General features: G+C 38.4%; 5 protein-coding genes, 2 long non-coding RNA genes and 1 pseudogene across 16 annotated transcripts in view; 7 read left to right on the forward strand and 1 right to left on the reverse strand.

Moving 5' to 3' along the window:
• Nucleotides 1-1,510: 1,510 nt before the first annotated feature.
• LOC121780049 lies at nucleotides 1,511-2,997 on the reverse strand. Its single transcript, XR_006045975.1, has 2 exons — nucleotides 1,845-2,997; nucleotides 1,511-1,755 (listed from the first exon to the last, which is right to left on the reverse strand). It is a non-coding gene; the product is annotated as an uncharacterized LOC121780049 (long non-coding RNA).
• A 1,319-nt stretch (nucleotides 2,998-4,316) lies between these two features.
• Nucleotides 4,317-8,213, forward strand: LOC121778563 (annotated as a pseudogene).
• An 11,564-nt stretch (nucleotides 8,214-19,777) lies between these two features.
• LOC121778562 (LEAF RUST 10 DISEASE-RESISTANCE LOCUS RECEPTOR-LIKE PROTEIN KINASE-like 2.5) lies at nucleotides 19,778-24,521 on the forward strand. 3 transcript variants are annotated; one of them, XM_042175937.1, is made up of 7 exons: nucleotides 19,779-20,684; nucleotides 20,769-20,813; nucleotides 21,382-21,495; nucleotides 21,653-21,697; nucleotides 22,544-22,657; nucleotides 22,792-22,839; nucleotides 23,160-24,521. In XM_042175937.1, exons 1-7 carry the CDS (start codon nucleotides 19,988-19,990, stop codon nucleotides 24,302-24,304), a joined length of 2,208 nt encoding a protein of 735 aa, XP_042031871.1. In that variant the 5' UTR covers nucleotides 19,779-19,987; the 3' UTR covers nucleotides 24,305-24,521. The 3 variants fall into 3 exon arrangements, with proteins under 3 accessions (XP_042031872.1, XP_042031871.1, XP_042031873.1); XM_042175938.1 differs by lacking the exon at nucleotides 20,769-20,813 and having other exon boundaries at nucleotides 19,778-20,684; XM_042175939.1 differs by lacking the exon at nucleotides 21,382-21,495 and having other exon boundaries at nucleotides 19,780-20,684.
• A 6,710-nt stretch (nucleotides 24,522-31,231) lies between these two features.
• LOC121779988 (LEAF RUST 10 DISEASE-RESISTANCE LOCUS RECEPTOR-LIKE PROTEIN KINASE-like 2.7) lies at nucleotides 31,232-36,100 on the forward strand. 5 transcript variants are annotated; one of them, XM_042177494.1, is made up of 7 exons: nucleotides 31,232-31,989; nucleotides 33,362-33,385; nucleotides 33,465-33,545; nucleotides 33,628-33,663; nucleotides 34,085-34,198; nucleotides 34,333-34,407; nucleotides 34,855-36,100. In XM_042177494.1, the coding sequence occupies exons 1-7, from the start codon at nucleotides 31,347-31,349 to the stop codon at nucleotides 36,003-36,005; spliced, it is 2,124 nt and encodes a 707-aa protein (XP_042033428.1). In that variant the 5' UTR covers nucleotides 31,232-31,346; the 3' UTR covers nucleotides 36,006-36,100. The 5 variants fall into 5 exon arrangements, with proteins under 5 accessions (XP_042033428.1, XP_042033429.1, XP_042033430.1 ...); XM_042177495.1 differs by having other exon boundaries at nucleotides 31,232-31,829; nucleotides 31,909-31,989; nucleotides 33,362-33,545; XM_042177496.1 differs by lacking the exon at nucleotides 33,362-33,385.
• Nucleotides 36,101-36,919: 819 nt separating this feature from the next.
• Nucleotides 36,920-38,054, forward strand: LOC121779458. Of its 2 annotated transcripts, XR_006045818.1 has the most exons (3): nucleotides 36,920-37,355; nucleotides 37,438-37,533; nucleotides 37,619-38,054. It is a non-coding gene; the product is annotated as an uncharacterized LOC121779458 (long non-coding RNA). The 2 variants fall into 2 exon arrangements; XR_006045817.1 differs by having other exon boundaries at nucleotides 37,438-38,054.
• Nucleotides 38,055-45,625: 7,571 nt separating this feature from the next.
• Nucleotides 45,626-46,603, forward strand: LOC121779220 (rust resistance kinase Lr10-like). Its single transcript, XM_042176540.1, has one exon. The coding sequence runs from the start codon at nucleotides 45,626-45,628 to the stop codon at nucleotides 46,601-46,603; it is 978 nt and encodes a 325-aa protein (XP_042032474.1).
• A 14,927-nt stretch (nucleotides 46,604-61,530) lies between these two features.
• LOC121779510 (rust resistance kinase Lr10-like) lies at nucleotides 61,531-66,833 on the forward strand. 2 transcript variants are annotated; one of them, XM_042176846.1, is made up of 8 exons: nucleotides 61,531-63,848; nucleotides 63,921-64,020; nucleotides 64,095-64,121; nucleotides 64,215-64,244; nucleotides 64,370-64,477; nucleotides 64,559-64,594; nucleotides 65,518-65,547; nucleotides 65,648-66,833. In XM_042176846.1, exons 1-8 carry the CDS (start codon nucleotides 63,360-63,362, stop codon nucleotides 66,811-66,813), a joined length of 1,986 nt encoding a protein of 661 aa, XP_042032780.1. In that variant the 5' UTR covers nucleotides 61,531-63,359; the 3' UTR covers nucleotides 66,814-66,833. The 2 variants fall into 2 exon arrangements, with proteins under 2 accessions (XP_042032780.1, XP_042032779.1); XM_042176845.1 differs by having other exon boundaries at nucleotides 61,531-64,020.
• A 3,608-nt stretch (nucleotides 66,834-70,441) lies between these two features.
• LOC121778725 (LEAF RUST 10 DISEASE-RESISTANCE LOCUS RECEPTOR-LIKE PROTEIN KINASE-like 2.1) overlaps nucleotides 70,442-71,150 on the forward strand; it is a 2,856-nt gene continuing 2,147 nt past the window's right edge. For both annotated transcript variants that reach the window (XM_042176131.1, XM_042176132.1), the window contains exon 1: nucleotides 70,442-71,150. This exon is cut by the window's right edge and continues 25 nt beyond it. In XM_042176131.1, coding sequence (XP_042032065.1) covers nucleotides 70,473-71,150 — 678 coding nt within the window. In that variant the 5' untranslated portion in view covers nucleotides 70,442-70,472.

The following is a 71,150-nucleotide window of genomic DNA, read 5'->3' on the forward strand; positions in this document are numbered from 1 at the left end:
TCTAAGTTGAGTCCGATTCGGGGTTTCTTGTTAGTCCTTTCCCGAATCGAATTAGTTTAGTCCTTAGCATTATAAATAGGAGACTCTGTACGATTGAAAAACACACGAAATCAATATACAGAATTTTCCTACTTTCCGCACTTTATATTTTCGCAAGTTTTCTTTCGTCCAAACCCTAGTTGGACGGAACCCCTAGGCTGCTCGACGGGAGGCTCCCGCGAACGAACCTATCAGTTCTCCGGCATCTTCGTGCTACCGGACTCGATACGACTACCTTCGTATCAATATGAATATGACTCTTATTCTCGTAACTTTCACAATATAGAATTCCTCAATTATGCCGGATGGCTTGGAGATTTTGAATGCTGAATGGGATTTATATTTCATAGTGACAAAAGAAAATTGTTGCGACAAGAAATTTCTACGCGGAGTTAAAATTGTGATGGATGTGTTTGTAAACTTCACTTCAATCAACTATCGCCATTGACTCATTGACTTCAATATAAATACTTAAAAAATAATAATCGTGGACTTAGTTTTTTCAAGATGAATAATTCTTGCCAAATCAAATCTCTTTCACATATAGTTGAGCACAGCTGGCAGCTGCTGCAAAATTAGTTTTGTAGTAATTTCGCTCAAATGATAGATATTCATAAAATTCCATATTTAAATTAATTAACGATAAATTAAGTATTTAATGATATTTATATAGCAGTTTTAATTATCTTTCAATACTTTCATTTTTATTGTTGTAGCAGTATTTGCTAGTGATGCAAAATACTCCATCCGTCCTATAATAGATGATATAATTGGAAAATGATACTGGATTTTAGGAGATGTTATTTTGTGTGTTAGGTGGAGAGAGGAAATAATATATTTATATTAAAGTGAGAGAGATTTTTTTTCAAAAAAAAGGAAATGTTACCTCTTTTGTAGGACAAACAAAAAAAAAGAAAGTTTGACATCTATTATTGGAGAGAGGGAGTATGAAACTAAGTGAAGCGGGCGAGAGCATAGCGTTAATATGTTCAAAAGCATAATACTCCATCTATCCACAAAATATATTCACTATACGAATTTTAATAAGAAACTCATAAAATAAGTGAGAGAAAGAGTTAAAGTGGGGAAATTAGAGAGAGAGAAAAAAAAGTGAGTAAAGTATGAAAAATGAGAAAATATGGATAGAGTATGAGAGAGAAAATTTTTATTTTAAAAAATTGAAGTATATTTTTGGGGATATCCCAAAATAATAAAATAAAAATATGTTTTATGGACGGAGAAAGTATTTTGTTTCATGGACTTTGAAATGCAATAACACAAAATGGACTCAAACTCATTCAAGTTACATAGAAAAGCATAGAAAGAAAGTGGTAAACTCAAACTCAGACCAATTTAGTGCAAGATATAACCGAGACAAAATTTCGGGACGAAATTTTTGTTAAGGGGGGTAGAATGTAATAGCCGAGACCTAGATTCTCGAGAATTCTTAAGAAATAAATACCAGCTTTTATTTAACGAATGAAAGAGTATTTTTATTTCTTGAGAAATGGTACAAATTACAGTTTTCAGAATCTCAAAACTAAAGTTACAATCTTTGACGACGAAAATTAAAAGTTGAGCTACTACACTATTACATTTAGAAATCCCTAAGGGCTACTTTGGCCTTCGTCACTGGGCCGTCTTGGCCCCAAATTGTAAACGAGCTAGGAGGGCGAGACCACGAGGGAAGACAGCCTCGTTGACCAGCCGCAGCTCCTGCCAAAGCGCACGAAAAAGAGAAATTAGTTGCATGAAATAGAGACAACTAAAAGAAGCGTAGTAGGAAAGGGAAGGGGAAACAATACCTTTCAGAGATGGGGGTGAGAGTTGGACCGAAAGAGGCAAACTCCAGCCAGCAGGCTCCCCTCCAGCTAAGACTCTGCAAAGCTGCAGATAACAGCCCTTACTTCCCCCAACCGGACCTGTTATAGTCCGGAAACCAGCCCCAAATGCCTGCTCTGGTGTGCACCTGCAAAAGAGACAAAATCCATAAATGAATCAGAGTACAAGGCAGCACAAAAACACCAAATCAGTTAAAGGATGCTGCAAGGTCAGCCAACACTCAGCCTTTTTCAGGCTTTCAGTTAGGCCACAAGCATAAATAAGGCCTTAGCCTCTGCCTTCCTCACCACAAACTCAATCACAAGATAGTGAAGTAAGGCAGAGAGGGACCGAGGCAGCAAGAGGAGTGAGGGAGACGAGGAACCGAGCTTGAGATAGTAGCCAAAATCAACACACAGCAGGTAATCTCCCAACAACTCAGTTGCATCATATAGCACACAATAGCTAAAGCATGAGAACTTAGGAGCACAGAAGCTCGAGAACATAGGAGCATGCTTTAGAATCCAACATCATATCAGACCAGTAAGCGAAACTGAGGATTTAGAGCTTTAGATGACAACACAGCTGTTCCGAAATCAAGTTTCGCAAAGAAAATCATGCAAATCTAGAAGCTCTAGACAAGCTACTGCAGTTACTGTGAAAAATGAACACAATCTGCCCAAATCTAAGAATAAGCAAAACAAGAACAGAACCAACTTAAAGAAACCACCTAAGTAGCTAAGATAGGAGGCTTAGCTTTGGGAGTTTCTGTCGGAGTTGGTGGCGGCCAGACGGTGAAGCCGGAAGTTGACCGCAAGGCAACCGTGATACGCGACGGCTCGCCGCTAAAGAAGATCGGCAGCGGCGGCGTGAATCTCAGGTCAGCAGCGAATCAGCGACGACGGCGAGCGCCGCTGACTCCAGCAGCTGCTGTGCGAGCGCCGAAGGGTGTCGAGGCTGCCTCGCGAAAGGGCAGTGACGAGAAGTGCCGGCGGAGGGAGTCCTGCGACGAGGTCACCGGTCGTCCTTCACGGAGGCGAGCAAACAGGGCGCCGTGAGCGACGATGAGCGATGATGGTGTCTCGGCTGCGCCGAGAAGAAGCGGCGTATGAGCTAGGGATTCGGTTTGATTTGGGAATTTTTGAGAAATGAGAGAGAGATAGTGACGATGGTTGGTGAAGGGAGTTTTTGGGCCTTTCCACTATTCATCACTTGGGCCTCCCCAAATTTTTTTAAAACACTTGGGCCTCAATTAGAAAAAAAAACGTAAATAAAATAGTCTGGGCCGAGTTTTGCCTATGAAATTAATTACCTTTTTTCAGTAAGACCATTAATTTGGTTGGAGCCTTTGCCTTAGATTAATTCCAAGAGTTAATGGAATTAATTCCCTAAACCACGGAAGGAACGAAAGGTTAAACCGTGTGAAATAGTTTTCGATAAAATAATTAAAGCGGACTTTAATAGTCACAGTTTTAATTAAAGAATTTAGATCTCTAAGATTTAGAAAGAAAGAGATAAAATGAAAGAGCACACGCTTAGGCATGCATTCATGCAAGATACACAATTATTTTTTTAAAGCCTAATTTAAGTATATTAAATTTTGTAAAGGAACGTCGTCGCTCGACGAGTAATCTCAGGACAAGGAAAACACCCGTTTTGCAAGAGTTTAAGCAATTGAGGTGGGGTTTCTCTTCCTTCTTTTAAAGCATGCTTTATGTGAAAATATGATTATTTGAATGAGTTGTCATGCCATGTTTTGTTTTATGATTGCCTATCTGTTGGCTATGCCAACCCAGTTAAATCGAATTCGGGTCCCAGTAGGTCAGTAAATCCTACTCGGACTAGTGTACACATAGGGACCGTGAGCTAGCGCTAGGTTGGCCGGTCCGTGGGTCGTGAGCTAGCGCCAGGTTGGCCGGCCCAGTGGTCGTGGAATGTGGCCACATTCCCGATTCACGCAGCTGATATGGCATATCATCAGAAGTTTAAATGACTGCAGTCTATTTTCAGAAAGAAATAACAGATTTTAGTGACCGGGATAGATTTTCAGTAAAACCCCGCGTTCACTCAGCTTGGCTGACAACTAAAAGAAAAACAGTTTTCGGCATGAGCCCACTGAGTGCATCAAGTACTCAGCCCTGCATTTTGTTTTCCTTAATGTGCAGGTTGATTGTTGTCGAAGCCGAGGAGGTGTTGGGACAGAAGACCAAATAAGTAGGAAGGTAGCGGGTGTAGTATGTCTTCATACATATTACATCTGTCTTGGTACTCTTCCGTTGCGCAAATTCAGAACATTCATTTAACAAAGACAATTTCCCATAACTACTCTGATTCAGCATGATTTGTACCCTCAACACACTTCAGACAATGTTTCTTTTGATTTAAGCATCTTATGACGAGTTAAGACAGTTTCAGTATGTTTTAGTCGCGGTAAAGCTACACTTTCTTTGACTAGGGAGATGTGGTCGTGACAATTATAGAGAAAAGAGTTTCCAAAGTTTGAAAATGCATATTTTTGTGGGAGGGACTAAAAAGGAAAGAGCGCGTGTTCTCGTGGAACGGAGGTACTACACTAGTTAACTAGTGTAATTTTAGAAAATGACCCTCATAAATAGTTATAAATAAATATTCCTCATATATGCAATTTATATTAATGTCACGGTAATATATAATTTTATATGTTCATCCTTCAAATATTTGAAATTTTCATTTTCTTCCTTTAAATTTATATTACTCCATAATTTTAAAAACTAAGATATTAAACAAACATGTAATGAACCGCAAAAAAGGGCAAAAAATCAACTCGCATAATGAGTGCAAGTGTATGCATATCCAACAATATCTTATTTTCCCATAAAGAATCCAACATTATCATGTCATTCACACACAAATAAAAACTATTTCCTCTGTCTCATTTAAAAAGCTTACCTTTCCTTTTAATTTATTTCATTTAAAATGTACACTTTCTATATTTGAAAATAAATCTCTCTCTCTTCTTTCCATATTAAAATATTCAACTACATTTTTCTCTCTACTTATTCCACCTAATAATTCCTACTAAATACAAAAATGTCTATGCGTCCTCCCTTTTTTCCATCTATAAAATCCTGAGAGCAAAATAAACAATAGATTCACCAGTTTCTCCTACACTAGAATACAACTTTAAAGAATTCTCACTGAAATATCATAAAAAATTATAAGGAACTATAATATGCATCGAAAGCAATTCAACAAGGGAATAAATATGCCTGTTGGTGAAAAAGATATGTTTATATACTCCCTCTGTCCTCAAAAAAATGAAACGTTTTTCATTTTGGATTGTCCTATTAAAAATGAAGCCTGCACCATGGAATGCTACCAAGATTGGAAGTGGATTGCAAAAGAGAAAACCAGGAAAGAGGGTAGGCATCTCAAATGAAGTGATGAGGTAGTGGGAGAGTGGTAAAGTGGGGTGATGTGGAAGTTGGCATGCATGTGTAGTGGGTGACATACATGATCTATCTATTTCAGCTTACAAATATTGGTTGGTGAATCACATTAATTATCCAGCAGCCATGATCACAACACACAAGCTCATCATCTTCCTCACCACTTTAATTCTCTCACTCCATTTCTTCCCTTCTGCTGAGGCAAAGGAATGCAGTCCTTCAGTCTGCGGTGCTATTCGCAATATCAGCTACCCTTTCCGCCTCAACAACGACCCCAAAAACTGCGGTGATCCCAAATTCGAACTCACCTGTGAAAACAACGTCACCTTCGTTCATCTAAACTCTGTCAAATACTATGTCAAAGCAATCGACTACCAAAATTCTACCATCAGGCTGGTTGATGCTTCCATAAACAACGACGGCATCTGCTCTTTCCCTATCCATTCCTCATATGGCTATAACTTCACCACTCATTCTTCTTACTCCATGTATCCATACTGCTATTTTGACCCTAGGGAAGAATTGCTAGTTAACTTGATCAGCTGCCCCAACCCGTTAAACAATTCTTCCCTCTTTACAGATATTAATCAAGATTCTGCCTCTAATGTATCACATCACAGATTTAGTTATGTCTATGTTGGGCGCATCTTGGCCTCAGAGCTACCACATATGTGTATGTTAGATCTAATAATCGCGACCACGTGGCCGGAATGGGAATTCATGGATCTGGAACTGGGTAATGTTTCACTCTCAAAAATCCATCGATTTCTCTTGTATGGGGCTGAACTCAACTTCTATTACGGTCAACAATCAATATGGGGTAAGAAAGCTGAAACCTTATATATATATCTTGTTTATAAAGTTAAGTAATAATTAAGATATATATGTAATTTAACGCTTTTGATTCTTGAAAATGCAGAGAAACTCTTCTTGGAACATACTCGTAAGGATTCACACTGAAAATTCTAACAGCATACTACCATAACCGTGTTCATGACAACCTAATTAATGATTATATATATATATATATATATCCTAATTCCTCTTGCCATTCTAGGTAACATTTTTTTTCTTTTTTCTTCATCAATTTGTATCACATATATCAATCAAGAAGAGATCTAATTTTGTCAAACAAACTTCAGTTTTCATAATTGCAGGGGTGAGCCTTCCTGTGACAATCATCACTGGAATTACTGGTCTATTACTATATTCATTCACTGACTTCATTACAGGAGAGATAAAATACTGTAAGAATCTTCAATTTCATTTCTCTTTTTAGTACTATCTCTTAATTTCTCAAATGTTCATTTTTAATTGTCAGACTACTACTATGGGAGTGTGGAATCAGCAACTAATTACTTTGTATTAGTTGGTATGCTCTCTGAATTCAAGTTGTACTAAATTCTAAATTTGCATATAAGTCCATCTGCCCAGCTCTTAAGTCAATATTGTTAATCATGTCTCCTTAATTATGTGTATATATATATGCAGTAATTTTTGTGGCGAGTTGTGTGGCAATTACAGGTGCGCTCTTCTTAATTGATTATGTATTATACCAACACAATGGATAAAGATAAGATTGCTAACTTTGTCTCCCAAACAAACTCTAGCTTGTTTAACCGCAGCACTAAACCCCCTTCTCATAATAATCATCGGAGCTGGAGTTGGATTGCCACTCTACTTTTACTCACCTACAACCGTAACAATCTATAAATTCATTTATCTTTTAATTACTAGGACAAAATCAAATCTATTATCGCTCTTAATTATACTCTTCTATTTTTTTTTATCATTTGTATGGTGTAATGAAGGTTACTACCTCGTGATACCTGGTATGTTGAATTAACATTTCAATATCAATTAGTGCAAGTTACTGTTTTAGCAAAATGTTCCTCATTTTATCACAGCCGTAAACACGGGACTCATCATATGGGCACCAAGGATAATCATTTGTCGTTTGGTATTCTGGTTTTTTATCTACAAATTCCGAAGAAGGCGTTTGTCCTTTTTTGAGGGAGTAGAGTCATTCCTACAAGGTGACAATAAACTCGTACCAATAAGGTATTCCTACTCGGACATAAAGAAGATGACTAAGAATTTTGAAAATAAACTAGGCCAAGGAGGCTTCGGTTCTGTTTATAAAGGAAAGCTTCGAAGTGGCCATCTTGTAGCAGTCAAATTGCTCGGAAAATCTGCAGCAAATGGGCAGGACTTCATCAATGAAATAGCAACTATTGGAAGGATCCATCATGTAAACATTGTCCAGCTTGTTGGCTATTGTGCTGAAAGATCCAAACGTGCCCTCATTTTTGATTTTATGCCAAATGGTTCGCTTGACAAGTACGTCTTCAACCGAGAAAAGGCGTCTTCATTGGATTGGGATATGAAATTTAAGATTGTCGTTAAAGTGGCTCGAGGGATTGAGTATTTACATCATGGTTGTGACATGCAAATCTTACATTTTGACATCAAACCTCACAATATACTTCTTGATGATAAGTTCGTGCCAAAAATATCAGATTTTGGGTTGGCAAAATTATGCACCGCAAACAAGGAGGCAGTGACATTGACGGCTGCTAGAGGAACCATAGGATATGTTGCTCCTGAACTTATTAATAGAAGTATTGGCTTAGTATCTACAAGGCTGATGTGTATAGTTTTGGAATGTTGTTGATGGAAATGGTAAACTTAAACAAAGACTTGACCGGGAATGATGATGAATCTAGTAAGTATTTTCCAAACTGGATTTACGACCACTTGAACCAAGGAGTTAGTGACATTGACATTGGATATGTTCATAATCAGATTGGTTGTGTATTTGACATATATTCATAATCATATGTAACATGAAGTGAATTACCATATTATTAGCTAGTTATGTTTTTCCATGGTCTTGTGAATTATAATTGAAGAATTCTTTATTCATCCTATATATAGCTAATTGGCCCAGCCCCATTTCATTATTTTTAATTTAATGTTTGAGGCCCATATCATAAATCTTACTCCAGGAAAAGAAAATTTATGTTAGGCCCAATATATCTGCTAGTTTCAAACCCAAGCACACAACCCAAAAATAAGAAAGTTTAAAGTTCAATTAAAAATTTGAACTTTTTATTTATAAACCAATTAGAACTCGGGTCAAGTTTATTACACAACCACAGTTAGATTTAGATCTCATCGCGGAATGGGAAGATACGCTACACGTCTACACGGCCTGAAAGACCGCCTCTGTTTAATGTCCACATCGGTTGTGAGAGCAACTAATATGTGATTTATAGACTAAATGGACTATCTCTCCTAGCAAGCTAGTCATTTGGAATGAGTTCTCTTTTTTGATATGTAACATTAGTGCTTTTATTGATATCCCAAATGACTCGAAATGGTAGCGAACAATCAATTCGTCTTGACCAACAAGAATTCGGAGTGGTGGCTTAGCAAATAACTAGACGTGACCAACGAGAACATTGGTCTATTTAGTTTCTCTCTTCTAAAAGACTAGTCTTTTAGAATGAGGTACTCCTAGTTAAGTCTTAAGCTCTAAGGATCACCTATTACATCTCTTGCTACACACAAACATGATAAGTGATGGTGGGATCGGAACAACCTATTATTGCAAAGAGGGACCGGAACAGCCTATTATTGCAAAGAGGGAAACCATCACTTATGTTCAAAAGCAATAAGTATATTGTTGGTTCTACTGATTACAAGAGATAACAAAACCGGGCGTAATACAACCCAAAAGAAAGAAAAGGAGAAACTGAACTAAATGAAATTACAACGTAAGAATTCGAAACAAAGAACCGTGAACTAAGTTTAGCCGAGTCGAGGAGGCCTCTTCCCGCAAGACGAGATACGCCCCGGTAGTGCTCTTCAGTTTGGCGTGTCGTCCCCAAAGGTAAAACGGCTACGTCTCTATTGATGCAGCACCGCAATCACTAGAGCTCCGGCGAACTGGATGGAGGAGAGAGCAGAGCTTCGACAGAAAGACAATGCAGAGAGAGGGAGAGAGCTTATGCAGAGAATGCTTGTATGTGTTGTATCCTAATGCAGTGGTATGGCTAGCCTATTTATAGGCCAAGCCACCATGTAGGGTCAACCAGCCATTGAATGCTCATCATGGCCAATTCGTAACCGACGTCGGTTACAGGCGTGTGGCAGGAGTGTGCCATCCGTGTGTGGAGCGTGTGGATTTCTCACGTGGCAGCCGTGACTGTGCCTCGCTTGACGACGTGTCAAGCCACTTGGATTGCTGACTCGGCGGTGGTCCAAAAAGAATAGTTTCGGCCAAGCCCCAAGCCCAAAGACCACCCAAAGACCAATTGCCAAGATCCAAGTCCAAGCCCAAGCCCAAGATCAAGCCCAAGATCGGGATCGGGCTCGGGATCGGGATCGGGCCCGGGCCCGCGCCCACGCCCACGCCCACGGGCACGGGCTCGGGCGGGGCGGGCGGCGGCGGCGGCGCCCGCGTGTGCGCGCGTGTGGGCTTTTTCACCCATCTTGATCCACTATAATTATTAAGTAACATAAAGTCACTTAATTTAAACACATTAAAGATGTATTAATCTTCCAATGTGGGATAATTAACACTAGTTAATTATTCCCTAAACACATGCTCCAAGCTTTAATTAAAAGCTAATTATGCCCAACTTTAATCCACTATTTCTTACTCACCGGAAATCGGATTTGAGAAAGTGAATATACTACATTATCTACGTAAAATGTAGATCGACGCTATATCATTTAATTTCACAAAATTAAATGTCTCGTCACATTTATTCTTTGGTCAAAACCATTGACCGGGCATATTTAATCCATGATTTTTACAATCCCCCACATGAGTGGAAATAGCCAAATGCATATGCATGCAGACATAAGCTCAACCCTCGAGAGGTATATAAGCATAAGGATAGGTAGTTGTTGACTTTGAACCCTCCATAGTCGACACCATCGGATACACAGACGGCTTAGTAGCGCGATGCTTTGAACTAATCCCCCACGGCGTGCACCGAGACAATGGTGTTAACACTTAAACACCTCGACCTCATCCGTTCTCACGTTTTGTGTCCATTGCGGTCTTGGACACCACTTTGGATTCATAAGTATTTTTTATGAAGCGACCACACTTCGCACTTATATAGGTGATTCTTGGTCAAGTACCTTGCCATACTTGGTCTCTTTGAGAACTCCATCTCTTTGAGATCCTTAAGAATCATTAAAAGTCATAGACTTAGCCTTTACCACAAGGCAAGTTCTCCAACACTCTATTGCTCTTAGGGAATAGATATAGTTGAGTGTTTCTCTTGAACTCTCATAGCTTAGTTGTCCCTTTGAACCAAGTTCTTGGGATCTCCAGTCATCATGGTTGGGTTACCACTATGATAATTCTTTAGTTTGTGGATTTCAAACCCATTCCCTCTAGCAACTTATTCATTTGATCACGGTTTAACCCTTTGGTTAGCGGATCCGCTAGATTATCTATTGACTTCACATAGTCAATTGTAATCACGCCAGTTGTGATCAAATGTCTCACGGTGTTATGTCGTCGACGTATATGTCGAGACTTACCATTATAGAAACCATTGTTTGCCCTTCCAATAGCCGCTTGGCTATCGCAGTGGATTAGCACTGGTGGCACTGGTTTAGACAGAAATGGAATATCTTCAAGGAAGTTCTTAAGCCACTCGGCTTCCTCACCAGCCTTATCCAAGGCAATGAACTCCGATTCCATTGTTGATCGGGCTATACATGTCTGTTTTGTGGATTTCCACGATACAGCACCACCCCCAATAGTAAAGACGTATCCACTTATCGAAAGTGAGTCTCTATTATCAGATATCCAATTGGCATCACAGTACCCTTCAAGTATCGGGGGGTATCTCGAGAAGAGTAGCCCATGATTTTGAGTATGTTTTAGATATCTCAAAACCCTCACAAGATCTCTCCAATGCTCTTTGCTTGGATTGCTCGTGTAACGACTTAACTTGTTCACGGCACAAGCAATGTCAGGTCGAGTGCAATTAGTCAAGTACATAATGCACCCGATGACCCGTGCATACTCTTCTTGAGCAACGGGCTCGCCTTTGTTTTTGCTCAAGTGAACGTCGAGTTCAATTGGAGTTTTAACCGGCGCGCCATCATAGGCTTTGAATTTATTCAATATCTTCTCAACATAATGTGATTGTGTTAAGATGATTCCATCATTCGTTCTTAGAATCTTCATTCCAAGAATTACATCGGCTAGACCCATGTCTTTCATGTCAAAGTTTCTCTTTAACATGGCCTTTGTATCGTTAATTACTTGAGTGTTGCTACCCAAGATTAACATATCATCAACGTAGAGACACACTATAACATGACCGTTATTAGTGCTCTTGATGTAGACACATTTGTCGCACTCGTTAATTTTAAACCCATTTGATAACATCACATTATCAAACTTCAAGTGCCATTGCAATGGCGCTTGTTTCAATCCATATAGGGACTTTACGAGCTTGCATACCTTTTTCTCTTGTCCAGGTACTACAAACCCTTCGGGTTGTTCCATATAGATTTCGTCTTCTAATTCACCATTCAGAAATGCGGTCTTTACATCCATTTGATGAATCTCAAGATTGTGCAATGCAGCAATAGCGAGAAGCACCCGGATAGATGTAATCCTTGTTACAGGTGAATAGGTATCGAAGAAGTCATGTCCTTCCTTTTGTTTAAAACCCTTTACTACTAGTCGGGCTTTATACTTATCAACTGTTCCATCGGCCTTAAACTTTCTTTTAAGAACCCATTTGCATCCTAAAGGTTTAGCACCTTCGGGCAAATCAACCAACACCCATGTGTGGTTTAGCAAAATTGAATCAATTTCACTTTGAACAACTTCTCTCCAATGCAGCCCGTCTGGGCCAGCAAAGGCTACTTTTATCGATGTTGGTTCTTCATCCAACATGAAAGCAATGTAGTCAGGACCAAAAGTTTTTGGTGTTCTGACTCTATTACCACGTCTTAGTACTGTATCTTTTGGATCGGGCCTTGCACGCTTGCGCGATTCAGGTTCCGCATCTGCTGATTTAGAACTAGTGGCTTCTTCTTCCACTTGTTTAGAACTAGTGGCTTCTTCAATTCTTGTCTCAGAATTGGTTGAGACTTTTTCCTTGTCTTTGCAAGGAAATGTATTTTCGAGAAATACAGCATTCCTCGACTCAATTGTTGTTCCTACTGTGATAGTCGATATTTCAGACTTGTGAACAACAAATCGATATGCACTACTGTTAAGTGCATATCCAATGAAGATGCAATCAACCGTCTTAGGTCCGATTGTAACTTCTTTGGGCGGAGGAACCATCACCTTTGCCAAACACCCCCACACTTTGAGGTATTTGTAGGATGACTTCCTTCCCTTCCACAACTCATAAGGAGTGACATCTTTTCCTTTGAGAGAGATCTTATTCAAGATATAGTTGGCTGTCAAAACAGCTTCCCCCCACATGTTATGTGGTAATCCTGAAGTTAGAAGCAGTGCATTCATCATCTCTTTTAGAGTTCGATTTTTGCGTTCTGCAACACCATTAGATTGTGGTGAATATGGAGCAGTTGTTTGATGAATTATACCACTTGCGTTGCATAACTCCTCAAACGGGGCTACATATTCTCCTCCTCCATCGCTTCGAATCATTTTGATTTTACAACCAAGTTGATTCTCAACTTCGTTCTTATAATTTTTGAACGCCTCTATTGCTTCATCTTTACTTCTTAAAAGATAAATGTAGCAATATCTTGTGCAATCATCTATGAAAGTGATAAAGTACTTTTTACCACCTCTAGTTTGCACCATCTTTAAATCACATACATCCGTGTGAATTAATTCAAGGGGTTTTGTGCTTCGTTCAACCGAGTGAAACGGCAACTTAGTCATTTTTGCTTCAAGACAAATTTCACATTTATCTTGATTATCCACTTCATTAGCCTTTAGTAAATCTAAATTCACTAATCTTTTAATGGCTTTTGAATTTACATGTCCCAATCTACAATGCCACAAATTTGAAGACTCGGTCAAATAAGAGGAAGTAGATGCTTTATTATTATTGGCCAATGGCTTTGCAACACTGCGAGTTGCTACACTAAGCTTGAAAAGCCTGTCGGTTACATAACCTTTTCCGAGGGATTTTCCAAACTTATACAAGACAAACCTATCAGACTCAAATACAAGTTTAAACCCCTTATTAACTAGTATTGATCCTGACACTAGGTTCTTGCGGATGTTCGGGACATGCAGCACATCCTTCAACGTGATAGTTAGGCCAGACGTCATCATGAGAATCACGTTGCCAACGCCGAGGACTTCGGACGATGCTTGATTCCCCATGTTGATTTTCCTCCCTTCGACAGCAGTGTAGGAGGCAAACTTGCTCCTGTCGGAGCAAACATGTGCAGTAGCGCCGGTATCAATATACCAGCCACCATTGTTGTTGTTAACAAGGTTGACCTCTTCAGTGACCACAGCAATGAGGTCGTTTTCATCCCAGTCTTTGAACTCCTTCTCAACGACGTGGGCAGCCGGCTTCTTCTTCTTGCTGCGGCAGTCCTTTGCAAAGTGGCCTTGTTTGCCACACTTGTAGCAGTCGCCTTCAAACTTCTTTGAAGGCTGCTTTCCCTTCCCCTTGTCATTTGGACGGTTTGGGCGAGGGCGTTTGTTGGAGGGTCCGCCCCGCTCCAACAGATTGGCCTTGGCTTCATTTGGGGTGAATCCCTTAGCCTTTTGATCACTTTTGCGCACGTCGGCCTCGATGCGCAACTTCACGATCAAGTCTTCAAGGGTCATCTGCTTTCGCTTGTGCTTGAGATAACTCTTGAAGTCCTTCCAACTTGGAGGGAGCTTGTCAATGATCGTGCACCTTAGGAATTTGTCGGGCAAGGTCATCCCTTCAGCCACTAATGAGTGGATGATCATTTGGAGCTCTTGGACTTGCTCCATGACGGGTCGAGAGTCGACCATTTTGTAGTCCATAAATTTGGAAGCTACAACTTGCTCCGTCCCTGCAGCATTATCTATGCTATACTTCTTTTCTAGGTTTTCCCACATTTGTTTAGATGTGGTTACATTGGAGTATACATTGTACAAACTATCATCTAAAGCACTTAGAATGAAATTTTTACAAAGGTACTCTCCTTTCCTCCAAGCTTCATAATCTGCCATGACTTCGAGCCTAGTCTCTTGGTCGCTTGGTGCGGGCGGCTCGTTCTCCGTGAGGAAGTTGGCGACGCCCAATGTTGTCAAGTAGAACAACATCTTCTGGTACCACCGCTTGAAGTCAGATCCTCCAAACTTTGGTGGCTTCTCGGCAGGTGGCATCATTCTTGGTGCCAAAGGTGCCGCGCTTGGTCCTTGGAAGGAACCAATTCCGTTGCCCCCGAAGGAGCCAACAACATGGTTGGGCATAGAGCCCCCACCATTCATGTTGGGCATAGAGCCCGCCATGGTCGTACCAGCCCCGAAGGGACTAGCACCCGCATGAGACCCGAAGGCCCCAGCATTCGTGTGAGACCCGAAGGTCCCAACACTCGTGTGAGACCCGAAGGCCCCAGCACTCGATCCATTAAAGGACCCGAAGGAACCACTGAAAGTGGAACCAACCGAACCACCAAAGGTGGAACCAGTGGACGCCCCGTAAGGGTTGTCCCAAACCCAAGGGACAGTGGATGAAGCGGCTGGGAAGCCGGGAGTTGGCATCATCGAGGGAACCGATGAAGTGTTGATCGGTCCAGTGGTCGCCATGGTTGAGGGAATGGCGGCGGTGGCGTTGGCAGCAGCAGTGTTGGATTCCGTCGACATCTCCAGCAAAAGGTGTTAATGTTTCGAAAGTTCTTAGGTTCAGTTTAGAGTCCAAAATCCTTCAAAGGCAAGTTATCTCGTCTTGCGATTGTTGGTTCTACTGATTACAACAAAACCGGGCGTAATACAACCCAAAAGAAAGAAAAGGAGAAACTGAACTAAATGAAATTACAACGTAAGAATTCGAAATAAAGAACCGTGAACTAAGTTTAGCCGAGTCGAGGAGGCCTCTTCCCGCAAGACGAGATACGCCCCGGTAGTGCTCTTCGGTTTGGCGTGTCGTCCCCAAAGGTAAAACGGCTACGTCTCTATTGATGCAGCACCGCAATCACTAGAGCTCCGGCGAACTGGATGGAGGAGAGAGCAGAGCTTCGACAGAAAGACAATGCAGAGAGAGGGAGAGAGCTTATGCAGAGAATGCTTGTATGTGTTGTATCCTAATGCAGTGGTATGGCTAGCCTATTTATAGGCCAAGCCACCATGCAGGGTCAACCAGCCATTGAAGGCTCATCATGGCCAATTCGTAACCGACGTCGGTTACAGGCGTGTGGCAGGAGTGTGCCATCCGTGTGTGGAGCGTGTGGATTTCTCACGTGGCAGCCGTGACTGTGCCTCGCTTGACGACGTGTCAAGCCACTTGAATTGCTGACTCGGCGGTGGTCCCAAGATCAAGATCAAGATCAAGATCGGGATCGGGCTCGGGATCGGGCCCGGGCCCGGGCCCACGCCCACGCCCACGGGCACGGGCTCGGGCGGGGCGGGCGGCGCGCGCGCGCGTGTGCGCGCGTGTGGGCTTTTTAACCCGTCTTGATCCACTATAATTATTAAGTAACATAAAGTCACTTAATTTAAACACATTAAAGATGTATTAATCTTCCAATGTGGGATAATTAACACTAGTTAATTATTCCCTAAACACATGCTCCAAGCTTTAATTAAAAGCTAATTATGCCCAACTTTAATCCACTATTTCTCACTCACCGGAAATCGGATTTGAGAAAGTGAATATACTACATTTATCTACGTAAAATGTAGATCGACGCTATATCATTTAATTTCACAAAATTAAATGTCTCGTCACATTTATTCTTTGGTCAAAACCATTGACCGGGCATATTTAATCCATGATTTTTACATATATGAATATGACTCTTATTCTCCTAACTTTCACAAGATAGAATTCCTCAATTATGCCGGATGGATTGGAGATTTTGAATGCTGAATGGGATTTATATTTCATAGTGACAAAAGAAAATTGTTGCGACAAGAAATTTCTGCGTGGAGTTAAAATTGTGATGGATGTGTTTGTAAACTTCACTTCAATCAACTATCTCCATTGACTCATTGACTTCAATATAAATACTTAAAAAATAATAATCGTGGACTTAGTTTTTTCAAGATGAATAATTCTTGCCAGATCAAATCTCCTTCACATATAGTTGAGCACAGCTGGCAGCTGCTGCAAAATTAGTTTTGTAGTAATTTCGCTCAAATGATAAATATTCATAAAATTCCATATTTAAATTAATTAACGATAAATTAAGTATTTAATGATATTTATATAGCAGTTTTAATTATCTTTCAATACTTACATTTTTATTGTTATAGTAGTATTTGCTAGTGATGAAAAATACTCCCTCCGTCCTATAATAGATGGTATAATTGGAAAATGACACTGAATTTAGGAGATGTTATTTTGTGTGTTAGGTGGAGAGAGAAAATAGTATATTTATATTAAAGTGAGAGAGAATTTTTTTCAAAAAAAAGGAAATGTTACCTCTTTTGTAGGACAAACTAAAAAAGAAAGTATGACATCTATTATTGGAGAGAGAGAGTATGAAACTAAGTGAAGCGGGCGAGAGCATAGCGTTAATATGTTCAAAAGCTAATACTCCATCTATCCAAAAAATATATTCACTATACGAATTTTAATAAGAAACTGATAAAATAAGTGAGAGAAAGAGTTAAAGTGGGGAAATTAAAGACACAGATAGAGAGAGAAAAAAAAGTGAGTAAAGTATGAAAAATGAGAAAATATGGATAAAGTATGAGAGAGAAAATTTTTATTTTTAAAAATTAAAGTATTTTTTTGGGGATATCCCAAAATAATAAAATAAAAATATGTTTTATGGACGGAGAAAGTATTTTGTTTCATGGACTTCAAAAGCAATAACTCTCCTTCTTATTCATCCTTACAACATTAGCTCATTTCTCTCATGCTAAACCTCTCTGCACTCCTTCGTGTGGCGTTATTCATAACATCAGCTACCCTTTCTCACATATTTTCTTTTTAGTTATTTTTACTTATTTTTCTTTTAGTTTTTTTTTCTTTTGATAAGTTTAGAATTTCACTTTGCCTATATAAATGCCTCATTGTTGAATTAAAAAGACAGACTTTAATTATTAACATTTACTTTGAGTTTTATACTATAGAGTTCTCAATTAATTGAGTTCTTTATTTAACAATTTAGTCATTTTCTATACGTTTCTGCATCATTTGGTATAAAATTTTCGTATATGCTGATTGTTTTAGTACTCCATTTATTTCCATGTTGTGATGCAAAATGCACCCCTTCTGCCTGTGGCGTCCTTTCCAACATCAGCTACCCTTTCCGCCTCAACGACGACCCCAAAAACTGCGGTGACAGCAGATTTGAGCTACACTGCGAAAACAAAGTCACCTCCATCTCTCTCAACTCTCAAAACTACTAGGAGGTCACGTTTTTACATTATATTAATTAATATCCACAAATTAAAACCAAAGCCAATGTAAGAGAGGTTAAGATAATCAAGAGTGGATGAACCTTCCCTAGTACTCGTATAATATCTTAATCAAGAGAGGTTAATCTAATTTTTAAAACTATTTTTGTTAATTTAAAAAAAATTATATACACAAATATTTTTTAAAAAATGTAAGATGTAATAAATAATGTTCTATTTAATTCCTCTACTAATCACCTCCTTATCAACATGTAAAAGAAAATTCTCTAAAAGTATAAACTTTGCCATAATATCAATAGGTTGTTTCGAAACAAAAAACAAAAGACGAAAATACCTTTTAGGAGCTCGAGAGTATTTTGGACAAAAAAATAGTCTAAAAAGTAGAAAAATCTTTCTAGCAATATTACTATCAAAGTTGAAAGATGTGTGTGAATATTTTTAACGAATGGGTTTGCATACTTCTTTTATTATGTCATTATGTGTGTGGTGCGATGAAGTTTACTACTTCGTGTTACCTGGTACCTTGAATCACCATTTCAATACTATAATTTGCGCCACTTTTCCTTTCATTTTTTACTTCATGCAAGTTATTGTATAACTGTTTTACCACAAGTTTTTGATTTGGCCTTATTATCACTAAATGTATTTGTCTTGTTTTTCCATGTTAATCTCAGCCATCATCGTTTGGACACCAAGGATATATAGTCATTTGTCTTTTGTAGTGTGGTTTTTGATCTACAAATTCCAGGAGAAGGCGTTTGTCCTTATTTGAGGGAGTAGAGCCATTCCTACAAAGTGATAACAAGCTCATGCCAATAAGGTATTCTTACTAGGACATAAAGAAGATGACTAAGAATTTTCAAGATAATCTAGGCGAAGGGCACTTCGGTTCTGTTTACAAAGGAAAACTTCGAAGTGGTCATCTTGTAGCAGTCAAATTGCTTGGAAAATCCGGGGCTAATGGGCAAGACTTCATCAATGAAATAGCAACTATTGGGAGGATTCATCATGTAAATGTTGTTCTACTAGTTGGATATTGTGCCGAAAGATTCAAGCATGTCCTTGTTTTTTATTTCATGCCAAATGGTTCCCTTGACAAGTATATCTTCAACTGAGAAAAAGCCTTAATTGGATTGGGATATGAAATTTAAGATTGTAGTTGAACTGGCTCGATGGATTAAATATTTGCACCATGGTTGTGACATTCGGATCTTGTATTTTGACGTTAAACCTCACAACATACTTCTTGATGACAAGTTTATCCCAAAAATATCAGATTTTGGATTGGCGAAATTATGCTCCACAAATAAGGAGACAGTGACATTGACGGCAGCAAGAGGAACCATAGGGTATGTTTCTCGTGAACTTATCAATAGAAGTATTGGAGTAGTGTATTACAAGGCTGATGTGTATAGTTTCGGGATGTACGTTGTTGATAGAAATATTAAACTTGAACAAAGACTTGACTAGGAACAATGACGAATCTAGTAAGTATTTCCCTAATTGGATATACGACCACTTGAACCAAGTTATGAACATTGGCATTGGAAATGTAGATGAAAATTATGATAGAAACATTGGTCGAAGGAGGACAATTTTTGCGTTATGGTGCATACAAATGAGTCAAGACAATCATCCACCGATGAATATAGTGTTGGAGTTGTTAGAAGGCAATGTCGAACATATGCAAATTCCTAATATTCCAACATATATGGCAGGAAATGAATAACAAAGTTGGGCTACGGATTCAAAGAGAATGCTTCCATATTATTATTGCATGATAACAATGGTAGTAGCATTATTGAGATTATTAGTAATGCTTGAATTTTTGTTGTCATCTACTTTTCCTAGAAATAACTTCCACTAGTTGTGTATTTGTGACTAAAGAAATTTGTTACGACAAGAAATTTCTGCGCGGAGTTAAAATTGTGATGGATGTGTTTGTGGACATAGACTTTTCAAGATGAATAATTCTTGCCAAATCAAATCTCCTTCGCTGGCTGCTGCTGCTGCAAAATCAGTTTCGTCTGCCCGCCCAACCCCATTATATCAATTCAGCTATTTCTAAATTAACAGTCTCCGAAACAGAGGATCGATCTATTTTGTGCATGCTTCTATTTAGAAATATTTGGCAATCTCAACTCTCCAAGCTGCAATGTCCACAACTCTCCTCCTCTTGTTCATCCTTACAACATTAGCTCATTTCTCCCATGCTAATCCTCCCTGCCCTCCTTCTTCGTGTGGCGTTATTCGTAACATCAGCTACCCTTTCCTCCTCAAGGGCGACCCCAGCAACTGCGGCCATCACATATTAACATGTCACCACAATCTCACCTCCATCTCTCTCAACTCTCGAAACTTCTATGTCAAAGCCATCGACTACCAAAACTCCACCATCAGAGTGGCTGATGCTTCCCTCAACTATGACAACATATGCTCTTTCCCCATCTCTTCTACTTATTATAATTATCGATTTTCCGATGATTCTGATTACAGTTACTATATCCCAATAAATTATAATTCTACCTATCCATATGATTATAAAGCCACCCCTATCAATTTGATGAGCTGCCCTAATCCCATGAAGAATTCATCCCTCTACACCAACATTTCTACTAAATGTTCTCGAATGAATGATAGATCATATTCATATATAAAGGTCGGACGCATGAGTGCCTCAGAGGTACCGCATCTGTGCGGACTAGATCTCATAGCGATGACGTCGTGGGAGTTTCATGATCATAAAAATGTATCTCTTTCAGAAATCCACCACTCTCTCTTGTATGGATTTGAACTCACCTTCTGCAAAGACTGCAGAGCTGATTTGCTGTCTGGTCTCTCATTCTGGTGGGGTAAGAACGATTTATAAAATATCATTGATATTAATATATAATGATTTGTGTTTATGAAGATTATCTCACTTGCTTCTCCTCTAGTTGTATATGAAGTGCTGCTTCTCCCAGCTTCTCTACTCATTTTAGGTGAGATCTTCCATTATCTATGCTTAATTATTAGGACAATTCATAGCTAATATCACAAGATTTGACCAAATTTTAGATTTCTCTTCCTACTTAAAACTTGATCGTGAAATTATTAAGTTTTGATGATGTTGTCGATTTCCCAAGCTTGATGATTTCGGCTATATCAATTTTCTTACTGGACTTGTCACACAATTTACAAATAATAGCCATTTAAATCACAAAATTTCATTTATTTTTCACAATTGTCATCCATGCACAAATTGTCGTCTTTTAATGTTGTTTAAAACGACATGTTTAATTAAAATAAGTATTTTCTTTTATATTCCTTTATATTTTATTATTTATATTGAAATAATGCCGTTTTTAACATCACCAAAGACGTCAATTTGTGCATGGACGTGACACTTGATAAAAATTATAAGTTTATGATTTAATATTCAAATTTCAAAGTAATATCAAAATCTAACTAAACTTCCTAATTTAAATAACTAATACTCCCCCGTATTAGCAATCAGTTGTCATAAATTTTGATCATCGGCTTTGAACATAAAACTGAAAAATATTTCAGGGATGCTATGTGCAGTAATAGGCCCTCCTATATTCACTCTCTTTGGAATCGCAGCTCTATCAACGGGCTTATTTCTAACTTGGTATCTATACAACCACATATCCATACAATACGGTTAAGTATCCTTAACTTTTAATGCTTGCATAAAAACATAAATTCGATGAATAAAAACAAGCATCTGAATTTAAATTCTCATGATCTAGGAATGAAAATGATTCCTGATGTTTATTTTAAATTAAATTCAGTTCTATATTTTATCGTCTGCGTGCAGGCTATGGTTTGTCACCCGCTCAAATAGGCATTGCATCAGTAATAGGTGGGCTCCTTGTTTATATACATGCACTACCTACTACTTCCTCCGTCTCAAGTTATTTGAGTCGTATTCCTTTTTTAGGTTGTCCCAAGGTACTTGAGTCATTTATCTTTTTAACTAAAAACAAAATAGCTAACTTCATATACTTTATTCCTTCTTTTACTTTATTCTCTCATCTATTTTATTTAACTCATTAAACACAACTTTCTTAAATCTAATGGCAGACGCAAGATTTTAACGTGGGGGTCCAATATATTGATAATCATTGTTGGTTTTTTTATATCAACGTAGCCGAAAGTTATGACAAAAATGCGCATGAGATATGTTACGAGATAGAAATAATTAAATGATACGAAAACTTGAGATATGTATATATTTAAATTTTTAAATTATGAGTAAATTTTGAAATAAGTTAAGTATTGAAGTATAAATATGAATTTTTGTGTATAATAGTTCTAGAAAAATAGAAAAAGCATGACAAAAATAACAAAAAACTGAAATTATCTTATAAATATATTTTAAAATAAGTTAATTAATGAATTACTATAAATCATAAAATGTTTTTATGAATAATAGCTGTGAGATAATTGTCATTTGTATTACTCTCTCCGTCCTATAGTAAGAGTTATGTTTTGCCATTTTGGTCCGTCCCACAATAAGAGTCACTTTTATCATAAATGGTAAGTAGGTCCCTGATACGTTCATTATTTCATATCTCTTTTGGGGAAGTGATCACAAGGTAAGTGAATAATTTCTTCGGCTAAAGATCGTTATATATGTGATCACTGATCAGAGTTGTCATAAATTCTCTGATCATCGGCTTTGAACTTAAATCGAAAAATATTTCAGGTTTGCTATGTGCAGTAATAAGCCCTCCTATATTCATCCTGTTTGGAATCGCAGCTTTGTCAACGGCTTTACTTCAACCTTTCCTTTTGGAATACGGCATAACCATACCACCACGTAAGTATCCCTACTTTTAATGCTTGCATAAACACATATAACTCCGATGGATAAAAACAAGCATTTGAATATATGCATCTATCTCAATGTTTATTTTAAAATTCAGTTCTAAATTTTATTTGGTGTGCGTGCAGGCTACAATATCCTAGCTGATTATGGACAAGGCTTGGAATTAGTAATCGGTGCGCTCCTTGTTTATATATGTGCACTACTTACTTACTACAATTTCAGGTTTTAATTTTAACCAGATTTTCGTGATTTTTTATTCAAATACTATGTAAAAGTATTATATTATGCTTGGTTTCATTACACATCATTCATTTATTTATTTATAATATTATAAAACAATTATGTGATTGCATCGATCGGAGTTCATAATTTATCGTGTTACTTGAACGTAATATTTTCTGTATTCGGTATAAATGTAGACATAAACTTGTACAAGCAGTAATATTCAACATTGATGAATTTATTTATTTTATGTTTTTCACTTGTCATGCAGAATTGATCATCTTGCTACCAAGGTTTATCCTTTTTCCTGTTGCTATGTGGCTTTTGATCAAGAAATTTCGGAGAAGGCATAGGTCCATGTATACAAGAATCGAAAGTTTCTTACGAAGTGACAACCAACTCACACCAATTAGATATTCATATTCAGACATTAAGAAGATGACAGGAGGCTTTCAAGACAAACTAGGTGAAGGTGGCTACGGTTCTGTCTATAAAGGGAAGCTCCGAAGTGGCTTTCATGTGGCAGTCAAATTACTCGGGAAATCTAGAGGAAGTGGACAAGACTTCATGAATGAAATTGCAACTATTGGAAGGATCCATCATGTCAATGTGGTGAAACTTGTTGGATATTGTGCACACGGCTCCAAACGTGCACTTATCTATGATTTTATGCCCAACGGTTCCCTTGAAAAATATCTTTTCAATAGAGACAAAACAATCTCATTGAGTTGGGATACGAAGTTTGAGATTGCAGTTGGTGTTGCTCGTGGGATTGAGTATCTACACCGAGGGTGTGATGTTCAGATCTTGCATTTTGACATTAAGCCTCATAACATACTTCTTGATGATGACTTCATCCCAAAAATATCAGATTTTGGGCTAGCAAAGTTTTTCTCAACGGATAAAACCACGGTGACTATGACTGCTGCTAGAGGAACCATAGGATACGTTGCCCCTGAACTGATTAGCAGAAGTATTGGAGCAGTCTCTTACAAGGCTGATGTTTATAGTTTCGGGATGTTGTTAATGGAAATGGTGAGTTTGAAGAAAGACTTGATAGGGAACAATGACAATTCGAGTCAATATTTTCCGAATTGGATATATGACTACTTTAACCAAGGGAAGGACATTGAAGTTGTGAATAGTGGTGATGATGAAAACTATGATGATAGTTGGAGGAAATATGGTCGGAAGATGACAATAGTTGCATTATGGTGCATACAAATGTGTCCTGACCATCGTCCCTCAATGAACAAAGTGTTGGAAATGTTGGAAGGTGATGTTGAACGTCTAAAAGTTCCTAATTATCCTTCTCAATCTACTCAGATCGTCGTTGATCAAACATGTTCGACAGATTCAGTATCATTGCTGGAACATGAAGATGCTTCAACCAGTGTTGAGATTATAGTTGAATAATTGCATGTCATGCCATATAGTTCTAGTTCGCCTAAATATTGTAAAATGTCCTAGTATTTAGGTTTATGTGTGTGTGTCCCATGCTCTAATAAATCGAGTTTACTAAAATGTGCTTGATATCTTAGATTTATAACTTTGGGTTGTGATGTTAGCATATGGGCCTCGGACCAAAAAAATATTTTGTGTTAATGGATTGTCATTGAGCCACAACTTAAAATTATAAGGACCAAATTATATTTGTAAATGGATTAAAGTTCATTATCCTATGGTATAAAATTCCTCGACTATTTATTATGACCATCTGAATTTATGTCAACTTTTTGACATGGTAGGGAAGTACTTATCGTTTACATAATATAAACTTCATGTATCTTAATTTATCAGATACTTAGTTTTTTTATATGTATATACGTATGGTAAAAAATGGGATTAATGAAGACCTGCCAATATTTTCTTATGCACCCAACCGTGATCATAAACTAGTGAACTCGTCTCATCTCATGCCATAATTTTATTTATTTTAGAAAACATGAATTACAATCTATGAATCAACAATGATGAAGTATTCATCTGTCTTAATTGTTTTGTGTATTTCCTTCCATCTTGCTATGCAAAGTGCACTCCTTCTACCTGTGGCATCTTTGCCAATATATTGAATAATTCTCATTCTTTTCAATACATACACATTATATTGAATACTCTCATTGTTATATCCCTATTCTTCTGGTCATTACATTACATGTGCGCTATGCTTCACTACCTATTTCAAAATTATTACTCAATATGTTATTCCATTTAATCATATGATGTACGTTGCAGGTCTTTTATGTGCACCTCCTATAACTTCAATTATCGCTATTTTAGGACTATTAGCTTGATGGTTTATTCCAGTAAGATATCGATCTTACATTTCCTCTATTTATTACTCCATCCGTCCTTTGAAAATAGAAACTAATTCCATTTTGATTTGTCCCTTAAAAATAAAGTGATATTCATTCTTCACAAATAATACTTTAATCACATTTTTTTTCTCTTTGGCTTACTTTATTAATTGTGCATTAAAATTCGCCCGTTTTATAAAATTTCTATTTTTATAAAATAGAGAAAGTAATATTTTTCACATTAATCCTTTATTGCTAATCATGTTTATGCTTGCAGAGATTGGAGAGACTATTCAACTAACAACCGGTGCGCTCTAATTTTTCCTTTACTTACTATTTTTAAGCGACAAAGAAATTAGAAATTTAATGCTACAGAAATTTCAACGCGGAATTATAAATTGTGATGGATTAGTTTGTAGATTTCTCTCCAATCAACTATCGTCATTGACTCATTGACTTCATTAAAATTGAAAAAGACCATTATCTCTTATGTTCACTTTCCATTTCCGTATGTCACAAAAAATGGACATATTCATTTAGGAAAAATTGTCTCCAGCTCATTAGCCATATATATTAATTTATTTACAATTTATACCACTATTACCCACTATTATAGCTCATTAAACACTAATAATAGTATAGGTCTCACTATCCGCCAATCCTAAGTAACTATCCTTCTATTAATCTATTTTACTTTACCAATTGTATATTAATTCTCGTGTCATTTCAAATGTTTATATTTTTATGAGACGAATAGAGTATGGAGTAGTAAACTAAGTCAGTCCAAAATGAATAATTCCTGCTAAATCAAATCTCCTTCAGTTTCCGTATAGTTCAGTATATCTACTACTGCAAAATCAGTTGTTGTCACTACTCACTTCCTCCATCCCATAATAAAAATTACATTTGTCATTTCAGTGTTTCTCATAATAAGAGTCATATTCCATCAACTTATTCTGCTCATATTTTATTATAAAATTAATAATATAAATGGGACCCTCACAATTCACTAACTTTTCTTTACATTTTTTAAAATATGTGCTTAGAGCAAATATGACTCCTATTGTGGGACGGAGGTAGTAGTTATTTTGCCAGATAGATATTCATAGGATTTCATTAATTTTAATTAACTTTTGGTTTTTCTAAAATAGCAAGCATTATATTATACTTCATCCGCCCAAAAAATCGACAAAGTTGTATATGCCACGAGTTTTAATGTGCAATTGATAAAGTAAGAGAGAGATAGGAAAAAATAAAAGTGAGATGGAAAAAAAATAATGGAAGTAGCGTCAGTAGATTGTAGGGTCCATGTTATTAGTAGTTCAAAACTTTCTTTATTCAGATTTTGTCTAATTTTGGGGACGATCCAAAATGGAAAAACTAGTCAATTTTTTGGGGAGGGAGAGTATTATTTCGAAAGATTGACTACTTCAACGACATTTTCTCAATTGATTTTAAAAGCGCATGCCAATTGCCAAGTTAAATTTTCAATGAACTTTAAAAGTAAATAACATAAAAAGTATGGTAAATTGGAGTTGAACTCAGACCAATTCAATGCAAGATCTAACGTCCGCCAATTACACCACATTATGCGTCGATGTATATGCGAAATTGAAGTGCTCGAAGACGCGAAAGCCAAACATGTCTTACTTTTTTTAACTTATAAAAAGTCTCCCAAATACAGATATCAATAAATTCTTCAAATTAAATTAAAATGTAAATAAAACTAATAAATTATTTAATAATAAATAATTATTACTAATCTAATTTTTAAAACTATTTTTTTGTTAATTTTAAAAAAAATTATATACACCAATATTTTAAAAAAAATGTAAGATGTCATAAATAATGTTCTATTTAATTCCTCTACTAATCACCTCCTTAACAACATGTAAAAGAAAATTCTCTAAAAGTATAAAGTTTGCCATAATATCAATAGGTTGTTCCGAAACAAAAGACGAAAATACCTTTTAGGAGCTCGAGAGTATTTTGGACCAAAAAATAGTCTAAAAAGTAGAAAAATCTTTCTAGCAATATTACTATCAAAGTTGAAAGATGTGTGTGAATATTTTTAACGAATGGGTTTGCATACTCACGTTTGATAATTGATACTATGAGGAAAATTTAGGTACAAAAAATGATCATTCAGTCTTAATATCCACCTATGATTTGGTATATAAATAGAGTGTGTGAGTTGTGAGAGTGTGAGCTTACAGTTATTATTTTGCCTTATTGGTAGGTGACTTACATTATCCAGCTATGATCACAACTCAGATCTTCCTCACCACTCTGATTCTCTCACTCCATTTCTTCCATATATGAGTACGATCTTTTTAATTCACAGACTATTACTATCCGGCTCTTTAAATTAATTTCTCTTTTAGTAGGACTAAGTCTATTATCTCCCTTTATTGCTATTTTTTCTTTTATTATGTCATTATATGTATGGTGCGATGAAGTTTACAACTTCGTGTTACCTGGTACCTTGAATTACCATTTCAATACTATAATTTGCACCACTTTTCCTTTTATTTTTTTTACTTCATGCAAGTTATTGTATAACTGTTTTACCACAAGTTTTTGATTTGGCCTTATTATGAGCCATTCCTACAAAGTGACAACAAGCTCATGCCAATAAGGTATTCTGACTAGGACATAAAGAAGATGACTAAGAATTTTGAAGATAAACTAGGCGAAGGGGGCTTCGGTTCTGTTTACAAAGGAAACTTCGAAGTGGCCATCTATTGGGAGGATTCATCATGTAAATGTTGTTCTACTAGTTGGATATTGTGCCGAAAGATTCAAGCATGCCCTTGTTTTTTATTTCATGCCAAATGGTTCCCTTGAGAAGTATATCTTCAACTGAGAAAAAGCCTTAATTGGATTGGGATATGAAATTTAAGATTGTAGTTGAAGTGGCTCGATGGATTAAATATTTGCACCATGGTTGTGACATCCGGATCTTGTATTTTGACGTTAAACCTCACAACATACTTCTTGATGACAAGTTTATCCCAAAAATATCAGATTTTGGATTGGCGAAATTATGCTCCACAAATAAGGAGACAGTGACATTGACGACAGCAAGAGGAACCATATGGTATGTTACTCGTGAACTTATCAATAGAAGTATTGGAGTAGTGTATTACAAGGCTGATGTGTATAGTTTCGGGATGTACGTTGTTGATAGAAATATTAAACTTGAACAAAGACTTGACTAGGAACAATGACGAATCTAGTAAGTATTTCCCTAATTGGATATACGACCACTTGAACCAAGTTATGAACATTGGCATTGGAAATGTAGATGAAAATTATGATAGAAACATTGGTCGAAGGATGACTATTGTTGCGTTATGGCTCATACAATGAGTCCAGACAATCGTCCACCCATGAATATAGTGTTGGAGATGTTAGAAGGCAATGCCGAACATCTACAAATTCCTAATATTCCAACGTATATGGCAGGAAATGAACAACAAAGTTGGGCTACGGATTCAAAGAGAATGCTTACATATTATTATTGCATGATAACAATGGTAGTAGCATTATTGAGATTATTAGTAATGCTTGAATTTTTGTTGTCATCTACTTTTCCTAGAAATAACTTCCACTAATTGTGTATTTGTGAGAAAAGAAATGCCTCTCAATGTATTTCATTGTGACAAAAGAAATTTGTTGCGACAATAAATTTCTGCGTGGAGTTAAAATTGTGATGGATGTGTTTGTGGCATTCACTTCAATCAACTATCGCCATTGCTTGAATTTTTGTTGTCATCTACTTTTCCTAGAAATAACTTCCACTAATTGTGTATTTGTGAGAAAAGAAATGCCTCTCAATGTATTTCATAGTGACAAAAGAAATTTGCTGCGACAATAAATTTCTGCGTGGAGTTAAAATTGTGATGGATGTGTTTGTGGCATTCACTTCAATCAACTATCGCCATTGACTCATTGACTTCAATATAAATACTTAAAAACTAATAATCGTGGACATAGACTTTTCAAGATGAATAATTCTTGCCAAATCTAATCTCCTTCATACTCCATATGATAGATATAGTTGTGCACAGCTGGCTGTGCACAACGGTAAATTCAGAGTATTCATAAAATTCCATATTTAAAAGAATTTAACGATAAATTCAGAGTATTCAATGAGGTTATATAGCAGTTTGAATAATCTTTAATATGTTCAAAAGCTTATAGTAATAAATTACTCCATATTTAATGGACTTGAGAAACAAATAACACCAAAAATATGGTAAATGGAGTCGAACTCGGACGGATCAGCAGTTAGAGCACCCGCAACGCGGGCAGCCGGCGTTCTGCGGGCCGTTCCGCCGGAACGACTTCGCAGCGGAACGCGTTGCGGTGCATGGTGTCGTCGAGGAGCCGTTCCCAAGCCGTGCCGGGTACCGACGGCACGACCCGCGGCACGGTCCGTGCCGCCACGCGCTTCGGCGACGTGGCTCTCCCCGCGTCGTGCGTGTCGCCCACTCGCCGGCCCGCGAGTGGGCGACGTCACGTGCTGAAGCAATAATTATTTTTTAAAAAAAATATTCGATTTAATAAAAAAAAAATTTAAACGGTAATATTACCGTTATTTTTTTAACTTTTATTTTTATTTTCTTATTCTATAAATACTCCTAATTCATCCTCATTTCACACACAACTACACATCTATTCTTCCTAAATCAACTTCATTTCCTCTCCAATTTTCATATTCAATCTCTTCACAAAATGTCCGGTGACGGCAACTACGGCGGTGGCGGCTCCGGTGGGTGGGATCTCAACGCGTTCGGCGATTGGGAGACCATGTACAACACACTTGGTGGTTCCAGTTCGTCGACGCCGGGCACCCAGGGGTCGGCGACGCCGGGTGGGTACCAACCACCCACTTTCGATGTGGATGTATACGCTCGACCCGCCACCTCGCGTCTTTCTCAGGGATTGTCCCAGATTCAGGAGGATATCCCCGTTGCTCCCACCCAGGGAGGAGACCGAGGCGGTGGAAGCTCCAGGGCTGTGTCTGAGGCGGCCGAGGAGAAGGAGGAGGAGGAACAGGAGGATGAACCGGAGGATCTGGGCCGGCATCCGTACAGCAACGAAGAAACAAAGGCGGTATACAACGCCTGGCTCACCGTCTTGTACGATCCCATCGTCGGGAATCAACAAGCCGCCAAGTGCTTCTGGGAAAAGGTCCGTGATGTCTACCACCAGACTAAGCCGAAAGGGGCCCGGAAGCGGAAATATACAATGCTCCGTGCTCACTTTTGCCGAGTTGACGTACAGGTCAAAAAATTCTGCGGCATCTACTAGGCCGAAGCGGCGCAATACCAAAGCGGAGCTTCGGGCGCCGACATTCTGAGGGCGGCTTTGCGCGTTTCCACCAGGACACCGGTCTACAGTTCAAATTTGTTGATATTTGGCAGCTCGTCAAGGACGAGGAAAGGTGGGCCGGCGGTGTCCGCTCAAGCTCGGGCTCAACCTCAAAGCGCACGAAGCACACGGCGACCGGCAACTACTCATCTGGTGACACCGGTGAGGCCAGCGAGGGTGAACCGCAGGTGTTTGGGGGTGCGGGGTTTTTAATTGTGTGTTTTTTAGGATTTTAATTGTATGTGTTTTTATTTCTATTGTGTGTTTTTTATTTTTTTAGGATTTTAATTGTGTGTTTTTTTATTTTTTTTAAGTTTAAGTTGTAATTTTTTTTAATGTTGTGTCTTTTTTTAATAAAGTGTGTTTGTTTTAATTGAATTGGGTTGGAAATAAAAATAAGAAATGAAATTGAATGAATAGTAATTTAAGGAACGGTTAAAGAACGGCTAAGGAACGGAGGGTTGCAGGTTCCGTTCCTTAGTTAAGGAATGGAGTAAAAAAGTACAGTGTGGCCCGCAAATAGTAGTTTAAGGAACTGTTTAGGAACGGTATAGGAACAGCGTTGTGGATGGCCTTAGTAAATACGAGTCGAACTCGGACCGGTTCTGTACAAAGATCTTTCGTCTGCCCGCCCAACCCCTTTATATCAATTCAGACGTGTCTAATTACTCATTATTTTGAACTTACTATAAAAAAAAGTCTCCGAAACAGAGGATCGATCTATTTTGTGCATCCTTCTATTTCGAAATATTTGGCATTCTCAACTCTCCAAGCTGCCTGCAATGTCCACAACTCTCCTCTTATTCATCCTTGCTACATTAGATCATTTCTCTCATGCTAAACCTCTCTGCACTCCTTCGTGTGGCGTTATTCGTAACATCAGCTACCCTTCCCGCCTCAAGAGCGACTCCAGCCACTGCGGCTATCTCATATTAACCTGTCGCCACAATCTCACCTCCATCTTTCTCGACTCTCGAAACTTCTATGTGAAAGCCATCGACTACCAAAACTCCACCATCAGAGTGGCTGATGCTTCCCTCAACTATGACAACATATGCTCTTTCCCCATCTCTTCTACTTATTCTAATTTTGAGTTTTCCGATGATTCTGATTACAGTTACTATAATTATGAAGCCACCAATTTGATGAGCTGCCCTAATCCCATGAAGAATTCATCCCTATACACCAACATTTCTACTAATTGTTCTCGAATGAATGATAGATCATATTCATATATAAAGGTCGGACGCATGAGTGCCTCAGAGGTACCGCATCTGTGCCGACTAGATCTCATAGCGATGACGTCGTGGGAGTTTCATGATCTTAAAAATGTATCTCTTTCAGAAATCCACCACTCTCTCTTGTATGGATTTGAACTCACCTTCTGCAACGACTGCGGACCATGGTCTGCTTCCTTCTGGGAGGGTAAGAACGATTTATAAATGTATCTCTTTCAGAAATCCATGGTCTTGTGAATTATAATTGAAGGTTTTTTATTTATCCCATATATAACTAGTTGACTACCAAGTCACAAGGTGAGAATTGTTGTGAATTGTTTCCTAACAGAGTTGGAATATGATATGATTTCTTAATCACTGGTATTTAAACTCTGAATATACGTTTTTTTCGAGGGGGCACTGTTTTTTCAAATTATGATTTCATTATTTTTAATTTAATGTAGTATTTCATAGTGACTAAAGAAAATTGTTGCGACAAGAAATTTCTGCGTGGAGTTAAAATTGTGATGGATGTGTTTGTGGACTTCACTTCAATCAACTATCGCCATTGACTCATTGACTTCAATATATATACTTAAAAAATAATAATCGTGGACATAGACTTTTCAAGATGAATAATTGTGCACAGCTGGCTGCAGCTGCAAAATCAGTATTGTCTAGTAATTTCGCTCAAATGATAGATATTCAAAAAATTCCATATTTAAATGAATTTAACGATAAATTCAGAGTATTCAATGAGGTTATATAGCAGTTTGAATAATCTTTAATATGTTCAAAAGCTTATAGTAATAAATTAGTCCATTTTGAATGGAGTTGAGAAACAAATAACACCAAAAATATGGTAAATGGAGTCGAACTCGGACCGGTTCTGTACATTATTTTCAACATTATATCAATTAACACTGTCTCCTTTATGCGTCTTCGAAATTGAAATGCAGACGTCTCTAATTACTCATTATTTTAAACTTACTATAAAAAGTCTCCGAAACAGAGGATCTATTTTGTGCATGCTTCTATTTCGAAATATTTGGCATTCTGAACCTTCCAAGCTGCCTGCAATGTCCACAACTCTCCTCCTCTTATTCATCCTTACAACATTAGCTCATTTCCCCCATGCTAATCCTCACTGCCCTCCTTCTTCGTGTGGCGTTATTCGTAACATCAGCTACCCTTTCCGCCTCAAGAGCGACTCCAGCCACTGCGGCCATCGCATATTAACATGCCACCACAATCTCACCTCCATCTTTCTCGACTCTCGAAACTACTATGTCAAAGCCATCGACTACCAAAACTCCACCATCAGATTGGTTGATGCTTCCCTCAACTATGACAACATATGCTCTTTCCCCATCTCTACTGTTCATTACCGTTACTTTTCCAATGATTCTGATTACAGTTACTATATCCCAATAAATTATAATTCTACCTATCGATATGATTATAAAGCCACCCCTATCAATTTGATGAGCTGCCCTAATCCCATGAAGAATTCATCCCTCTACACCAACATTTCTACTAAATGTTCTCGAATGAATGATAGACCATATTTATATATAAAGGTCGGACGCATGCGTGCCTCAGAGGTACAGGATCTGTGCCGACTAGATCACATAGCGATGACGTCGTGGGAGTTTCATGATCTGAAAAATGTATCTCTTTCAGAAATCCACCACTCTCTCTTGTATGGATTTGAACTCACCTTCTGCAACGACTGCGGACCATGGCCTAGTCCCTTCTGGTGGGGTAAGAATCATAGAATATCATTGTATAATACTCCTCTAATAATGATTTTGTGCTTATGAAAATCACCTCTCTATATCTACAGATCTGCTGCTTCACCCAATTGCTCTACTCATTATTGGTGAGATCGTCCGTTAGTATATTCCCTCTTCAATTTTGTTTTCTTTATCAATTTTATTTAAAGAAGCTACAATTTAATGGAATTAATATGCTTAATCAATACTCCCTCCGCCCACCATTTAAAGTGCCATTTTGACTCAACACGGTTTTAAAAAATTATATAACTTTGTGAAGGATAGTAAATAGAGAAAATGAGTGGAATGTGAAACCCATTTATAGTATTAATTTTATATTGAATTGTAAGTGTAAAAGTTGGTGGGATGTGAGATCCGCATACTAAAAGTTGAATAAAGTAAATGGTTCTATAAATCATGGACAAACCATAATGGCAAAAGGGTTCTTTAAATCATGAACGGAGGGAGTACTTAAGATTCGGCCCGGGTTTTTCTACATATTATAACTTGGTCGTAAAAATATTGCAGGTTTGCTATGTGCAATGGTAGGCCCTCCTATATTCACCATCTTTGGAATCGGCCCGGTATCACTGGGCTTATATCAAACTTTGTCTTTTTTTGGCGACAGAATAATATCTCCCCGTAAGAAACCTTATATAATGCATGCATAAACACATAAATTCCATGAATATATAAGTGATGAATAAAATAAGTATCTCAATTTTAATTAATTAGGCGTAATTCGTGATATTAGCGATCATTTCTTTTTGGTGTAGTTGTTGCAGGCGACGACGTTTTCCCATCTGCTCAAGAATGTATTGAATTTGTAATTGGTGCGCTCCCTTGTTTAAGTATATGCACTACCTACTATTTCAGGCTTTTATTTTTAAGCAACTTTTCCATTTTAAAGATATTAAAAAGGATTAAAGGTGACTAATGGAAGTCCATTTAAGTAATATATAGAAAGTAGATGCATGTGCTAGTAATATGCATGCTAAATATCATATCGGGAAACAGTATTCCAAATTTAAAAATTGAACTAGGTATTACTAAATCATGTAAGTGCTACAATATGTATATTGAATATATAAAAGGAAAAGTAAAATAGCAAAACAATTACTTATAGTCTATAGAACCATATAATGCTAGAATTCCTGCACAGTAAGAAGTACTAATTTAGAAATTTATATTCTCTTAATTTTAAATATTATTAGTTATAAATGTACACAGAAACTTGTACATATAAATTCAACATCAATTGATGATTTTTATTTTATCTTTTTCACTTGTCATGGCAGAATTGATCATCATGCTGCCAAGAGTTATCCTTTTTCCTGTTGCTATGTGGCTTTTGATCAAGAAATTTCGGAGAAGGCATAGGTCCATGTATGCAAGAATCGAAAGTTTCTTACGAAGTGACAACCAACTCACACCAATTAGATATTCATATTCAGACATTAAGAAGATGACAGGAGGCTTTCAAGACAAACTAGGTGAAGGTGGCTACGGTTCTGTCTACAAAGGGAAGCTCCGAAGTGGCTTTCATGTAACAGTCAAATTACTCGGAAAATCTGGAGGAAGTGGACAAGACTTCATGAATGAAATTGCAACTATTGGAAGGATCCACCATGTCAATGTGGTGAAACTTGTTGGATATTGTGCACACGGCTCCAAACGTGCACTTATCTATGATTTCATGCCCAACGGTTCCCTTGAAAAATATCTTTTCAATAGAGACAAAACGATCTCATTGAGTTGGGATACGAAGTTTGAGATTGCAGTTGGTGTTGCTCGTGGGATTGAGTATCTACACCGAGGGTGTGATGTTCAGATCTTGCATTTCGACATTAAGCCTCATAACATACTTCTTGATGATAACTTCATCCCGAAAATATCAGATTTTGGGCTAGCAAAGTTTTTCTCAACAGGTAAAACCACTGTGACTATGACTGCTGCTAGAGGAACCATAGGATATGTTGCTCCTGAACTGATTAGCAGAAGTATTGGAGCAGTCTCTTACAAGGCTGATGTTTATAGTTTCGGGATGTTGTTAATGGAAATGGTAAGTTTGAAGAAAGACTTGATAGGAAACAATGACGATTCGAGTCAATATTTTCCGTATTGGATATATGACTACTTCAACCTAGGGAAGGACATTGAAGTCGTGAATGGTGGTGATGATGCTAGTTGGAGGAAATTTGGTCGGAAGATGACAATAGTTGCATTATGGTGCATACAGATGTGTCCTGACCATCGTCCCTCAATGAACAAAGTGTTGGAAATGTTGGAGGGTGATGTTGATCGTCTAAATATTCCCGAGTATCCTTCTCAATCTATTCAAACTGCCGTAGATCAAACATGTTCCACTGATTCAGTACCACTGCTGGAACATGATGATGCTTCACCTAGTGTTGAGATTATCGTTGAAGAATTGCAGAGCTTGTCATAATGAAAATGGCCTAAATATTGTAACATGTAGTAGTCTTTTATGTGGGCGGTGGGACCCATTATAAAATTTTATAAGTCATTACTATCTTTTATTTATATTTTATTTTCCTTATAGGTTATAGCTTAAGTTAGAGAATATGATAAACAAATTATTCATTTTGTATGTATAAAATTTAATGTGCCGAAACATTTACTTTTCAAATCATCCATTATTATCGTGTTAATTTGACAGGGATACCAATTGGTAAATAAAAGAGATTAAAATGTTCAATTATTGATTGACCTAAGCTAAACATGCGGCGCAAGATATGGTCTCCTAGAATTTTAATTCCTCCTTGGAGATGAGACTGTTTCTATAGATATTTGATTTAATGATTTAGTGTCACTTTCCTTTCAAAGAAATAAATAAAAGTCAAAGAAAAGGAAGTAGATAAATAAATAAAAGTCAAAGAAAAGGAAGTAGATGAAAAAATGTTGAACTAATGAATAGTTGTAAGAATGAGGAACAAATCAATGTAACTTATTGCAAAAACATTAGTTGAATGTGATTGTGCATGTGTTATATATATATGGTTCATCTCATGTAAAAAAAATATTAAGTTGAGCTCATCTTGATATATAACTTAAATAAGAATTGTGGCACCAACTGCATCGTAAATGAAAATAAAATTAATACTACTAATAATTTCTTGACTTTTCTTGCAAATATCCATAAAACCAAAGTCAATGCAAGAGATGAAGATATTCATTAATTGATGAACCTTCCCTCTAACAACCAACCCAAGGTAGTTATAATTCTGTCACTTTCTTTTAAATTAATAAATGATTAAGGGAAGTAGACTCATCAAATATTGGTATGGAGAAGAAGAATTAAAGTATGTGTTCCTAATCTGAATCAAATCAATCAACAAAATGATGAAATGTTTTCCATATGTGTTGATTGTATTAGTAATAGTAGTATGTTGTGATGCAAAGTGCAGCCCTTCTTCATGTGGCATCCTCAGCAACATTAGCTGCTGTGACCTGCGAAAACAATGTGGCCTACATCTCTTCCAACTCTAACTACTATGTCAAAACAATCGACCACGAAAACTCCACCATCAGGCTCGTTGATGCGTCCATTGTTAACGATGAAATCTGCTCATTCCCTGTTGTTTCTCCAAATGCCTTTAGCATCTTCAATACCCATGATCCTCTTCCTTACCGAGTTTCGACACCAATAAACCCTATTAATTTTTTGCAGGTCTGTTATGTGCAGTGGTAAGCCCTCCGGTATTCACCATCTTTGGATTCGCAGCTGTATCATTGCTCTTCTGTTATACACCATCTATCTTTTTCACCGTGATTCAACGTAAGAATCCTTATATATATACGTTACCGATATATATTCACTCTTGTTTTGGCTTATGATGTATAATTTGTTGTGCTTGCAGTTGCAGCGGTGAAAGTCGGATCAGGGTCTTATACCTATCTACTGCCTGGTGCACTCGATTTTTATGCGGCCAGATTACAGACTTATCTACTGCCGGGTGCGCTCTCATTTTACTTTTGTGACTAAATGATAATAACAACTGTATTCATAGCAAAGATTTCAGTTTCTTCCATGTTTCTCAGCCTTTATCTTAAGCACCATCATCTATGCATCAAGGGTCTTCACCTTCCCGTTGGTGGTGCGTCTTTTGATTTACAAATTCCGCACAAGGCGTCTCTCCTTACATGAAGATATAGAATCATTTCTACAAAGTGACAACAAACTCTCCCCAATTAGGTACTCTTATTCGGGCCTCAAAAAAATGACCAAAAGTTTTCGAAATAAACTAGGTCAAGGAGGTTACGGTTCAGTTTACAAAGGCAAGCTCCGAAGCGGACATGATGTTGCAGTCAAACTCTTGGGGAAATCGGGAGGAAAAGGGCTGGACTTCATGAATGAAATCGCAACTATTGGAAGGATACACCATGTCAATGTTATCAAATTAGCCGGATATTGTGCGCATGGCTCCAAACTAGCCCTTGTCTTCGATTTCATGACTAATGGATCTCTTTAAAAGTACATCTTCAATCGAGAAAACATGAAGCCCTTGAATTGGGACACGAAGTTTGAAACTTTTCATATTTAAAATTGATATAATTTTGATGGACGGTCCAAAATGATAAAATTAGTCTTTTTTTTGGATGGGGTAGTAATATTATCGGCTTCAAGTATTTATTTGTAAATGGGTCAAAGTTCGTTAGCCAAGTTGGATCTTCAGTTGATGTAGTATTTATTTTTTGCTCAAGTAACATGACTAAGTATTCACCTAAACATGAGGAACAAGATATTGACCTAGAAATATTTGTTATGATAATAGTACTATTGTTTAGGCTCTATTTGGGGTAGAATGAATTAGGGGTGAGTTTATCTTGAATTAGTAAGCCAGAAGTTCATTATTCCGTAATTTTCTAATTCTTAACATTATGGAGTAACATTTTCACACCTGAATAAACATAAATTAATATCCATAAAACCAAAGTCAATAGAAGAGAGACGTTCAAGAATTATAATTAAGTGAAGGTGACTTATCAACTATGCCGACCCTAGGTAGTGATAATTCTGAAACTATCTTTAAAATTAATAGAGTGATTAAGTGAACTAGACTTATCTAATAAAAAGGAAGAAAGTCTGTGTTGTTAATCTGAATCAAATCAAACAACAATATGATGAAATATTTTTCATATATGTTGATTGTATTAGTAATAGTAGTACTCAATTTATTTGTATGTTGTGATGCAAAGTGCAGCCCTTCCGCGTGCGGCGTTCTGAGCAACATTAGCTCCCCTTCTTAGAGATGGTAATCGAGAGAGGAGATGATTTGCATATTGGCAAAAGGAATTAAGAGTGGAAGATTGTCTGTATTGCTTGATGAATCAACGATTTACAGCCCCTCAGTTTATTGGGAAGTTATTTCCCTATCTATGGTAATTACAATAAATTGTAATCAATCTATTCTAGGAATTAATACAATGTAATCAATCCTAGTCTATCACTGATTTTGTGCAATCTTCTCTCTTTGTGGGATATTCCCTTTTGATATGGTTTGACACTCCCCCTCAAGTTGAGAAACGGTATCTCCGATACTCAACTTGCCTAAAATCTCCTTGAAAGCTTTCGGATGAACTGCCTTGGTCAAGATGTCTGCCAACTGTTCTTCTGATCGTACAAATGGGAACTCAATGGTACCTGCCTCGAGATTTTCTTTAATGAAGTGACGGTCAACTTCCACATGTTTAGTTCTGTCATGTTGCACCGGATTTTCTGAGATGCTGATTGCTGCTTTGTTGTCGCAAAATAATTGACTTTTCCTCGTAGGTGGGTAGCCAATTTCCGTTAACAACCTCCTTAACCACATTATTCCCATAAGTCCACTTTTGATTCCTCTGAACTCAGCTTCTGCACTAGACAAGGCCACCACCTTTTGTTTCTTGCTTCTCCAAGTGACAAGGTTGCCTCCAACGAAGGTGAAGTAGCCTCCTGTAGACTTTCTATCGACGGGGTTACTTGCCCAATCTGCATCGGTGTATCCGTCGATTTCTAGAGTTTCTTTCTTAGCTAAGAACACTCCATATTCTACCGTCCCTTTCAGATATCGAACAATCCTCAAGGCGGCATCCATGTGGTCAGCTTGTGGTTGGTGCATGAACTGACTAACTATGCCAACTGCATAAGTAATATCTGGCCGAGTGTGGGATAAATAGATAAGCTTCCCTACCAATCGTTGATACCGTTCGCGATCTGCAAGTACGGCTCCTTCTTCTATCTTCAAGCCGTGGTTTGGGATCATGGGAGTTTCTGCCGGTTTGCACTCCAATAGGCCCGTCTCTGCCAATAGATCAAGGACGTACTTCTTTTGCCTTAGAAATATTCCGTGCCTCGATCTTAACACTTCAATTCCAAGAAAGTATTTCAATGCTCCAAGATCTTTCATTTCAAATTCCTTGAATAGATTCTCTCGCAGGCTTTGAATTTCCTCACTATCATCCCCTGTGATGATCATATCGTCTACGTAGATAATTAGGCATGTAATCTTGTCTCCCCTTTTTTTCGTAAAGAGTGTGTGGTCTGACTGACTCTGTTTGAACCCTTGTTTGGCCATAGTCTGACAAAATCTTCCAAACCAGACTCTTGGGGACTGCTTTAGTCCATACAAGGTTTTTCTCAAACGACACACTTGTCCTGTTCTGAAATCTGCCGCACAACCCGGTGGCACTTCCATATATACTTCTTTATTTTCTTCTAATTCTCCATGAAGAAAGGCATTGGTGACGTCGAACTGATGTAGGGGCCAATCTTTGCATGCTGCTACAGACAGTAAAGCTCGAACCGTGTTAAGCTTGGCAACTGGGGAGAAGGTTTCTTCATAGTCTATTCCATACACTTGTGTGTATCCTTTCGCCACAAGCCTCGCCTTGTATCTCTCGATTGAACCATCTGCTCTTCTTTTGATGGTAAAAATCCATCTACATCCAACAGGCTTCTTCCCATTAGGTAATGTGCACTTCTCCCACGTTTCATTTTTGATGAGTGCATCTATTTCTTTCTTCATAGCTTCTCTCCAGTGCTTGTGTCTTGATGCCTCCTCAAATGATTGAGGAATTTCCTCTTCTTCGTACAGGGCGGCTTCGAATGCTCGGGCCATTTCTGATAATTGTCCTTGTGCGGTATTCGCCATAGAATATCTGCCCCTTCTTCCTTTCCAATCTGGTGAGTACCTCCGAGGTGGGACTCCTCTTGTACTTCTTGGAGGTAGCTCATATGACTGTTCCGTATCTCCATCACCTCTACTCGTTCCACATTCGGCCTCATTGTTCCTATCCATATTAGTACTTTCAGGAGAAATGCTATCAATATTGGAATTATGTACCTCAGGATTCAAAGCCGGGGTTGATCTCTGGTCAATGTCACTTTGCACTTCGTTCTGTACTACTGGGTTTGACGGCCCGGTGGTGCTGTTAACCTCGTCTGTTGGACCAACCTCTGTGACAGGATCTGGCGATGACTCTCCCCCAGAGTGGTTTTCCCTTGGAACAGTGTTGGGTATGGGTGTAGGTAGCCAATTTAGTAAGTCACTATTCGGATGTTCATCTGAAGTTGGTGTCTCCCCCTGACTACTAGATTGGCTGTAAAAGAATTCTCCTTCCACAAAATCACAATTCAAGGTGGTATGTATCTGGCGAGTGGTTGGGTCATAGCACCTATACCCTTTCTGATTTTTTCCATAGCCAAGAAATATACATTTTAGGGCACATGGGGAAAATTTGGTACGTTCGTGTTTAGGGATATGAACGAAGACAGTACACCCGAACACCCTGGGTTCTAAAGACAAGGATGATGGAAGTTCAAAGTGTTGGGAAAAAATGTCGAGGGGAGTTTTGAAGTTTAGGATCCCAGTGGGTAAGCGGTTCATAAGGTACACTGATGTAGCTACAGCTTCGGGCCAAAAGGACTTGGGTACTTTGGAGTCAAGGAGAATGGCTCGGGTGATTTCTAGGATATATCGATTTTTTCTTTCTGCAACCCCATTCTGTTCGGGAGTATAGGCACATGATGTTTGGTGAACTAATCCCTTTTCCCTGAAAAAGTTTTGCATTTTTCCGTTGACAAACTCCCCCCCGTTATCTGACCTAAGGATTTGAATTGTTTGGTGATATTGAGTTTGGATTAGGGTAAAGAATTCAGTGAATTTGTCAAACACTTCGGACTTATGTTTCAAGAAATAAATCCAAGTCATGCGAGAATAGTCATCAATAAAGAGCACGAAATATCGAAAACCTTGTCCCCCAGTAATAGGAGCGGGGCCCCAAACATCAGAATGTATTAAAGCAAAAGGAGTTTTCATTCTTGTATTATTCAACTTAAAAGTATGTCTGTGACTTTTGGCTAGCAAACAAGTTTCACAATGGAAGGAATTCATAGAGGTCGCTAACTTAGGAAAAAGCATGCGTAAATACCCTATGGACGGATGTCCTAACCGACGATGCCAAAGCCAAGCCTGCCTGTCCGTTGGTCCGTGAGTCAGCATTGCAACACTCTGTTGGGCTATCTCATCCACATAGTACAGTCCGTTGCGCTCAGTGCCACGCCCAATTATCGTCCCCGTCTTGATATCCTGTAGCATGCAAAATTGAGGTTGCATCAGTAACTTGCAATTCAGTTCTTTAGTCACATGACTAATAGAGAGGAGCTTATGTGATAATGATGGCACAAAAAGGCAATTAGATAGGCATAAAGTGGGCGAAATATTAATTGTGCCTGCCCCTTGGACCCGGGCTAGGTCCCCACTGGCCGTCTGGACATAGGACTTGGTGGATTTTGAGATAGTTTGAAAATCAGATGCATCAAACGACATCGTGTCAGTTGCGCCACAATCAAAAATCCAATGGGTATCTTTAGGGCCTGTTTGGGACATAGAGGAACAAGCTAAGGCATCAAAGGAATTTTTACAAGATATAGATGGTAGGTTTCCAAGGTTTTCACAAATTTGGGGTGCAATCTGTAATGTTTTTGCTGTGTGGGGGTCAGATTGGATGTTTCGGGTTTTGTGGGGGTCCAGAGTGAAATTTTCAGGTTTTCTGGGGTGGTTTCGTGTTTTATGGGATTTTTGGGGTAGAATCAGAGAAGTATTTTCGGCTCGGGGGTCAGAGGCGGATTTTTGAGAGATTGGGGGTGGATTTCGGGAGGTATTTTCGGCTTGGGGTTCGAATTGGGATTTTCGGGAAGGTTTGGGGCCGATTTGTGAGGGTTGAAACTTGGAGGATTTATTGGAAAGGATCTCGTTTCTTCCATGAAACCCAGCTGCCTCCCCCTTCAGTGAAACCCCAGCCGTTCTCTCCGCCGAGTCCTCTTCAGTGGGGAACCTTGCTGCCTTGTCTCTATCGCCGGAATTGGATACCACTTCGGCATATGATGGAGGTTGGTTTGGCAGTGGCGGTGGCGGTTGGAGGGGCATATACTGGCTGCCAATATTTGGCAGAGGTTGTTGAGTGGGCAATGAAGGCATAGGGTGCTGGTGAAGGGAAAGTGGCTGGGAAGCTGTATGCGGCGGCAATTGAGCGGCAATTGAAGTGTTAAGCTGCTGTTTTCTTATTTGGTTCTGACCAATCTGACCAGAAACTGATACTGAAGCCTGGATAGCAGGCTGCTGATTTGAGATAGCTGATGGAGGTTGGCGACGCGTGACGACGGTGGTAAGTTCCTTCCCGGCGTAGGCAGCCGTTGGCTCTCTCCTCACGGCGGCGGCCGCTGCTTGTGCTGCAGATCTTCTTTCGGTGGCTGGAGGGACTGATTTTGTCCCGGTTGCAACATTGATGGAGGATGTTGATCCTCTCCCAGCAGCGGCGGCATGTTGTTCGTTGCACCGCTGGTAGGTTGTTTCTTTGTATTGAGCAATCAACGTTGATATGCATTCAAGGAGTGATTCAGAATCGAGAATATGGGGTATTTGGATTGTACTCACGATTTTTGTATTTGTGAAGTTTTCTGCGGAAGGTGTCACGCTAGTGACCGATCCACATGATCGATACTGCTCTGATACCATCTTAGAGATGGTAATCGAGAGAGGAGATGATTTGCATATTGGCAAAAGGAATTAAGAGTAGAAGATTGTCTGTATTGCTTGATGAATCAACGATTTACAGCCCCTCAGTTTATAGGGAAGTTATTTCCCTATGGTAATTACAATAAATTGTAATCAATCTATTCTAGGAATTAATACAATGTAATCAATCCTAGTCTATCACTGATTTTGTGCAATCTTCTCTCTTTGTGGGATATTCCCTTTTGATATGGTTTGACACCCCTTTCCGGCTCAAAGGCGACCCCAAAAACTGTGGCGACCGCAGATTTGAACTGCGCTGCAAAGACAATGTCACCTCCATCTCTCTCAACCATCACAACTATTATGTCAAAGCAATCAACTACCATAATTCCACCATCAGGCTTGTTGATGCTTCCATTGTTAAAAATGACATGTGCTCTTTCCCTATTGTTTCTTCATATTCCTTTACCTTCCTCTATGATAATCCTAATCCTATTCCTTACCGAATTCCAACAACGCAAAACCCTATTAACTTTGTAAGCTGCTCACATCAACTCAACAACTCTTCCTTCTTTACAGATGTTACAACTCATTGTGCCTCTAGTTCATCATCCCTTCTTTCGACGCATGCTTATATCAAGGTCGGCCACTTGAATGCGTCTGAGCTGCCACATTTGTGCACAGTTGAACTCATAGTGTTGACTTCATGGCCGGAATTTAAGGATTTTGACAATGTTTCGTTGTCTGAAATCCACCAATCTCTCTTGTACGGATTCGAACTTGTCGTCTGCCTCAAGTGCTATTATAACACACGTAAGGCTCAAGTTGTGATTACTTCTATCAATACATTTCTTCTGTTTATCTATGTGCTAATGCTTTTTCACTCGGATAAATGCAGCCAGATTTTTTCCATCCAGCTTCGTCGGTACACTCCATTTTCACTCATTCTCAGCTCTTTAATTATTGTATGCTTAACTAAAGGTTACTTGTATACATATCTTTGAATATGCAGGTATGTACCCGGTTCTTCTGATAATTGTAGGTGCGCACTTAATTCATGAATCGTTAAATGCAGTTGTGATATATGCAACACTCAATCTTAACGACAAACTATAGAAGATAATACAAAAAGGTCATTATTAGTTGGTTTTTAGCTCATTTTTGAAATGATTGAACTAAAAACAAACAAAAAAATGAATAATGTGTTACCTAAAAATGATGATAATGACAGTTCTGCAATTCTACATTGGGAATTAGTTCCATTTTGATCACAGTCCTCTTTAAATATTCAGCTTTTTTTCCAAAGCTATTTTGCTTTGATATAAACAAAAAGTTATAAAAAAAAACATGAATATTTGCAGGTCTGTTATGTGCAATGTTAAGCCCTCCTGTGTTCACCATCATTGGATTCGCAGCTGTAGCAATGCTCTTATATTATACAACATCCCTCTTTCTCACCGTGATTCAACGTAATAACAATCCCTGTATACGTTACCAATCTTTATTTTTACTCTTATATTAATTCATTGTGCTTGCAGCGGTCAGAAGCGGATCACAGCCTTACAATTATCTATTTCCTGGTACACTCTCATTTTATTTTTCTTACTAATTCGTCAATAGTCTACAATAACATCCAATAGTATTAGGGTAGCTCTATAAAATAACATCAACTCTCTTTTCCAACATGATTCAACATCATAACAATCTTTGCATCATTTGCTTCCTGAGTCACGCAATTGTTTTATACTCTTGCAGCGGCCAGATCACATACTTATCTACTGCCTGGTGCGCTCTCATTTTACTTTTGTTACTAGAAGATAATAACAAGTGTATTCTTAGCAAAGATTTGAGTTTCTTCCATGTCGTCTCAGCCCTCATCTTATGCATCATCATTTGTGCATCAAGGGTCTTCACCTTCCCTTTGGTGGCGCGCTTTTTGATTTACAAATTCCGAACAAGGCGTCTCTCCTCACATGAAGATATAGAATCATTTCTACAAAGTGACAATAAACTCGCCCCAATTAGGTACTCCTACTCTGACATCAAAAAAATGACTAAAGGTTTTCAAGATAAACTAGGTCAAGGAGGCTACGGTTCTGTTTACAAAGGCAAGCTTCGAAGTGGCCTTCATGTAGCAGTCAAACTCCTGGGAAAATCGGAGCGAAAAGGGCAGGACTTTATGAATGAAATTGCAACAATTGGAAGGATACATCATGTAAATGTTGTTAAACTAGCTGGATACTGTGCACATGGGTCCAAACTTGCTCTTGTCTTTGATTTCATGACTAATGGTTCTCTTGAGAAGTATCTTTTCAATCGAGATAACATGAAAACTTTGAATTGGGACACAAAGTTTGAGATTGCAGTTGGGGTTGCTCGTGGGATTGAGTATTTGCATCGAGGCTGCGATATTCAGATTCTACATTTCGACATCAAGCCTCATAATATACTACTAGATGATAAATTCGTCCCCAAAATAACTGATTTCGGGTTAGCAAAGTTTTGCTCTACAGGTAAAAGTACAGTAAGCTTGACTACAGCGAGAGGAACCATAGGATATGTTGCTCCTGAACTGATCAACAGAAGTATGGGAGCAGTTTCTTTCAAGGCAGACGTGTATAGTTTCGGAATGTTATTGATTGATATGGTGGGCTTGAAGAGAGACTTGAGAAGAAAGAATGGCAATTCGAGCAAGTATTTTCCATACTGGATATATGATTGTTTTGAGCAAGGTAAGGATATTGAAATTGAAGAAGCGGAATGTGATGATGAGAATTCGAGTAGAAAGAGTATTGTTAAAAAGATGACCATAGTTGCATTGTGGTGCATATTGATGAGTCCAGATGATCGTCCATCAATGAATAACGTGTTAGAGATGCTGGAAGGTGATGTTGAACGTTTGCAAATTCCGTCTCAATCGACTCAAAATGGAGTGGGTTTTGATCAGATCGAAATTACATCTTCCTCTGATTCTGTTTCCTTATTTCATAATGAGGATGCTTCAATATGCGTGGAGAACCATATGTGAAAACAAATTTAGCCGTCTTTTCAATTCTTGTACGATATTTTTGTTCCAAATACATTATTAGGTTATGTTTAATTTTATTTACCGAATCTCGTGATATCCTTAATTTTCATGTTAGCCGAGAAAATATTTGATGTAAGTTATTTTTTAAAATTAGAATAGGAGAAATATTTTTATACTCGCTAGCCCACGGTATCAAATTCTAGATACACCTCTACTTATGAATCTGATCGTGTTATATTTGATGTAAGGAATTAAAATGTTCAATTATTGTTAGACCTCAGCTAAACATGCAGAGGAGACTGTTTCTATATATTTAAGTCAAGCAAACAGATGAAAAAAAATTAATACATACAATATTAACCTTTTTATGTGCACTAACTAATATTTTATACTATATGTTATTATATTCACTAATTTTTAATACTATATTTTATCATTAACTAAATTTAGTATTATATCTTTTTATTATACATTTAATTATATACATTTATAAGTAAAATGGCTTGACCAATGGTTAAGTCGGTCGGAATGGTTGAACCATGAGCCAATAGCTTCGCCGATTCGCTTACAGGTCCGGTTTTTAAAACATTGGTCATATAGGATTAGATCTAGATGAAATTGATTTTTGTGAGAAATTGACTACAAATGTAATGATAATGTATTGTTCACCATTTTCAACGTTCATAAAAGATCTGAATTAACTAAAAGTTGTGTATTTCCCATGGATATGCAATAAATTGAGTTTAAATTAGACTTGCCCAAGGTTTACCGAACCGGCGCTTAAAACTGAAACCGTAACCGGCTGTTACGGTTTCGAACCGAAACCACGAGAAATATTCCGAATCGAAACCGTGAATTTTAGAATCGTGGTTCGGTTCAGGTTCCAAAATTTTCTAACCGAAATCGCGACCGAACTGCCGGTTAATTGGGTGTTTCACGGTTCCGACACGAGGCACAGTTCCGCCGATTAACCAATACAATGATAAATTTAAACATAGTTAATCATGTTATTAAAACTATACTCCATTAAATAAAACATTGTTGAATGATCCGATTTTTGAGTTTTATACTTTTATAAGTAACTTTCACTTTTGGATTTGGTAATATCCGTGGAAAGAATAATATGAGACAAAATTTTGCAGCAAAAATAACTTTATAATACTATTTGGTAAAATTGAAAGGTAATTTGGAAAACATAAGAGAAAAGATAATAAAATAAAAATAACTTAAAGCTACCGAATATTTGACTCAATGACAAATTTATTTCCGATTCTATTAATTAAACACAGTTTTTTACGTATGGACCATTATTAATAAATATTTATAAACATTGTTAAATAAAACTTAGAAGAATTTATTACTTTAAATAAAGCATAATACTATAATTAACATTGGTCAATGAATCTGCAGTTTTCAAAATTGATTGGTTTGCGGTGGGTTATGGCTGCAATCTTCAAAATTGACAGCACAAAACACCATTTTTCGATTTTTATTTATTTAAATGCTGATTTTTTAAACACCTTACTTGTCTTACTTCAATTTAAACTATTCATTTTCTTGTTCCAATTTATTTATAATTTCAAACTACAAGGCAAAAAAAATTTTAAGAAAAAAATCGCGAAACTGCGAAACCTAATCTAAAATGCTACGAACCGAGTCCGAAAACCGACGGTTCGGAACTGAAATCAAAACGGCCGGTTTTAGAACCGAAACCGTGAAACAGCCTCACGGTTCGGTTCTGGTTCCATATTTCCCAAAACTGGAACCGACAGTTCCGAACCAAAACCGCTGGTTCATGAACCGTTGGCAGGTCTAGTTTAAATAAACGAGTATGTGATTCTAGCTTACTTCTTTGGGCTGTGATTTGAGATGTTAATTTATGGGCCTCGGCCCTCATTAGAGTCTATTGGATTAATATAAATCACGTGGTTATAAATAGTAATGGGTCAAAGCTCATTAGCCACGTTGGGTCTTCAGTTGACGAAAGAGAGTAAAAATGTTCAATTATTCACCTGATCCAAGATAATAAAGATAAATAAATAATGCATACTAGTCACTGAAAGAGATTAAAAAATATTATTAAAAATATTCAAGTACATATAGACCTTAATTTGAACTCTTGTTTGGCTCAAAAACATTAGTTGAAAGCAATTGTAAATTTATTCATAGAATTAGTGTGTATACATGTACAAACTACAACTCCAACTCCAACTCCAACTTTAACTCGATCTCATCCAGATGTTCTGCGTTAGATTAAGATTCCTTTTCAGGTAACATTTTCACACCCACGCAACCGTAATAAATATACATTATCCCCAAAATCAAAGTCAATGGAAGAGATTAACGTAAATAAATAATTAAAGTGATGGAAAATGGATTTATTAATTAATATCGTTAAATAACTAAGTGATGGAAATGGATTCATTAACTTGTCAAGTAAAATAATTAAAGTGATGGAAAATGGATTCATTAACAAATCAAGTTTTCAAATATTGTTGTGCACTCCATTCATTTGTTTTGTACAAGTAAAAAGTTTGTATTGTTAAACAAATCAAACAACAATATTGATGCAGTTATAGAAAATAAGACTTGGAGGCTAAGCAAATTATATTTTAGGTTTATTTATTTCCTAGTTAATAAAATTAGTAGATGGAAAAATATTAGGAGTAATTATTTTCCCTTCTTCTGAATTAGGTTTTCCTTTTTGCTTATTTTCCTTTTAGTTATTTTTACTTATTTTCCTTTTAGTTTTTTTTCTTCTCATAAGTTTAGGATTTTACTTTGCCTATATAAAGGCCTCATTGTTGAACTAAAAAGACAGACTTTAATTATTAACATTTACTTTGAGTTTTATACTATAGAATTCTCAATTAGTTGAGGTCTTTATTACCAATTTAGTCATTCTCTCTGTACGTTTCTTCTGCATCATTTGGTATAAAATTTTCATATGTGCTGATTGTTTTAGTACTCCATTTATTTCCATGTTGTGATGCAAAATGCACCCCTTCTGCCTGCGGCATCCTTTCCAACATCAGCTACCCTTTCCGCCTCAACGACGACCCCAAAACTGCGGGACAGTAGATTTGAGCTACGCTGCGAAAACAATGTCACCTCCATCTCTCTCAACTCTCAAAACTACTACGAAGTCACATTTTTTCATTATACTAATTAATATCCACAAATTAAATCCAAAGTCAATGTAAGAGAGGTTAAGATAATCAAGAGTGGATGAACCTTCCCTAGTACTCGTATAATATCTTCCCTAGTATACTGACCCTAGGTAGTGACCTCGAATTCTTCCTCCTATGATGAGACTGTTTCAAATGATATTTAGTAGAGGAAAGTATGTAGTGTTAATCTGAAACAATCAACAATGATGAAATGTTTTTCATATGGGTTGATTGTATTAGTAATAGTAGTATGTTGTGATGCAAAGCGCACCCCTTCTTCATGTGGAATCATTCCCTGTATTAGCAACCCTTTCCTGCTCAAGGGCGACCCCAACAACTGCGGCGACTCAAGCTTCGAGCTACGCTGCGAAAACAATGTCACCTCCATCTCTCTCAATTTTCAAAACTACTATGTCGAAGCAATCAACTACCAAAACTCCAACAACACCAAACCCTATTAATTTCTTTAGCTGCCCTCATCAACTCAAGAATTCTTTCCCATTGTTAAAAATGACATGTGCTCTTTTCCCACTGTTTCTTCATATGCCTTTACCTTCATCTTTGATATTCCTAATCCCATTTACCGAATTCCAACAACACCAAACCCTACTAATTTCTTTAGCTGCCCTCATCAACTCAAGAATTCTTCCCTTTTCACAGATGTTACTCCTCATTGTGCCTCATCTTCCCATCTTCCAAATTATGCTTATATCAAGGTGGGACACTGGAATGCCTCTGAGCTGCCACACTTGTGCACACTAGATCTCATAGTGATGACTTCATGGCCGGGATTTAAGCGTTTGGACAACGTTTCGCTGTCTGAAATCCACCAATCTCTCTTGTATGGATTTGAACTTGTCTTCTGCCCCAAGTGCAAAACACCCCCGAGTAAGACTCGAGCTGTGATTACACTTTCAATGATGATGAGATTTTCCATTGTTTATAAATATGCTAATGCTTTTTTATTCGGATAAATGCAGTCGGATTCATTGAATCCATCTTCTTCGGTACACTCCATTTTCTCTCAATCTCATATTATATACTCTCTCTGTTCTATCAGTGTTGGCACTTTTTTGTTGAGTACAAACTCATCCCACATCAGGAGTCTTGAGGGAAGTTGGAAGGTGTATATAAATCTTGTCGAACCCCAATTAGTTAGAGGCCTTTTGAGAGTGACCCAAAAACAAATCTATGTGGACTTGATCCAAAGCGGGCAATATCAAACTGTTGTTGTAGTCGACAATCTGAAATTTTTTTATCCACACTCGTTTTGGAAAAATTACTATAATCAGTTAAAGTGAGTAGAGAGTAAAGTAAGAGATTCGCACTCGTTTTGAAAAAATGATATTAATAAGTAGTTAAAGTGGAGAGAGAATTATGTATTGAAAATTGTTCTCTACATTATTTTCTTTCTTACTTTACTCTCTATCCACTTTAACGCTAATGGAACAGTGGGAGTATTTCTCTTTAATTATGATATAGTTGTTTGTATATCTATGAATCTGCAGGTATGTACCCGGTTCTTGTGATAATTGTAGGTGCGCACTTAATTTATCCATCATTAAATATTAAGCTCTCTTTTTCAAGCTGTTTTATGAATGAAGATAAAAAAGATAGCTAAAAAAACATAAATATTTGCAGGTCTGTTATGTGCAGTGGTAAGCCCTCCCGTGTTCACCATCTTTGGATTCTCGGCTGTATCAATGCTTTTATTTTATTTACCAGCTTTCTATCTGAACGTGATACCACGTAAGAATCGTTGCATTCGTTATCAATCTATATTTTTACTCTTATTCAGGCTAATTATGTATCAATTCCCTGTGCTTGCAGCGGCCGGATCAGGGACTATATATTATCTACTGTCTGGTGCACTCTCACTTTATTATTGTTACTAAAAGATAATAACAAGTGTATTCATTCCAAAGATTTGAGTTTCTTCCATGTTTTCTCAGCCTTAAGCACCATCATTGGTGCATCAAGGGTCATCACTTTCCCTATGGCAATGTGGTTTTTTATTTACAAATTCCGAACACGGCGTCTCTCCTTACATGAAGATATAGAATCATTTCTACAAAGTGACAACAAACTGTTAAGGACCTAAATCCCTAACGTTCGGTAGAACGGGGAACAACTATGAAGACATAAATCCGGCGCCCGTGAGGGTCGGCGGAGGCGAATCTGGGCGGCTGTGCGCGGGTTCCAACCCGTCGGGCAATGGCTACAGATCAGATATACGTTTCCGACTGTGCGCGGAGAGATTCCGTCGGGCAGCAGGTAGCGTAAGGAATTAGGGATTCAAAGAATCACACGTGGACTTGGCCAAAATAATATTGTATTTCATTGAATGAATATTATGGAAGACTCCACACATATTTATAATATGTGTGGATACAAAAAAGATATGCTAAATCCCTATAATATCTAAACAAAATAATAAAAGAAGATATGCTAAATCCCTATGATATCTAAACAAAATAATTATAATAGAAGAGAGTTAGGATCGTATCAACTCCCCCACGGTTGAAATCCACCTTGTCCTCAAGGTAGGAACCATAAAACTACGAAGAGAGTTGAAAGTAGAAGCTCTGGCGAGGTATCTCCTCCTGGATCAAACACACACCAAACAGATGAGTCTTCACTTCCATAAAAAATCAACAAAGGAGACCCAACTTTGTCGGAAAAATTCCTTGCCAAATCGAAAAGCTTGTCCACGCCTCCCAGAATGCCCAAGCATGGCATGTCATTACTCGGAGGGATCAACCTTGCATCTTTGTCGAGCGATGTTGATCGATGATTCATACTTGGAACATCACCGACATTCAAATCCACATTGACACAAGCAATTACGGGCAATTCGGTGTAAGCACCATCTCCTTTCTTGCCCCAACAATTTCCAACAACATTTTGGGATGACACTTGAACAACATTGAGTGAGGCGATTATCTTCTCCACTTCACCAATAGAACCATCCTCCTCTTTATCTTCTAGCAATGTCTCCTCATTTTCACCAATCTTCTCATCAGATATCCCAACGAGCACTTGCGGTGGCTCATTGTCGTTCTTGACAATCCCTTTGTTCTTGAGGAACTCTCCAGGGGACTCGTTGTTTGGAACATCAAGAGGAGCGTCGGTAATGTCATTGGGAACATCATCACCGAATACTATCGTGGGAGTATTATCAGTTTTCTCTTCGGCTAAATTCTCATCTTGAATGTTCTCCTCAAGCTCATCCCCATCATCCGTATAACAGAGAATGCGTTGTTTACACACATGTCTCATCACCCATTTCTCGGGACAGTGCCAGCAGAGACCCAACCTGGACCGTTCTGACTTCTCCGCCTGGGAGACCCGTATTAGAGGCAGGCGTGGCTGCTCCGGAGTTTGACTGGTCACACGTGCGGGCTGTATAGGTCTCGCGTTGGCTTTTCGGTGGAGTAGCAGGGCTGGTGGGAGGCGGGCTGGACTCGCGCTCTCACCTCCTCCCGAGGGCGAGGTCGGTCCCAGCACGTCTCCGAGCGTCGGGGCCGGTCAACGGTCGGGTAGCCGCGGTCCTGCTGTTGCGCCGGTGGGTCCCAACAGGTAGGTCGGTGATGCGAAGCATATTTCTTATACTTTTCCCCCTAAACTACACACTTTCCATGTACTTGTAACTCATCAAAGTGTATTTGTAGGGAAGTTTAGGAGAGTTGGAAGTTCGCAGGTGAAATGGGCAAAGCATGCAGAGATAAGGAATTCGCCCGGTCGGGCGATTCTGAGCTTCAAAACGCCCGGTCGGGCGTTACGCATGAGGATTCCAGATTATTGATGACACAAAACGCCCGGTCGGGCGTTTCCCCACGAGACCTCCAGTCGCACTTCGCCCGGTCGGGCGTTTCTACCCTTTGAATTTGCCCGGTCGGGCGTTTTAGTCGCGTAACTGCGATTTGGCAGTTTAGACGGCGGTTGAGGAGTGAAGAAAAATGAGGAAAAAAAGAATGAGAGAGGGGGGAACGTGACATAAAAAAAAAGACAGGAAGAAAATAGCAGAAGGAGAGAAGAGGAAGGAAGGATCCATACTCCATCCCGGAGGAGATCATCCATCATCTAGAGTTGGAGAACACCACGGAGTTCACGGTTCACGGTTCTTTTGGTGTAATTCATTTTAGTATGTTTGGCTAGATTTCCTTCGTTGCTCCGAATATGTTGTAGGGTGAATTGTTGGATACTTTGATGATTATTATGGTTTAATTTATGTGTGATTCTTGTTTATGAATTGTTTAATTATTCTACTAATCTTGAGACGTCTAGATAGGTAGAATTTTGTAGCCATTATTCTATTGCCTCTTTAGCATAGATTTTGGTCGTACTCATATACAAGGAACTCGAGATTTGATACTTGTTCAGAGAGATGATCTCGAGTGGATCGATAGTTTTCATCTATAAATTTGGTTTGGTGTCTGCTGCGCTTCCGCGTGGGCATTAAGTTAAAATGAGTTAATTATCGTGTTTGCCAATTGAAGAAACTAATCTAAAGCTTGCTACGCGACCTAGTGGTGGTGATAGGTTAGTGAGTAGAACTTGGGAGACGTGTTCAGCTTATCCTAGGTATACAATTCTCTTGAAGTGTTCAGCGGATAGGGAGCGTAAAACAAACTTAATCCTCTTAAGCATAGTCTTGATCGTAGTAATCCATCGAAGTATCCCAATTCGTATGCCCAAGACATATAGGAGCAATGATTTCTTCTTATCCTATTTTCTAGTTTCGTATTTTATTTATCTTTGTTTGTTTTATCATTTCTTTATCCAACTTTGTTTTGTTTATCTCAAATTAAATAACCTACGCCTCCCTGTGGTTCGACACTCGAATTACTACAGTCGACTCTGTATTCTTGCAGATAGGTTGTAATATTAGAGTCAATTTATTAAACTTGTGTGTTCTTAATCCATTAATATAAAAGCTCTAAATTACACATCAAGTTTTGGCGCCGTTGCCGGGGAGGCAACTGGTTATTTAATTTATGATTCTTTTTGTTTTTTTATTTTTGTATAGTTTTCTAACATTTTATTTTTTTGTTTCAGAGTTGTAGCTAGAAGACTAAGTCGAGCCAACGACTTTAAACAAAGGCGCTAGTTGGGAGGCAACCCAATGAGTTTTTAGTTTTTTTTTTCTTTTAATAAATCGAGGGTTTTGTTTGCTCAATTCTTTCCTTCGATGTATTTTTTATGAATTGAGTTTTTCTTTTTTGTTGTTTTAATTTTTTTGTTTCGTGTAGGAGCAATGTGGAGATTGGATTGGAGCTTAGGAGGGAGCACACCTGCAAAGGAATATACACACACCCTCCCACCCGAATGCACTATGGACATCATGCCAAGTTTGGGGGAGTTTTCTATCCCATTACTTGTTTTTTTTTAATGTTCTTCTTTGCATGCATTGAGGACAATGAAGCATTTAAGTTTGGGGGGGGGGGGGGGGTTTGTTGAGTTTCAATGATTTTTATGCATGTTTTTTGGGTGTATTGTATGATAAAAGTGTTTTGAATCATGTAATTGACGGGTGCATGCTTTATCTTCGGCTTTCTGGTTGGGAATTCCTGCTTGATTTTTCTTGATCTTTGAAGCCTAGGATGAATGGAATTTGTGCATGATTTATTTGAAAGAGCATGTTGTGATTACATCCGATTTCTTGAGTTGATGAGAGTATGAAAGTCATATGTCTTATGGAAATTATCTTGAATTGATTTACTTTATCGAATTGCGTGCTTGTATTCATGTGTGTCAATGATTTGGGAGGATAAGGCACTAGGATGAACTCTATGGCCAAATGATCACATGCCTAGTCCATCAAATGATCCCCTAGAAGCCACCTTGAGCTTAATTCCCTATTCTTTGTGTAAACACTTAGCCGATCACTTAGCTACTTAAATTAGCCTAATTTTAGCCTCATCAATAGACTTTGCTACTATTTGGGTGCTAAATACAAGTTAGAGCTTTGTGGTTTGAGTTTGAGTGTGGGTGGTGAATTGTAAAGAGTAGACATATCTAGACTTGATGTAATGTGAAAAGAATGAAGTTCTTAGAAATGAAAGAAAAAGAAAAAAGACGACCTCCAAATTTGCAAAAGTCGAGGTCTTTATCAAAAAAAAAAGAAATAAAAAGAATAAGTTTGATGGAATAAAGATAGAGCTTCTATATTTGTTTGATGTAATCTTGTCTAGAATAGATCTCAAGTTTGTGGGAGTTCGAGTTTGGTTGTAATATTTTGTTGTTTGATCATTGGAAGGAAGTTGTAGGGGGGAAGAATTTGGCACTCAAATATTGTAATAACCGCGATCTAATTTCTCGGAATTTATGAAATAAAGACTAGAAATTTAAAGAAAGAGAATGAAAGAGCATTCGTTTATATTCTTGAGTAAACAAAACACGATATTTAGATTTTCCAATTTAAATCGTGTATTACAAATATTGACGATGGAAAATAAAGAAAAGTACATAAGAATGATAAGGGGAGAAAACGTTGGGGATCTATTTCTTTTCCCCGAGCCAAACCGCACCCACCGCGGCCCGAGCACCCGTCGATTCCGGGCAGCGAGCACGATGGCCGAGGCAACGAACCCGTCGCGGAAACAGCAGCTGGGCAGCCACGTTCTCCTCCAACCGCCCCAGCTCCCCTATGTACACCCTGGAGGAATCAAACAAGAAACATGAGTACAAGAGTCCTTTTGTCCCAAACTAAACACCAAGCAACATTAAATATAAGGTACTACAAGAGCATGAAAAGCAAGATATGTTGCATATGGAAACAAAAAGGGAAATCAGCCCTTTTAATAACCATGAGTACACTCTCACAACCAACAAAAATGTCCCTGCAAGAGGACCAAGAGTTGCAGATTTGCAGTTACCAAATCAGCCAATAAAGGGCAGCCAAAGGACCCAGAGTATACAGCCTGCAAGCTGCAGGGAGGCCAGCCAACATAGGGCAGCATTAAGGTTCCTTTTCCAGCCATACAACTTTACAGAGCTTTCAGTTACAAACTAAGCTTATATACACGTTTCCACTTCCCCACACTGCAACATTTCTCATTCAGTAGATAACAAGAAGGAGAGGGAAGGAAAATTGGGGATTAAGCAGAGAGCTCATTTTTCTAAACGTGTCCAGAGGCCGGCAACTCCATCCCATCACAAGCATAAGAGGTAACTCCACAACACCCTCTATGCATCATGTTTAGGCAAACACAGTAGATAGCTAAGAACAAGAACTTAGAAGAAACTAGAAATTGAGGCCTTGATCAATTACCTCCCCAATCACCTCAATAAGAATAATAAACAATAGCCACAGAACGATACCCGAACCAAATATATGTGTGCTACTGTTTCTGTTCAAGCTCCAATAAAATAGTTCTAAAAGATGAAAAAGGGGGTATAGATACTTAGCTACTAGCCGACGGTATGGCTGGTCTCTCGAACGGAGCCGGAGTAAGGAGGGAGCAAGCCGCAAGGCTGCTCGGCACTTACAAAGGAGAGCCAACGGTGGGAAGCTCTCCGTCAGTAGAGCGCCAGCGCTGACCGCGCCGTCCCAGCCTGACCGCCTGCAAACCAGCAGCGAGTCGAGGGGCAGTGGCGGTGATGCTGACCGACGAGGGATGTAGCACAGTGGCGGAGGAATAGCGCAAATCGACAACAAAGGACCTCGATTTGGGCATCTGAACCTGGAAGCAGATACTTGATGGAAGGAGATAGACGGAGGGAGACAGGCTGACCCCGTCGAGAAGCACCGAAGGCGGCGGCGTGAGCAAACGCCGGAGAGGAAAGGCGGCGCCTCCGATCCGACAGAGAGAACCGAGATACCGCCGATGCTGTTAGGTATCCGGCGAGTCTGTCGTCGCCGGAAGAAGTGGAAGAGGATGGAGTGGGCGCCGTTGTTTCTGTACGTTTGATCGGGTTCGTGTTTGCAAATGGAAGTGATTTGGAAAAAGGGGCAGCATCGTTGAGGAAGGGGAGTAATATGAGTTGGGCCACTGCCCTTCTCTTTTCAACCTTGGGTCTTTCCAATTTAGCACACTTGGGGCCATGAATTACAATTGGGCCTCCATGATGAAAAAGAAATGAGAAAAAAAGAAGGGAAATTAGATTTGGGTTGCTGCTTTTTTTTTAAGCTGGACCGAAAATTTAAGGACCCCTAAATTAATCTTTCGGGCCAAGTTTAATTACATGGGCCACCGCTCATAACAGAATTTAGTCCACCGAATTATTTCCCTAAGCCACAGAAGAAAGGAATTATTAAGCCGTGTGGGATAGCTTTCGAAAAATAATTAAAGCGGACTTTAATAGTCACAGTTTTAATTAAAGAATTTAGATCTCTAAGTTTTAGAAAGAAATAGATAAAATAAAAGAGCACACGCTTAGGCATGCATTCATGCAAGATAAGCATTTTCTTTAAAAAGCCTAATTTAAGTATATTCAACTTTGTAAAGGAACGTCGTCACTCGACGCGTAATCCCAGGACAGAAAAGCACCCGTTTTGCAAAAGTTAAGCAATTGAGGTGGGGTTTCTCTTCCTTCTTTTAAAGCATGCTTTATGTGAAAATATGATTATTTGAATGAGTTGTCATGCCATGTTTTGTTTTATGATTGCCTATCTGTTGGCTATGCCAACCCAGTTAAATCGAATTCGGGTCCCAGTAGGTCAGTAAATCCTACTCGGACTAGTGTACACATAGGGACCGTGAGCTAGCGCTAGGTTGGCCGGTCCGTGGGTCGTGAGCTAGCGCCAGGTTGGCCGGCCCAGTGGTCGTGGAATGTGGCCACATTCCCGACTCACGCAGCTGATATGGCATATCATCAGAAGTTTAAATGACTGCAGTCTATTTTCAGAAAGAAATAACAGATTTTAGTGACCGGGACAGATTTTCAGTAAAACCCCGCGTTCACTCAGCTTGGCTGACAACTAAAAGAAAAACAGTTTTCGGCATGAGCCCACTGAGTGCATCAAGTACTCAGCCCTGCATATTGTTTTCCTTAATGTGCAGGTTGATTGTTGTCGAAGCCGAGGAGGTGTTGGGACAGAAGACCAAATAAGTAGGAAGGTAGCGGGTGTAGTATGTCTTCATACATATTACATCTGTCTTGGTACTCTTCCGTTGCGCAAATTCAGAACATTCATTTAACAAAGACAATTTCCCATAACTACTCTGATTCAGCATGGTTTGTACCCTCAACACACTTCAGACAATGTTTCTTTTGATTTAAGCATCTTATGATGAGTTGAGACAGTTTCAGTATGTTTTAGTCGCGGTAAAGCTACACTTTCTTTGACTAGGGAGATGTGGTCGTGACAAATATGTAGCCTTTGAGCTCACTATCCATATCTATCCTACCTCATCCCTAGCCCCATTACAACCGTGGACGAAGACCTTGGACCTAATCGTTGATACTTGTGGATGTATCTTAGTAGCTTGGTAGAGTAAAGAAGTTTGGTTTGAAATCCGTGAGTCTATGTGATTAGTAATGCTTAATGAGTCAATGATGATGGTTTGAGTTGTTTGATCGCATGCTTGGACTTATTTTGAAGTGCACCTTAACTTGACGTTCTAGGGGGATGAGTGATTGTTCTTGAGAGTGGGAAATCTCGATTGGAAATGTTGGGGGTTTGGATTTTGTCACTCATGTCCCTACATGTTTCTTGTTGATGAGAATTTTTTTTGCGGGTTAGCTTAGGTTGAGTCTATGTGCTAAAAATGTACCTTGCTCGGGGCGAGCAAGAGCTTAAGTTTGGGGGTATTTGATGCGAAACATATTTCTTATACTTTTCCCCCTAAACTACACACTTTCCATGTACTTGTAACTCATCAAAGTGTATTTGTAGGGAAGTTTATGAGAGTTGGAAGCTGGAAGTTCGCAGGTGAAATGGGCAAAGCATGCAGAGATAAGGAATTCGCCCGGTCGGGCGATTCTGAGCTTCAAAACGCCCGGTCGGGCGTTACGCATGAGGATTCTAGAAAGTTCGCCCGGTCGGGCGATTATTGATGACACAAAACGCCCGGTCGGACGTTTCCCCACGAGACCTCCAGTCGCACTTCGCCCGGTCGGGCGTTTCTACCCTTTGAATTCGCCCGGTCGGGCGTTTTAGTCGCGTAACTGCGATTTGGCAGTTTAGACGGCGGTTGAGGAGTGAAGAAAAAGGAGGAAAAAAAGAATGAGAGAGGGGGGAACGTGACATAAAAAAAAAGACAGGAAGAAAATAGCAGAAGGAGAGAAGAGGAAGGAAGGATCCATACTCCATCCCGGAGGAGATCATCCATCATCTAGAGTTGGAGAACACCACGGAGTTCACGGTTCACGGTTCTTTTGGTGTAATTCATTTTAGTATGTTTGGCTAGATTTCATTCGTTGCTCCGAATATGTTGTAGGGTGAATTGTTGGATACTTTGATGATTATTATGGTTTAATTTATGTGTGATTCTTGTTTATGAATTGTTTAATTATTCTACTAATCTTGAGACGTCTAGATAGGTAGAATTTTGTAGCCATTATTCTATTGCCTCTTTAGCATAGATTTTGGTCGTACTCATATACAAGGAACTCGAGATTTGATACTTGTTCAGAGAGATGATCTCGAGTGGATCGATAGTTTTCATCTATAAATTTGGTTTGGTGTCTGCTGCGCTTCCGCGTGGGCATTAAGTTAAAATGAGTTAATTATCGTGTTTGACAATTGAAGAAACTAATCTAAAGCTTGCTACGCGACCTAGTGGTGGTGATAGGTTAGTGAGTAGAACTTGGGAGACGTGTTCAGCTTATCCTAGGTATACAATTCTCTTGAAGTGTTCAGCGGATAGGGAGCGTAAAACAAACTTAATCCTCTTAAGCATAGTCTTGATCGTAGTAATCCATCGAAGTATCCCAATTCGTATGCCCAAGACATATAGGAGCAATGATTTCTTCTTATCCTATTTTCTAGTTTCGTATTTTATTTATCTTTGTTTGTTTTATCCTTTCTTTATCCAACTTTGTTTTGTTTATCTCAAATTAAATAACCTACGCCTCCCTGTGGTTCGACACTCGAATTACTACAGTCGACTCTGTATTCTTGCAGATAGGTTGTAATATTAGAGTCAATTTATTAAACTTGTGTGTTCTTAATCCATTAATATAAAAGCTCTAAATTACACATCAGTCGGCGCTTGGGCGGTGATGGCGAGTACATATCTAGCTCGTAGGATGAAGAATGTTGATATGCAGTGGTCCGACGGGTCCATGGTGGGTCCCAGCAAGTGGGCTGTCGGGTGTGGCAAGGGTGAAACGGCTGCACGAGTTGAGGGAAATTGTATTTACAATGGCAATAGCTGGCGTAGTCGTATGACATGTCGACGGACTGAATCGTGGTTGTGGTAGAAATGGTGGTGATTTATTTGGGGATATGGATGAACGCAGACGGAGGATGCTGAGCTCTGGATGAAAGCACCGGTTGTTAGGGACCTAAATCCCTAACGATCCGATAAAACGGACAATAACGAGATAAAGATAATCCGGCGCCCGTGAGGGTCGGCGGAGATAAAGATCTGGGCGGCTGTGCGCGGGTTCCAACCCGTCGGGCAATGGCTACAGATCAGATATACGTTTCCGACTGTGCGCGGAGAGATTCCGTCGGGCAGCAGGTAGCGTAAGGAATTAGGGATTCAAAGAATCACACGTGGACTTGGCCAAAATAATATTGTATTTCATTGAATGAATATTATGGAAGACTCCACACATATTTATAATATGTGTGGATACAAAAAAGATATGCTAAATCCCTATAATATCTAAACAAAATAATAAAAGAAGATATGCTAAATCCCTATGATATCTAAACAAAATAATTATAATAGAAGAGAGTTAGGATCGTATCACAAACTCGCCTCGATTAGGTACTCCTATTCCGACATCAAAAAAATAACTAAAGGTTTTCAAGACAAACTAGGCCAAGGAGGCTACGGTTCTCTTGAAAAGTATCTTTTCAATCGAGATAACATGAAACGCTTGAATTGGGACACCAAGTTTGAGATCGCAGTTTGGAGTTGCTCGTGGGATTGAGTATTTGCATTGAGGCTGCGACATTCAAATTCTGCATTTTGACATCAAGCCTCGTAATATACTCTTTGATGATAAATTTATCCCCAATATATCTGATTTTGGGCTTGCAAAGTTGTGCTCTGCAAGTAAAAATGTAATAAGCTTGACTACAACCAGAGGAATCATAGGGTATGTTGCTCCTGAACTAATCAACAGAAGTATGGGCGCAATTTCTTTCAAGGCGGATGTCTATAGTTTCAGAATGTTATTGATTGATATGGTGGGCTTGAAGAGAGACTTAGAGAGGAAAGAATGGTAATTCGAGCAAGTATTTTCCATACTGGATATATGATTGTTTTGAGCAAGGCAAGGATATTGGAATTGAAGAAGCAGAGTCTGACATAGTATTTTTAAGAAGATGACCATAGTTTCCTTGTGGTGCATACTAATGAGTCCAGATGATCAGCCATGAATGAATTAGGTGTTGGAGATGTTGGAAGGTGATGTTGAACGTTTGCAAATTCCTTCTCAATCGACTCATATTGGAGTGGGTTTTGATCAAACTGAAATAACATGTTCCGCTGATTCTGTTTCCTTGCTTCATCATGTTGAAGAATCGATCTGTGTTGAGACTCATGTGTGAAACAAAAATTGTGGGTTTATAATAGAATGGCTATGCTTAAAAGGTTTCTTTATTAGTAGTTTATTATAGGCAAAACAAATCTAGGGGGTTTTATTTTTATTTTTTATTCTTGTTTTGTTTCAATTGATCCATGTGCCTTTATCAGTTTATGTAACTTTTTTTTATCCGATAATCTCTATATATGTGTTATATTTTTATTCTAATTAAATTTGTAGGTCTCTATGTACGTTATTGTTTAAAATTAGAATAGGAGAAAATCTTGTTATAAGTTATCTTGCTAGCACATGTTACCAAATTCTAGATACATCTCAATTTATGAATCTGATCGTGTCATGATATTTAATGTAAGGGATTCAAAATGTTCAATCATTGATAGACCTCAGCTAAACATGCAAAGGAGATTGTTTCTATCTATATTTGTTTCAATAATACTTATGTCGCTTTCCTCACAAGTCATGGAAAGAGATGAAAAAAAATATTCAATCACAAATAGACCTTTTAAATATGAATCAAGGCACACATATCGAAAGTATATGAAAATCAATTTAACAATAAATTACTGAGTTTTCTTTCAAAGATTTATAATTATTTCTTAATCTGATTTTTATTGGGTTCTCGAGACATTTGGCCTCGGACATTAACTCTGTACCGATTGGCCAACTCACACACTCTTCCCTAATGTGATGCTTAATATTATATGAAGAAGTCACATTTTACATATATTAATAACCACCAAACCAAAGTCAACGGAAGAGATATTAAGATATTCAAGAGTTGATGAACCTTCCCTAGTATACTCACCCTAGGTAGTGACCTCGAAATTTTCCTCCTATGATGAGACTGATTCAAAGGGACAATAATAATATTAAGTGAAGGAGAAAGTATGTGGTGTTAATCTGAAACAATCAACAATATGCTGAAATGTACATTTATGTTGATTGTTTTAGTACTCCATTTACTTCCATGTTGTGATGCAAAGTGCACCCCTTCTTCATGTGGAACCATTCCCAATATCAGCCGCCCTTTCCGCCTCAACAGCGACCCCATCAACTGCAGCGACCCAAGATTCGAGCTACGCTGCGAAAACAATGTCACCTACATCTCTCTCAACTCTCAAAACTACTATGTCAAAGCAATCAACTACCATAATTCCACCATCAGGCTTGTTGATGCTTCCATTGTTAATGATGACATCTGCTCTTTTCCCATTGTTTCTTCAGATGCCTTTAGCTTCATCTATGACAATCCTCATCCTATTCCTTATCGAATTCCGACAACACCAAACCCTATTAATTTCATAAGCTGCCCATATCCATTGAACAGTTCTTCCCTCTTTACAGATGTTACTTCTCATTGTGCCTCAAGTTCTTCTTCCCTTCTTTCAACGTATGCTTTTATCAAGGTCGGCCACTTGAATGCCTCTGAGCTGCCACACTTGTGCACACTAGATCTCATAGTGATGACTTCATGGCAGGGATTTAAGCGTTTGGACAACGTTTCGCTGTCTGAAATCCACCAATCTCTCTTGTACGGATTTGAACTTGTCGTCTGCCCCTCGTGCAAAATAACCCCGCGTAAGACTCAATGATGATGAGAGATTCCTTCTGTTTGTATAGGCTAATTAATGCTTTTTATTGGGATTATGCAGGCAAATTTTTTGTATCCTTCTTCTACGGTACTTACACTTGATCCGTTTCCATATCCAAAATCGTATTAGATCTATTCACTTAATAACAAAGGTTAATTGTGTGTATCTATAAATCTGCAGATATTATCCCGGTCCTTCTGATAATCGTTGGTACGTACTTATTTATGCATCATTAATATTCAGCCTTGTTTTTCTAGCTGTTTTTTGTTTTGATAATATGAATAGAATTGTGATGAAAAGATTGCTATTTTTTTAATACAAAAAATGAATTGCAGGTCTGTTATGTGCAATGGTAAGCCCTTCTGTGTTTACCATATTTGGATTCGCAGCTGTATCATTGCTCTTATTTTACACACCAGTTCTCTATTCCACAGTGATTGACCGTAAGAATCCTTACATTCCTTATCGCTCTATATTTTTACTCTTATTTTGGCTTATGATGTACCAATTCCTTGTGCTTGCAGCGATCAAATCACAGCCTTATTATTATCACCTGCCTGGTACACTCTCATTTTATTTCTATTACCAATTCGCCGATTTACTTAGTCACCATTCACGTGATGACACGTCATCCAATAGTATTCGGGTGACTATTATTTTCAAACTCCAACGAAAAAAAACATCAGCTCGTGATTCAATGTATACACTGCAGACAATCATCGTATACACACACTACATACGCGCACACAACATGCACACTCACTAAATACACAGACATGTTGCGTACACATACATAACACACACAATACACACATGCTGCACATACATGATACATAAACTGCACACATACAAAAACACACACAGTACACATTCACTAAATACACTCATGTGCGCACGTGCACACACGCTATGTACAGACTATGTTTGTGTGCAATGTGTGTGTTTACATATGTGTTCGCACAATGTGTAGTGTGTGCGCTCGCATGTGCAGTGTGTCGGTGTGTGTATTGTGTGAGAGTGCGTGCATTATGTGTATGTGTATTGTGTGAGTTTGCACATCATATGTGTGCGTATTAAGAGTCTATCGTGTACTTGTGTATATGACGTGTCTGTTGTTTATGTGTGTGTATTGTCTGAATGTGTGCGCAGTGTGTATTGTGTGTGTTATGTGTCCTGTGTATGTGCTATGTGTGTTCAATAATATGTGATGATTACCAATTTTATACTCCTCTGTCCTATAATAGATGGTACACTTTGGTGATGGCATTAGATTTTAGGAGGTGTTGTTTTGTATGTTAAGTATAGTATATTTATATTTATGTGAGAGATAACTTTTTTCTAAAAGAGGAAATGAGACATATTTTGTGGGACAAACTAAAAAGGAACGTAAAACATCAACAGAGGGAGTAAATATTTATGAGTATTCTAAATATTTATTACTCCCTCTGTTGTTTTGCTAATGATATATTCTATGTGCTTGCAGAAGGCGGATCACATACTTATCTACCGCTGGGTGCGCTCTCATTTTATTTTTGTTACTCATTCATCAACTTACTTAACATATAACAAGTGTATACATGGTAAAGATTTGAGTTTCTTCCATGTCTTCTCAGCACTCATCTTAAGCATCATCATATGTGCATCAAGGATCATCACCTTCCCATTGGCGGTGTGGCAATTGATTTACAAATTCCGAACAAGGCGCCTTTCCTTACATGAAGATATAGAATCATTTCTACAAAGTGACAACAAACTTTCCCCAATCAGGTACTCCTATTCGGACATTAAAAAAATGACTAAAGGTTTTCAAGAGAAACTAGGTGAAGGAGGCTATGGTTCTGTTTACAAAGGCAAGCTCCGAAGTGGTAATGATGTTGCAGTCAAACTCCTGGGAAAATCAAGAGGAAAAGGGCAGGATTTCATGAATGAAATCGCAACTATTGGAAGGATACACCATGTCAATGTTGTCAAACTAGTTGGATATTGTGCACATGGCTCCAAACTTGCCCTTGTCTTTGATTTCATGACTAATGGTTCCCTTGAAAAGTATCTTTTCAACAGAGATAACATGAAACCCTTGAATTGGGACACAAAGTTTGAAATTGCAATTGGGGTTGCTCGTGGGATTGAGTATTTGCATCAAGGCTGCGACATTCAGATTCTGCACTTCGACATCAAGCCGCATAATATACTCCTCGATGATAAATTTATACCCAAAATATCTGATTTTGGGCTTGCAAAGTTTTGCTCTACAGGTAAAAACGCAATAAGCTTGACTACAGCTAGAGGAACTATAGGATATGTTGCTCCTGAACTGATCAACAGAAGCATGGGGGCAGTCTCTTACAAGGCTGATGTTTATAGTTTTGGGATGATGTTAATTGATATTGTGGGGTTGAAGAGAGACTTGAGAGGAAAGAACGACCATTCCAGCCAGTATTTTCCATACTGGATATATGATTGTTTTGACCAAGGCAAGGATATTGAAATTGAAGGAGCGGAGTATGACGATGAGAATGAGAGTAGAAAGAGTATCGTGAAAAAGATGACTATAGTTGCATTGTGGTGCATACTGATGAGTCCAGATGATCGGCCATCAATGAATAAGGTGTTGGAAATGTTGGAAGGTGATGTTGAACGTTTGCAAATTCCTTCTCAATCCACTCAAATTGGAATCACGCCGAATTTACATGTTCTTCTGATTCTGTTTCTTTGCTTCAACATGTGGATGCTTCTATCTAGACTAAGGGCTTGTTTGACAACAATCATGGGTTTATAAATGAATGGCTATTCTTAAAAGGCTCTATTTGTGTATTTATTACAGACAAAACAAATCTTGTGGTTTTAATAGTCCACCAACTTTTATTTATGGAATCTCATGAGTTCGTTAACTTTTATGTTATCCGAATTTCACCATATATGTGTGTTATATTTTCATTCTAATTAATTTTGTTGGTCACTATGCATATTATTTTTTAATATATTAGAATATGTGAAATTATTATAAAAGTTTCATTAAATTTTACAAGGAAATTATTTTGAATCTCTCAATTATATGTAACTCATGACGTAGTTAGCGATCACACAGCACACATTGCATCCTCGAATGGTAAATAAGATAAGAAATCAAGATAAAAGGTTACATGTTTAGTAGCCTAGCTAGATTGTTACATACATTGAAATATTTTTTCGTCTAACACACTCTATTAATAAGGGTTGTGACTTGTGAGCTAGGAAGATTATGATCGACTTTTCCAATATACACATTAACTGATTAACTACTTGTTTGAGTCCATGGATAGTAATCTATTTAATTGAAAATTTTCTATTGTATTGTTGCGGTTCGAGTCCACCGTGACACTATTTTTTATTTTTTGTTCTTTGTCAATAAAAAAAATTCTAAAATATTGGACCATAAATATAAAAAAGTCACAAGATTCATGATATATACGTAAATTCAAATTTTGGTATAATAGTACACCAATTTTGTGATTTTAATGTATGTGCCTCGGCCCTCGTAAGAAATTCTTGGATCGAGAATATCGTTGGTTATAAAATAATATCGGGTTCAAGTTTTAATTCGTAGATGGGTCAAAGTTCGTTAGCCACGATGGATCTTCAATTGAGGAAAGATAATAAAATGCTCATTTATTCACCAAACATGTGGCGCATGATAATGACCTAGAGATATTTAATTTGTTTTAATAATAGTTGTGTCACTATCCTTGAAAATAAATAAATACTAGCCAATGAAAGAGATCAAAAAATATTCAAATACTATTGGACCTTTGAACTTGAAAATAAATAAATCAATGCTAGTCAATGAAAGAGATGAAAAAAAATCCAGGTACTAATGGACCTTTGAATTCTTGCATTTTTAAACCTGAAATCCTGAATATTAGGTGTATACTACGTGAGAAATTACTTGAATGCAATGGTACATGTATGTGTGATGTGTTACATTTGTTTACCTCATATATATACATGTAGAAATTCTAACTAAACTCAAACTCCAACTCTAACCGGATCACTGATAAGGGTATTTCCCTTATCACGATGCCGGAGACGATAAACAAGATAAAAGAGAAGTCCCGGGAGGCGGAATCCCGTCGACAACTCAAGCTTAAACAAAGTGCGTAAAATAAAACAGAAAGAAACGTAAATTCATATATTCATTGATTCATGGAAGAGAATCACAATAGCCCTATTTATAATACTAATACTAACTTAATGAGCAAGAAAATAGATATCATAAAGATACGGTAAATCAAAATAACTAATTAATAATGATATGGGGATCTTCAAATGGATATGCACGTATCAACTCCCCCACGGTTAAAATCCACCTTGTCCTCAAGGTGGAAACCACGACAAAACGAAGAATGTGGCCAACAAAAGCTTTGGCGGGCTATTCCCTCCTGGATCAAATGCAAAAGATCGCTGTTTTGTACCCCAATAACCCACTATCGCATACTCGTAAACATACTGGAGAGAAAATCGGCCTCTCATTTCTCTTCCTAGCATATTTCCCGTAGTGCTGGTTTCTTGTCTAATAGGTACCTCCAGAAACGACCCAAGAAGAAAAACATTGTCAGTACCCAAGATCGCTGGTGCATCACATTCATATTTCCCCTCCCAATGAATATTGAAAACCTTGACCTCTCTCCTAAGTCTCATTGGCGGTAGCCTAGGTAACTCTTCCCATTGGTGTTCAAGTTCAGAAGTAACTTTCACTGGATCGACAGCTCCATGATTCTTCCTAGAGAAATTAGCTATATCCTTCTCATCTACTTGCTCATTTATTGTTGCCATAAAGTCATCATCGTCTCCTTTCCATTTACCCGCTTGGCGATCAGCGACAACAATAACACCATCATCACTTGGAGAACTATCTCCCATGGAAGGCGGAACAACGGTTTGCACACGACACTCTTTCTGGAGCTCTATTGAGGATTGACTTGATATATCACCTCTAGACCAGATATTATCAACGAGATCATTCTCTGAGCATGTGATGTTGGGCGGTCCTGGTGGGTTCCAACAAGAATATGGTCTCAGCGTTGGCGGCGACGGTGAGTGCAGCGGAAGGTCAGGGAAGGGCAGCTGCTGGGACGGGAAATATTCCGGCGGCCACAGATGATATCCAGAGGGGCCATTTCTCTGCTGCACGTGTGATTCTGAGTCCGTATGCAGGTAGTCAGGCTGCTCCCGATGGTCTCCGGCGTAGGGAATTCGCAGCGGCGTGTATGACTCCATGTAGGTGTTGGGCGGCTGCTCAAAGGCCGGTGTTGGCGGGTACCAACAAGAAGGGCTTGACGGGTTCGATGGATACCAACAAGAGTTAGTATCTGGGCGAGGGGGCTGGGTGTATGGAGGAGGCAGTTGGTCGGTGTTTGGAGGCTGTGGCAGATGAGAATACCAGTGCGTATTAAGGCCAGAGCTCGGCGGCTGCTGCCAAGTGTAGGGCTGGTAAGGCTGCTGTGCGGCGGCGTACAACGGAGGCCCGTCGGGTGGGTCAGGTTCTGGGCGCAACGGAGGGAGCGTGGCTGCTGCCCTACGCTCATGCTCAATCAATCGGGTCTCGATTCGGTAGAACCTAGCGAGAATATTCTCCAGCATTGCGGCTGTTGAATTCTCCGGGGCGTGCGTCGCTATTGTGGTGCACGGCCTGATCAGGGACTCCATTCTCCCCATTCCGAGATAGACTTCGTCCATGAACGAAGATGGGAGGATGAGACTCTCAATGAAAGCACCAGTTGATAAGGGTATTTCCCTTATCACGATGCCGGAGACGATAAACAAGATAAAAGAGAAGTCCCGGGAGGCGGAATCCCGTCGACAACTCAAGCTTAAACAAAGTGCGTAAAATAAAACAGAAAGAAACGTAAATTCATATATTCATTGATTCATGGAAGAGAATCACAATAGCCCTATTTATAATACTAATACTAACTTAATGAGCAAGAAAATAGATATCATAAAGATACGGTAAATCAAAATAACTAATTAATAATGATATGGGGATCTTCAAATGGATATGCACGTATCAATCACATCCTGATTAATACTATAAATTAAACATGAACTAAGGCACAAATCGCACGTAAATGAAATCACAAATCAATAACAACTTCTTGACCATTATATTAAATTAATATTTCTTGTATGAATACATTAATATCCACAAAACCAAAGTAAACGGAAAAGATTAAGATATTCAAGAATTGGCGAACCTTCCCTATAACAAGCTAGGCAGTGACCACGAATTTTACCTCTTAGGATGAGGAGACTGATTCAAAATATATTTAACTAAAGTTAATAAATAATTAAGTGATGGAATATGGACTCATTAACTAATCAAGTTTTCAAATATTGTTGCGCACTCCATTCATTTGTACAAGTAAAAAGTGTGTAGTGTTAATCAAATCATACAACAATATGATGAAATTTTCATCTCTGTTGATTGTTTTAGTAGCAATCCATTTATGTCCATGCTATGATGCAAAATGCACCCCTTCTTCTTGCGGCAACCTTTCCAACATCAGCTACCCTTTCCGCCTCAACGACGACCCCAAAAACTGCGGTGACCGCAGATTTGAGCTTCGCTGCGAAAACAATGTCTCCTCCATCTCTCTCAACTCTCAAAACTACTATGTCAAAGCCATCAACTACCATAACTCCACCATCAGGCTCGTCGATGCTTCCATTAACAACAACGACATCTGCTCTTTCCCAAGCGTTTCCGCATATGCCCGGAACTTCATCTCCTTCAAACATGCCTTTAACTTCCTTATCTATCTTAATACTCCTCACCCTCTTCCTTACCTAAGTTTTTCTAGCTCTTTGAACCCTATTAATTTCTTTAGCTGCCCAAATCCAATGCATAACTCTTCCCTCTTTACAGATGTTACTACTCATTGTGCCTCTAATCATTCATCCCTTCCTCCCAACAAACATGCTTACATCAAGGTGGGACACATGAACGCCTCTGAGTTGCCACATTTGTGCACACTTGATCTCATTGTGAAGACTTCATGGCCGGGATTCAAGGATTTGGGCAACGTTTCGCTGTCTGAAATCCACCAATCTCTCTTGTACGGATTCGAACTTGTCTTC

The sequence above is a fragment of the Salvia splendens genome, chromosome 19 (genome assembly GCF_004379255.2).
Source record: "Salvia splendens isolate huo1 chromosome 19, SspV2, whole genome shotgun sequence".
NCBI classification, from domain to species: Eukaryota; Viridiplantae; Streptophyta; class Magnoliopsida; order Lamiales; family Lamiaceae; genus Salvia; species Salvia splendens.

Excerpts from the sequence above, each read along its gene's own strand:
- LOC121778562 (XM_042175937.1), top strand. The coding sequence starts at position 19,988 with ATGTCCACAACTCTCCTCCTCTTGTTCATCCTTACAACATTAGCTCAT. Across the intron at positions 20,685-20,768 it reads TGGTCTCTCATTCTGGTGGG|TTGTATATGAAGTGCTGCTT; the intron begins GTAAGAACGATT and ends CTTCTCCTCTAG. Across the intron at positions 20,814-21,381 it reads AGCTTCTCTACTCATTTTAG|GGATGCTATGTGCAGTAATA; the intron begins GTGAGATCTTCC and ends AAAATATTTCAG.
- LOC121779988 (XM_042177492.1), top strand. The coding sequence starts at position 32,648 with ATGGAGTCGAACTCGGACCGGTTCTGTACATTATTTTCAACATTATAT. Across the intron at positions 33,664-34,084 it reads AATTGCTCTACTCATTATTG|GTTTGCTATGTGCAATGGTA; the intron begins GTGAGATCGTCC and ends AAAATATTGCAG. Across the intron at positions 34,408-34,854 it reads TGGTGCGCTCCCTTGTTTAA|AATTGATCATCATGCTGCCA; the intron begins GTATATGCACTA and ends TTGTCATGGCAG.
- LOC121779220 (XM_042176540.1), top strand. The coding sequence starts at position 45,626 with ATGACTAAAGGTTTTCAAGATAAACTAGGTCAAGGAGGCTACGGTTCT.
- LOC121779510 (XM_042176845.1), top strand. The coding sequence starts at position 63,360 with ATGCTGAAATGTACATTTATGTTGATTGTTTTAGTACTCCATTTACTT. Across the intron at positions 64,595-65,517 it reads TTATTATTATCACCTGCCTG|AAGGCGGATCACATACTTAT; the intron begins GTACACTCTCAT and ends ATGTGCTTGCAG. Across the intron at positions 65,548-65,647 it reads ACATACTTATCTACCGCTGG|CACTCATCTTAAGCATCATC; the intron begins GTGCGCTCTCAT and ends ATGTCTTCTCAG.